We start from the raw sequence: 72,089 nt of genomic DNA, 5'->3' as shown, positions 1-72,089 counted from the left end.
AATTGTTCCACTGCCTATCAAAGTGGGGCAGTAACTCATCAGTGCGATGATGCTCCTTCACTGCCAAATTGGCAGACCAAGGGCGGGATCGTGTCCAGGCTCTATTGTTTAACTGCAATGGGGAAAATTGAGGTCACTGCCCTCATTGAGCTTGTCTAGTTGTTTCTGGGTCACAAGATTGACTACACTTGTTTGTTTTTGTTTGTTTATTTGTTTTGTTTTTTCCTTCACATCTTTTTACAGGTAAAGTCGTTCACAAAGTTGTATATTAGGTGTACATTTAGACATTTTCCTGGAGTTAATCCTTTTTTTTTTTAAAGTGTTACGATAATATATTCCACTATTGTTGACAGTGTATATCTATAGCTCATTGTTTAAACACCGTAATAAGAATTGTTATAATTAAAGAGGAGGGCCGTTTAAAAAAAAAAAAAATTAAAGTCCGCAGCTGCAAACACTGCAGCTGCTGACTTAATAAGCCGACTTACCTGTCCAGGCCGCCCACGATGTCGGCTGCCCGAGGCCGACCCGTCCCTCGGCTCTCGGGTCTCGGCACCCCCATTCTTTCTAAGGGAAACAGGCAGTGGAGCCTTGCGGCTTCACTGCCCATTTCCTACTACGCATGCGCGAGTCACGCAGCGCTTTGTGAATGGGACGCGCTGTGTTCTGGAACACACAGTTCCCAGAACACAGCGCGACCCATTACCCAGAAGACACCGCGACCAGGAGAGAAGAAAGAAGATCTCCGCGGAGGAGGAAGAGGCAGATTAGGATTATGTGCCTAGCAACAGGCATTTTCATTTTTTTTTTTTTTTTTTTTTTCTAATTTTTAATGTATTTTTTTTTTTCAGGGTGGCCCTCCACTTTAATCAGGAACAATGTGGAAGAATACAAGGTGATATCATTGTTCCTGCTAACCAATTTCCACTTACCCAAATGAGAACTAACTAAGCAGAGATTGACCATCAAGATCTTAAAGCCAACAAGGAAGTAAATCTAGATTACATACTGTGCTAAAATCTCATTATTTCAAACTGGTGACAATCATAAATCACTTTAAAGCGGAGCTCCACCCGATTTTAATATAATAACTCAAGCTGATTAAATACATGTCATCATTCAAAAACTGAACCTTTTTTCTTTTCTTTTTTCTACAGTACCTTATTTTATTTTTTTTGTCATGTTGTGTTCTTTCTGTATGTGGTGATTGCGGATATGGATGGGGATAGTGCGGATATTTCGTAATATCCTCAATCCGCACTGTCTCCTGGGAGCTTGTCTTCTAGTTCCCAGGAGTCAGTGCGGCAGCCTGGCGCGAGTTATCGCGTGATTTAGAAACACAGCACAGCTCCGTTGCCATCACAATGGGGTGGGACTTCCTACGACGCCGCCTGTTGTGATGGCAACTGAGCTGTTGACGGAGCTCGAAATTGCCATTACTGCGCATGTGCGAGATCGGAGATCGAACGGGCGATGCATGCTGGTCCATCAGCAGCACAGTGTCCCGGAAGAGGATGCCTGTGGGCTTCACATGCTCACAGGCAAGATGACAACCATCATACCAAAAAAATCGAACTTCTTTTGTGTTGGGAAAAGGACAGTAGACTTCACTTGAAAAGTAACATTTGAGTTACATATTTAAATAGATAAATCTTTGTCATTATGCCAAAAAAACAAAACGTTGCAGACAGTGAAACCCCGCTTTAAGTAGGTAGAAGCACTTGGGTTATTTAACCACTTGCCGACCAGCTCACGACGATGTACGTCGACAGAATGGCACGGGCAGGCAAATGGGCGTACATGTACGTCCCTTTAAATTTGCCGCCCTGCCATCGGGAGCGCAGCGGCGCGCTCCCGCGCTGGTCGGGACCCCTGTGAGTCCGGTCGCGGGACCTGCGGACTCACGGAGCGGCCGAATGGAGAAGTGCCGTTGTAAACAACATTTCTCCATTCTGCCTAGCAACTAGTGACGCTGATCTCTGCTCCATGTGATTGGAGCAGAGATCAGTGTTCACTAAATGAAAGCCCAACCCCCCCACAGTTAGTAACACGCCCCTAGGAACACTTAACCCCTACACTGCCACCCACTGGTTAACCCCTTCACTGCCAGTGTCATTTATATAGCAGTGATTACTGTATAAATGACAATGGTCCCAAAAATGTCCGATGGGTCCGCCACAATGTCACAGTCACAATAAAAATCGCTGATCGCCGCCATTACTAGTAAAAAAATAATAAAAAATGATTAATAAAAATGCTATAAAACTATCCCTATTTTGTAAACGTTATAACTTTTGCCCAACCAATCAATAATCGCTTATTGCGATTTTTTTTTTACCAAAAATATGTAGAAGAATACGTATCGGCCTAAAATGAGGGAAAAAAATGTTTTTTTATATATTTTTGGGGGATATTTATTATAACAAAAAGTTAAAAATAATGTGTTTTTTTCAAAATTGTCGCTCTATTTTTGTTTATAGCGCAAAAAATAAAAACCGCAGGGGCGATCAAATACCACCAAAAGAAAGCTCTATTTGTGGGGAAAAAAGGACGTCAATTTTGTTTGGGAGCCACGTCGCACGACCGCGCAATTGTCAGTTAAAGTGACGCAGTGCCAAATCGCAAAAAGTGGTCTGGTCTTTGACCAGCAAATTGGTCCGGTCTGAAAGTGGTTAACCAAGCTTGCCATTTATAAAAAATGTGGTTGTAGAGTAGTATATGTATTTGTATATGCTAATAACAGTTCATATTGTGCTTGGGTGTTCAGTATAGTGATGACATTGGTCAGGTTAGAAGTTTTGGTATCTTGGAATTCATCTTTTAAGCAATTCAAAACACTACAATGGAGAAATACCGAAAAATAAAAAGTGATAAGAAATATAAGATTGTGTTCACACATCGTGTTACAAATTTCTCAGTCTATGTATGTGAATCGGTTCGGCAATGCTGTAAAATGATAATTTACAAGCCGTGAATCGTTCTATCCATTTCCTTTCTAAATATATATAATTTTATGTCACGGTCGCCTTTACTTTCCAGATTAGTGAGCGGCTCTCCTAGAATTGATTTTTTTTACACCCCCCACCCATTCATTGCAGAATGACCAATTCTCTCTGCTTGTAGTCAAGGTTTCTTCTTTGGAAGAGGCAGATGTGATTGGCCAGGCTAATTAAATGGACATCTGTCATTCCCTCTGGCAAAGTGATTGGTGTGCAGGATTTGCACAGCGCCGTAAGGAAATGTGACTCCTACGTGGGTCACACGATACAAAATGGAAGCACAACCAAGCCGGAATGAGCCTGACAGTGCGGTCAGAACAATGGGCGAAATATTTGTGAACCCGAAAGAGGGAATATGCCGTTTTTGTATTTTCTAACATGTTTTAGCTACTGGATGGATAGTACACGGCATAGATGAGAGATTGCTATAAACTAAGATATATGGAATATAATAAGTGCATAATTGTCCCCTAGAGTAGCTGTCAGTTATTGGGGGGACTGTAAAGTATTATTAATAGAGGGCCATGCTAGATAAACCGGAAACACAGGACATGGCTTCATTTTGTGAAATATAGGGGTGTATGGAGAGGCAGAACCACGGAGGGCAAAGGTGTGAAGTGTTGACACATGTCGCAGATCGCAGGACAGAAAAAAGGAATACTGCATTCATTTGAGATTTAAAGGGTACACAGAGGGCTGACCTGGGGTTTTGAGGAGCAAAGGAAATATTTATAAAAAAATGTGTGTGTGTGTGTGTGTGTGTGTGTATATACACACGCACGTCCATATATATTTGGACACCGGCACAATTTCCATAATTTTGGCTCTGTATGCCACCAGAATAAAATTTAAGATGAAAAAATCCAAATGAATCTAAAGTGTACACTTTGAGCTTTAATTCAAGGGGTTGAACATAAATATCAAGTACAAATTTTAGGAACGGCAACCATTTTTATACACCGTCCCCCATTTCCAGGGGCTCAAATGTAATTTGGAAAAATTAATATAATCGTAAATGAAATGTTAATTTCTTATCGTACATCACGGGACACGGAGCCATAGTAGTTGCTATGTGGGTTATAGGCTACCTTCAGGTGATGGACACTGGCATGCCCGGAGACAAAAATTGCCCTCCCTATATAACCCTTCCTACTACTGGGAGTACCTCCGTTTTTTTGCCAGTATCTAAGGTGTTGGCTCCACTGGAACAATCCTGGCTGGGGCTAGCCAGGCTGTCCGGTTCCATTGAAAGTGTCTCTTCTGGCCAAATTGAATGGTACCCGGGCCTTGTATCCAAAGGAGAAGAAACTGGCGTGATCAGTGCGATGCTCGGCGGCTTGTAGACCCCCCCGCGCCATGCTTTTGTCTTCCTGAAGGTCCAAGAGGATCTGTAGTCTGCCGCTTGAGCGGAAAAAGCCTTATTTTTAAAAAGGAAGGGGGAGAACTGCAGGCAATGCGGGGGGTGGGGCTTAGCGGCGTTGGCGTCCTCCGACGCCCAAACATGAGGCAAACTTTTAAAATCACATTTATGTGTTACTGCAGGCTGTGGAGGGACACAAAAGCAAAGAGGTGGCATTAACAGGTTTGGTGACACAGGCATTTCCTTTGACACATTTTTACTGCTGCATCAGGCTGGGCATTAATAGCAACAATTGTGCTGGACTATAGGCCAGGCAGTGTATGTATTCCTTCTGGTAGTGCCTCTGCTTTGTGCATCAGGCTATGAGTGGAAGGGGGACAAGGAGCACCTCAAAGGGTTCTAGAGGGTCTGTTTCACGACAACCTAGATCCATATCTAAAAAGATGTCATCCTCCTCTGAGAGTGATGTGGCCGGTCAGAGTCAGCTATCAGGGGGGTCTGGTGTTGCAGCAGCTCTGGACACTACAGCCCCTATATATATCACTGAGGAGGGATTTTCTTCTACCATTTTAAGTTTGGAACAGAAGATTGATGCTTTATTCTCTTCCCGCAGTGGGCCCAAGCATAGCAGATCCTGTCCATTGCCCATGACCCTCATACTGAGGAACAAGGGGTGAGAGATCATGAAGTTCTCTCAAAAGATCAGGAAGAGGCCGATGACTCCTCTTCCAAAGATCCTAATATGGAGGGATCGGCCTGACAGGAGAGACTGTTGGTACACTCCCTCACTAAGTTGGTCCGCTCAACCTTTTTACTGCCTGTAACGCAGTGAATCGAAGAGCCCACCTCTGGTTTAGGATCACTAAAGCCTCCCCAAGCTGTTGATAACTTTCCTATCCATTCATGGCTAAAAAAGCTTATGTATTCTGAGTGGGAGCACCCAGATAAAGTGTTTTTTTTCCTTCAAAAAAGATTTCTATACTTTATCCTATGGAGGAGGAGTTCTATAAGACATGGAGGATTCCAGCAATTGATGCTGCTATATCCTCTGTAAACAAAAACCTGACTTGCACTGTAGACAATGCGCAAATGTTGAAGGATCCAACGGATAAAAAGTTGGAATTTCTTTTTAAGAACAACAATGCTCTTGCGGGTTCAGTCATTCAGCCGGTATTAGCAGCGATTGGAGTATCTCAGTCCATAAAGGACCAGTTTGTAGAGGTAATGAAAATTATTCCTGATCAACACGCCCAGCAGATGGCTAGCATATCAGAAGCACTCTGTTTACAGTGAATGCTATGAAAGATTCTATTATTCAAGCCTCACGGCTTATGCTAGGGTTGGTACATATGCGCAAAGTCCTATGGTTGAAAAATTGATCAGCCGAAGCGCCATGTAGAAAAAGCTCTTGGCCAGTTTCCCATTTCATGGTGAACGGTTGTTTGGAGACGATCTGGATAAATATATCCAAAGAATTTCTAATGGGAAAAGTTCTCTTTTACCAGTAAAGAAGAAGTTTAAACATTTTTCCTTTAAATGTGCATCCTCTCCAGTGCCAGGAGCATCTGCCTCCAGGCAGTCTCGACGGGCTCCACCATCAGGTTCAAGAGGAAGACCTCAAGGGCAGTCCCAGGGCCAAAAGAGGACTTTGGGCAGGAAGCCTGTGAAGCAAAATACTAAAGCCTCTTTATGAAGGGGCGCCCCTGATCGCTCGAGTGGGGGGGGGGGGCTTCTACACTTTTCAGAGATCTGGCAGGAATGTTGTCCGGACAGATTTAGTGGTTTCCTCAATTTCTCTAGGTTACAAACTAGAATTCCGAGAATTCCCATCTACTTGTTTTTTAAGATCAAACGTTCCCAGAGACCCAGGGAACAGGAAGTCTCTTTCTGGCTCTGGATAATCAGAAAGTAATATCAGAGGTTCCCACAGAAGAACAGGTATGAGGGTTTTATTCAAACCTCTTCACGGTACCAAACCGGGAAGTAAGACCCATTTTAGATCTCATTCGCACTTGAATATCCGTTCCTTTTGCATGGAGTCAATCGGATCGGTTGTCTCCATTCTACAAGGAGGAGAATTTTTGGCATTGATAGACATCAAGGATGCCTATCCCATGTGCCAATTTTCCCCGCTCATCAGAAATTTCTGCGCTTCGAGGTACAAAATAGTAATTTTCCGGTTGTGGCTGTGCCTTACAGTCTAGCCACTGCACCTCGAGTATTCACAAAGATCCTGGCCCCTCCTTTAGCCAGGTTAAGGGCTTGGGGTATAACAATTCTAGCCTACTTAGACGATCTGCTCAGTTACCTGTCTAAACCAAAGTTACCTAGAATACCTAGGCTGGAATCTCAACATAGAAAAATCCTCCTTAAAACCATCAAGGAGATTGCAGCACTTGGGGCTTATCATCGATACAGTTCAAAAGAAGTTACTCTTACCCCAGGGAAGGATCAATTCCATAAAGGAACTGATTCGGCTTATCAAAACAGAAAAATCCTTCCAAGGGCTTTCACACTGGAGCGGTGCGCTGGCAGGATGGTAAAAAGAAAGTCCCGCTAGCAGCATCTTTGAAGCGGTGATTGAGCGCTGTGTATACCGCTCCTCCAACACTCCTGCCCATTGAAATCAATGAAGCAGTGCGGCTATACCACCGGCAAAGCGCTGCTTGTGCATAGTTGCCAACAGTCCCAATTTTCCCGGGACAATCCCGATTTTGGGACTCTTGCCCCGGATTAAGCTTGTCCCGATTGTTTTCCCGGGATTTTGGTTTTGTCCAGAGAAAACTGGGAATGCTTTTGGCAAAAAACGGCAACGGCTACACAAAAATGGCCGCCGTCGCCTCCATGAGTGTTGCTTCCCCCTGTGTTCAGTGCAGAGGAGAGGAGCAGCCAATCGGCTTCTCTCTTCAGTGTACAAATAGAAAATTCTATTGTACACTGAAGCCTATTGGCTACAGGGATTGGCGGCCCCTCCCTGCTTTCCACTGAACACAAGGAAATGTTCAGTCTCCACACGCCGCCGCCGCCAACCCTCCGCTCAGCCCCGTGTGTCACACTGATGGAAGGACTGGGGCTCGCTATTATTATGTACGTCAGTTAGCCAGGGGTTAAACAATGACGGAAAATCTGACTTTGGGCAATATTTGTGTTCACAGATATTTGTATTGTCAGGAAACCGTCAACATCTTTTAAAGGTTGCTGCAAAACTTCAGAGAACCAAAAGTGCATGGACTGGCATTACAGAGCTGCCAACAGTGCTGGCGCCCCCCTTGTGATGAGCGGGACACAATCGCTCTGATGGAAGGACTGGGGCTCCGCTGGGTGGGGACACTGCCCTGATGGTCTTGGCTCCCCCTTGCACCCTGTCCCCCGTATCACCACCAGGCCTGCACCCCCCTCCCCGTGTCACCACCATACCTGCACTCCCCTCCCCCTATATTACCACTATACCTGCACCCCCTCCCCCCACATCAACAACATGCCTGCACTCGCCTCCCCCCAATGTCAACACCATGTCTGGACTCCCTCCGGCCTAGTCACCACCATGCCTGCACCCCCCAGGTCACCATCATGCCTGCACCCCCCAGGTCACCATCATGCCTCCACCCTTCCCCAAGTCAGCCTGTAACACCCCAAGTCACCATGCCTCCACTCACACACCTCTCCTCCCCCTTGTCACCACTCTTGAGGAGATGTAGCTAGACTGCAGCCAACACTCCGCTGGGGGCACTGATTTGAGGCACTCCGCTGGGGACACCTGATGTAAGAGGCACTCTCCCGGGACACCTGATGTAAGAGGCACTCCGCTGGGGACACCTGATGTAAGGAGGCACTCTTCTGGGTGTCCCTGATGGAAGGATGGACCCTGCTGGGGGCACCTCATGGCATCTGGTGGCACCTCGTGGCATCTGGTGGCAGGCGATGTGGCTAGTGACACGCTCAGTGGTCCCACTGATTCTGCATTATGATGAGTTTTCATTTTATATTACAATGTAATAACAGAAATAATGCGCTTCAATCATCCTGATACCATAACAACCATGGTTCCGGGATGATTGAAGTGCTAACACCAGGTGTTTGGAGTATCTTTATCTGCTCATTGTTAAACTCTGGAATATATATTGCTATTGTGGTGTAGGATCTGGGGCTGCTGTCCCTCCATCCCTCTCCCTCTACCCCCCTTTCCCTCTCCATCCCTCATTCGTTTCAGACTCACACTACACCCCATTTGAGCCACGCCCATTTAATCCTCACCCACTATTTCTCGTAAACCACGCCCATTTTGTATGCGCCACATTTTTCTTTTCTCTATGCCACTCCTACAAATGACCCCGAATTATAATGTGACTCCGCCCACAGTCCAAAAAGTGTCCTGAATTTTTTTTTTTTACAATGTTGGCAACTATGCTGGTGGTTTTAACCCTTTTTCGTCCACTAGCGGGGGTTAAAAGCACCCAAATACCCGGCAAAGCGCCAGTAAAGATAGCGGCACTTTACCGCCGACGCCTCAGTGTGGAAGGGGCCTTATCATTTTCCTTCCACTTCACAATTATGTGACACTTTGGTGTTGGTCACATAAGATCCCAATAAAATACATTTAGTTTTTTGGATATAACGTGACAAAATGTGGAAAATGTCCGGGGGGTGTGAATACTTTTTGAAGGCGCTGTCTATACACAACATTGGAGTAATTAATCTGCCAAGTTCTGTCAGAACAAATCCAACATTTTTGGGGCACAAAATTCTCCCAGCTGTGTGTATGAGGCGGCGGCCTGTGAGATGGTATGTGAGGTGTTGGAATGGATCCTTTAGATGATATTTGTATTATTTGATATATTTTTAGATTGTAAGCTCTAATGCGCCCTCTGATTCCTATTGTACCAAATTGTAATGTAATTGTAATGTCTGCCCTCATGTTGTAAAGCGCTGAGCAAACTGTTGGCGCTATATAAAACCTGTATTATAATAATAATAATATTGTGTGTATGTGAGGTGTTGGAGGATTGTACATGCAATGACACGAATATGAGAGGTATTAATGGTGCCAGACACAGAACGGCTGTTTTTTGTAGGATGATGTGAGGTGATGAGGTACTCGGTGTAGGATGATGAGTGTGAGGTGATGAGGTGATGATATGAGTGTGAGGTGATGTGAGGTGATGAGGTACTCGGTGATGAGTGTGAGGTGATGAGGTACTCAGTGTAGGATGACATGAGTGATGAGGTACTCGGTGTAGGATGATATGAGTGATGAGGTACTCGGTGGTGAGGTGAGGTGATGATGTGAGTGTGAGGTGATGAGGTACTCGGTGTAGGATGATGAGGTACTCGGTGAGGTGATGAGGTACTCGGTGTAAGATGATAGGAGTGTGAGGTGATGAGTGTGAGGTGATGAGTTACTCGGTGTAGGATGATGAGGTACTCGGGTACTCGGTGTAGGATGATGTGAGGTGATGAGGTACTGGGTGTAGGATGATGAGGCACTTGGGTACTCAGTGATGAGGTACTCGGGTACTCGGTGTAGGATGATGTGAGGTGATGAGGTACTGGGTGTAGGATGATGAGGCACTTGGGTACTCAGTGATGAGGTACTCGGGTATTTAGTGATGAGGTACTCGGGTACTGGGTGATGAGGTACTCGGTGATGAGGTACTCGGTGATAAGGGTAGGAGGTACTCGGGTACTCGGTGTAGGATGATGAGGTACTCGGGTACTCAGTGTAGGATGATATGGGTGATGAAGTACTCGGTGATGAGGTACTCGGTGTAGGATGATGAGGTACTCGGGTACTCGGTGATGAGGTACTCAGGTACTCGGTGTAAGATGATGTGAGGTGATGAGGTTCCCGGTGATGAGGTACTCGGTGTAGGATGATGAAGTACTCGGGTACTGGGTGATGAGTTGGTGAGATGATGAGGTACTCGGTGTGGCATGATGAGGTACTCAGGTACTCGGTGTAGGATGATATGAGTGATGAGGTGATGAGGTACTCGGTTATGAGGTACTCGGTGTAGGATGATGAGGGTATGAGGTGATGAGGTACTCGGTGTAGGATGATGAGGGTATGAGGTGATGAGGTACTCGGTGTAGGATGATGTGGGTATGAGGTGATGAGGTACTCGGTGTAGGATGATGAGGTACTTGGGTACTGGGTGATGAGGTACTCTGTGATGAAGTACTCAATGATGAAGTACTTGGTGATGAGGTAGTCGGTGTAGGATGATGAGTGTGAGGTGATGAGGTACTCGATGTAAGATGATATGAGGATGAGGTGATGAGGTACTCGGTGTAGGATGATGAGTGATGAGGTACTCGGAGTTGGATGATGTGAGGATGAGGTGATGAGTGTGAGGTGAAGAGGATGATGAGTGATGAGATGATCTCGGGTACTCGGTGTAGGATGATGGGTGTGAGGTGGTGAGTATGAGGTGATGAGGGATGAGGTACTCGGTGTAGGGTGATGAGGATGATGAGTGATGAGGATGATGAGAATGATGAGTGATGAGGTACTCGGTGTAGGGTGATGATGAGTGATGAGGATGTTGAGTGATGAGGTACTCGGTGTAGGATGATGAGTGATGAGGTACTCGGTGTAGGGTGATGAGGATGAGGATGATGATGAGTGATGAGGAGTGATGAGGTGAATGGAGGGAGCGCTGTTGGATGTCATTAAGCATCTCCAGGGAAGATGATGAGTGTGAGGATGATGAGTGATGAGGTACTGGGTGTAGGGTGATGAGGATGATGAGTGGTGAGGATGATGAGTGATGAGGTGATCTCGGGTACTCGGTGTAGGGTGATGGGTGTGATGAGTGATGAGGTACTCGGTGTAGGGTGATGAGGATGATGAGTGGTGAGGATGATGAGTGATGAGGTACTGGGTGTAGGATGATGAGTGATGATGAGTGATGAGGTGAATGGAGGGAGCGCTGTTGGATGTCATTAAGCATCTCCAGGGAAGATGATGAGTGTGAGGATGATGAGTGATGAGGTACTGGGTGTAGGGTGATGAGGATGATGAGTGGTGAGGATGATGAGTGATGAGGTGATCTCGGGTACTCGGTGTAGGATGATGGGTGTGATGAGTGATGAGGTACTCGGTGTAGGGTGATGAGGATGATGAGTGGTGAGGATGATGAGTGATGAGGTACTGGGTGTAGGATGATGAGTGATGAGTGATGATGAGTGATGAGGTGAATGGAGGGAGCGCTGTTGGATGTCATTAAGCATCTCCAGGGAAGATGATGAGTGTGAGGATGATGAGTGATGAGGTACTGGGTGTAGGGTGATGAGGATGATGAGTGGTGAGGATGATGAGTGATGAGGTGATCTCGGGTACTCGGTGTAGGATGATGGGTGTGATGAGTGATGAGGTACTCGGTGTAGGGTGATGAGGATGATGAGTGGTGAGGATGATGAGGGATGAGGTACTGGGTGTAGGATGATGAGTGATGAGTGATGATGAGTGATGAGGTGAATGGAGGGAGCGCTGTTGGATGTCATTAAGCATCTCCAGGGAAGATGATGAGTGTGAGGATGATGAGTGATGAGGTACTGGGTGTAGGGTGATGAGGATGATGAGTGGTGAGGATGATGAGTGATGAGGTGATCTCGGGTACTCGGTGTAGGATGATGGGTGTGATGAGTGATGAGGTACTCGGTGTAGGGTGATGAGGATGATGAGTGGTGAGGATGATGAGTGATGAGGTACTGGGTGTAGGATGATGAGTGATGAGTGATGATGAGTGATGAGGTGAATGGAGGGAGCGCTGTTGGATGTCATTAAGCATCTCCAGGGAAGATGATGAGTGTGAGGATGATGAGTGATGAGGTACTGGGTGTAGGGTGATGAGGATGATGAGTGGTGAGGATGATGAGTGATGAGGTGATCTCGGGTACTCGGTGTAGGATGATGGGTGTGATGAGTGATGAGGTACTCGGTGTAGGGTGATGAGGATGATGAGTGGTGAGGATGATGAGTGATGAGGTACTGGGTGTAGGATGATGAGTGATGATGAGTGATGAGGTGAATGGAGGGAGCGCTGTTGGATGTCATTAAGCATCTCCAGGGAAGATGATGAGTGTGAGGATGATGAGTGATGAGGTACTGGGTGTAGGGTGATGAGGATGATGAGTGGTGAGGATGATGAGTGATGAGGATGATGAGTGATGAGGTGATCTCGGGTACTCGGTGTAGGATGATGGGTGTGATGAGTGATGAGGTACTCGGTGTAGGGTGATGAGGATGATGAGTGGTGAGGATGATGAGTGATGAGGTACTGGGTGTAGGATGATGAGTGATGAGTGATGATGAGTGATGAGGTGAATGGAGGGAGCGCTGTTGGATGTCATTAAGCATCTCCAGGGAAGATGATGAGTGTGAGGATGATGAGTGATGAGGTACTGGGTGTAGGGTGATGAGGATGATGAGTGATGAGGATGATGAGTGATGAGGTGATCTCGGGTACTCGGTGTAGGATGATGGGTGTGATGAGTGATGAGGTACTCGGTGTAGGGTGATGAGGATGATGAGTGGTGAGGATGATGAGTGATGAGGTACTGGGTGTAGGATGATGAGTGATGAGTGATGATGAGTGATGAGGTGAATGGAGGGAGCGCTGTTGGATGTCATTAAGCATCTCCAGGGAAGATGATGAGTGTGAGGATGATGAGTGATGAGGTACTGGGTGTAGGGTGATGAGGATGATGAGTGGTGAGGATGATGAGTGATGAGGTGATCTCGGGTACTCGGTGTAGGATGATGGGTGTGATGAGTGATGAGGTACTCGGTGTAGGGTGATGAGGATGATGAGTGGTGAGGATGATGAGTGATGAGGTACTGGGTGTAGGATGATGAGTGATGATGAGTGATGAGGTGAATGGAGGGAGCGCTGTTGGATGTCATTAAGCATCTCCAGGGAAGATGATGAGTGTGAGGATGATGAGTGATGAGGTACTGGGTGTAGGGTGATGAGGATGATGAGTGGTGAGGATGATGAGTGATGAGGATGATGAGTGATGAGGTGATCTCGGGTACTCGGTGTAGGATGATGGGTGTGATGAGTGATGAGGTACTCGGTGTAGGGTGATGAGGATGATGAGTGGTGAGGATGATGAGTGATGAGGTACTGGGTGTAGGATGATGAGTGATGAGTGATGATGAGTGATGAGGTGAATGGAGGGAGCGCTGTTGGATGTCATTAAGCATCTCCAGGGAAGATGATGAGTGTGAGGATGATGAGTGATGAGGTACTGGGTGTAGGGTGATGAGGATGATGAGTGATGAGGATGATGAGTGATGAGGTGATCTCGGGTACTCGGTGTAGGATGATGGGTGTGATGAGTGATGAGGTACTCGGTGTAGGGTGATGAGGATGATGAGTGGTGAGGATGATGAGTGATGAGGTACTGGGTGTAGGATGATGAGTGATGATGAGTGATGAGGTGAATGGAGGGAGCGCTGTTGGATGTCATTAAGCATCTCCAGGGAAGATGATGAGTGTGAGGATGATGAGTGATGAGGTACTGGGTGTAGGGTGATGAGGATGATGAGTGGTGAGGATGATGAGTGATGAGGTGATCTCGGGTACTCGGTGTAGGATGATGGGTGTGATGAGTGATGAGGTACTCGGTGTAGGGTGATGAGGATGATGAGTGGTGAGGATGATGAGTGATGAGGTACTGGGTGTAGGATGATGAGTGATGATGAGTGATGAGGTGAATGGAGGGAGCGCTGTTGGATGTCATTAAGCATCTCCAGGGAAGATGATGAGTGTGAGGATGATGAGTGATGAGGTACTGGGTGTAGGGTGATGAGGATGATGAGTGGTGAGGATGATGAGTGATGAGGATGATGAGTGATGAGGTGATCTCGGGTACTCGGTGTAGGATGATGGGTGTGATGAGTGATGAGGTACTCGGTGTAGGGTGATGAGGATGATGAGTGGTGAGGATGATGAGTGATGAGGTACTGGGTGTAGGATGATGAGTGATGAGTGATGATGAGTGATGAGGTGAATGGAGGGAGCGCTGTTGGATGTCATTAAGCATCTCCAGGGAAGATGATGAGTGTGAGGATGATGAGTGATGAGGTACTGGGTGTAGGGTGATGAGGATGATGAGTGGTGAGGATGATGAGTGATGAGGTGATCTCGGGTACTCGGTGTAGGATGATGGGTGTGATGAGTGATGAGGTACTCGGTGTAGGGTGATGAGGATGATGAGTGGTGAGGATGATGAGTGATGAGGTACTGGGTGTAGGGTGATGAGGATGATGAGTGATGAGGTGAATGGAGGGAGCGCTGTTGGATGTCATTAAGCATCTCCAGGGAAGATGATGAGTGTGAGGATGATGAGTGATGAGGTACTGGGTGTAGGGTGATGAGGATGATGAGTGATGAGGATGATGAGTGATGAGGTGATCTCGGGTACTCGGTGTAGGATGATGGGTGTGATGAGTGATGAGGTACTCGGTGTAGGGTGATGAGGATGATGAGTGGTGAGGATGATGAGTGATGAGGTACTGGGTGTAGGATGATGAGTGATGAGTGATGATGAGTGATGAGGTGAATGGAGGGAGCGCTGTTGGATGTCATTAAGCATCTCCAGGGAAGATGATGAGTGTGAGGATGATGAGTGATGAGGTACTGGGTGTAGGGTGATGAGGATGATGAGTGGTGAGGATGATGAGTGATGAGGTGATCTCGGGTACTCGGTGTAGGATGATGGGTGTGATGAGTGATGAGGTACTCGGTGTAGGGTGATGAGGATGATGAGTGGTGAGGATGATGAGTGATGAGGTACTGGGTGTAGGATGATGAGTGATGATGAGTGATGAGGTGAATGGAGGGAGCGCTGTTGGATGTCATTAAGCATCTCCAGGGAAGATGATGAGTGTGAGGATGATGAGTGATGAGGTACTGGGTGTAGGGTGATGAGGATGATGAGTGGTGAGGATGATGAGTGATGAGGATGATGAGTGATGAGGTGATCTCGGGTACTCGGTGTAGGATGATGGGTGTGATGAGTGATGAGGTACTCGGTGTAGGGTGATGAGGATGATGAGTGGTGAGGATGATGAGTGATGAGGTACTGGGTGTAGGATGATGAGTGATGAGTGATGATGAGTGATGAGGTGAATGGAGGGAGCGCTGTTGGATGTCATTAAGCATCTCCAGGGAAGATGATGAGTGTGAGGATGATGAGTGATGAGGTACTGGGTGTAGGGTGATGAGGATGATGAGTGGTGAGGATGATGAGTGATGAGGTGATCTCGGGTACTCGGTGTAGGATGATGGGTGTGATGAGTGATGAGGTACTCGGTGTAGGGTGATGAGGATGATGAGTGGTGAGGATGATGAGTGATGAGGTACTGGGTGTAGGGTGATGAGGATGATGAGTGATGAGGTGAATGGAGGGAGCGCTGTTGGATGTCATTAAGCATCTCCAGGGAAGATGATGCAGCGCGGAGGGATCTGCAGCCTCATCACCAAGGTCACCCACCCCGTCCATCCTCCGCTCACACAGCCGCCCATTCAGAGCCCCGCTCGGCCCCAGAAGCTCCGGTTCCCCCCGGGTACCCCTCAGCTCATCCAGTCCCGCCACCCCCCCCCCCGCCCTGTGGCCCCTCTCCTCGGCTCCTCCCGCCCCCGGGGGCCCCGGCTCTTCATCGGGGACTACTTGTCGTCGCGGAGGCAGACAGGGCGGTGCTGCTGTGCGGCCATCTTTGGTCCATTAGATCCGAGCTGTGAGAGAGGCGGAGGAGCTCCGGGCACGGCACCGACTCAGGATGGATGAAGAGTACGATGTCATTGTGCTGGGCACCGGCCTGACAGTGAGTATGAGGGGGGGCTTCATTGTGCCAGGGCTGGGCACTGCATGGGGCTCTGCCATCTTCTGGGGGGACTACAAGTGGCAGCATGCCCTGCCCACTGTGCAGTGACTGGTCTGTGCCATCAACTGGAATGTATTGTCATCATTGGGGGTTCCTTATATAGAGGGCAGGCCTTGTTTCTATGGAAGAACTACAAGTAACAGCATGCCCTGCTTTATTGTACAATGACTGGGCACTGCCACAGGACACCCCCACCCGCCCTGCTTTATTGTATCATCAGCACCAACACCCACTGTGCCATCAGCTAGGACTGGAAGGGGCCCGGGTACTGGAAGGGGCCCGGGTACTGGAAGGGCCGGGCATCTGCTGGTGTCGGTAAGTCTTCTCCATTGTGTTGTAGTGAGAATGGCAGCCGGACACCACTGTCACCTGCAAACTGACGGATCATCATGGCTGCTGCACTTATTGGGGCCCAGGCCTTGTTGCCTTTGGAGAACTACAAGTGTCAGCATGTCCTGGCCCATCGTGGGCGCTGCCATCTCCTGCGCAGTCAGTAAAACAATGGACTATATAGTTGTGGGTTTGTGAATGGGCGCTCCTATGCCATCTGCACTATATGGCCATGCATAGTTGGGGGACTACAAGGCTCAGCTTGCTTTATCAATGCCCCGATTTCTTCATATGCAGCTGTTAGATGCGGCCGATGTGGCTGCCAGGGAACTAAAAGCACCAGCATGGTCTGTTTAGGTGGTCTCCGCAGTATAATGACTTCCATGCACTGGGCAGTGCCCTCATAATGGCTAAACACACATTCATTGGGGGAGAGTAAGCTCCTCCTATTTATTGGGGGGAACTACAAGCTCCAGCATGACCTGATACCATCGTAGAACACGAATGTCACCTTTGTGGCAGCTCAATGTTAATATATACAGTGATTGGAGAACTACCAGCACCAGCATGGCCGATGTTGTTAAGCAGTAACTGGGCTGTGCCCCCTATTTTGCCACGTCCTGCCAGTTTCTGGAGTCAGCTTACATACATATTAGTCCCCTGCAATCCTTATATTACATTTGTGCTTTGGGATACTACAAATCCCAGCAAAACCTGACTCTCCCCTCCTTACAACGCAGTGATGGGATGCCACAGCTGGACTTCCACTATTGTCTAAATCAGTGGTGCCCAAACTGCGGCCCACGGGCCTGCCTATTTCTGACCCTTGGGGCTTTACTCCCAGTAATACTGATGATGGGGCACCATTCCTCCCACTGACACCAATGATGGGGCACAATTCCTCCCACTGACACCAATGATGGGGCCCTATTCTGCCCACTAATATCAAAGATCGGGCACTATTCCTCTCACTGGCACCAATGAGAGGGCACTATTCCTCCCACTAATACCAATGTTGGGGCACTATTCCTCCCACTGATACCAATGATGGGGCACTATTCCTCCCACTGACACCAATGATGGGGCACTATTCCTCCCACTAATACCAATGTTGGGGCACTATTCCTCCCACTGATACCAATGATGGGGCACTATTCCTCCCACTGATACCAATGATGGGGCACTATTCCTCCCACTGATACCAATGATGGGGCACTATTCCTCCAACAGACACCAATGATGGGGCACTATTCCTCCCACTAATACCAATGATGGGGCACTATTCCTCCCACTGATACCAATGATGGGGCACTATTCCTCCAACAGACACCAATGATGGGGCACTATTCCTCCCACTAATACCAATGATGGGGCACTATTCCTCCCACTGATACCAATGATGGGGCACTATTCCTCCCACTGATACCAATGATGGTGCACTATTCCTCCAACAGACACCAATGATGGGGCACTATTCCTCCCACTAATACCAATGATGGGGCACCATTCCTCCCACTAATACCAATGATGGGGCACTATTCCTCCCACTGATACCAATGATGGGGCACTATTCCTCCCACTGACACCAATGATGGGGCACTATTCCTCCCACTGATACCAATGATGGGGCACTATTCCTCCCACTGATACCAATGATGGGGCACTATTCCTCCCACTGATACCAATGATGGGGCACTATTCCTCCCACTGACACCAATGATGGGGCACTATTCCTCCAACAGACACCAATGATGGGGCACTATTCCTCCCACTAATACCAATGATGGGGCACTATTCCTCCCACTGATACCAATGATGGGGCACTATTCCTCCCACTGATACCAATGATGGGGCACTATTCCTCCAACAGACACCAATGATGGGGCACTATTCCTCCCACTAATACCAATGATGGGGCACCATTCCTCCCACTAATACCAATGATGGGGCACTATTCCTCCCACTGATACCAATGATGGGGCACTATTCCTCCCACTGATACCAATGATGGGGCACTATTCCTCCCACTGATACCAATGATGGGGCACTATTCCTCCCACTGACACCAATGATGGGGCACTATTCCTCCCACTGATACCAATGATGGGGCACTATTCCTCCCACTGATACCAATGATGGGGCACTATTCCTCCCACTGATACCAATGATGGGGCACTATTCCTCCCACTGACACCAATGATGGGGCACTATTCCTCCCACTGATACCAATGATGGGGCACTATTCCTCCCACTGATACCAATGATGGGGCACTATTCCTCCCACTGACACCAATGATGGGGCACTATTCCCCCCCCCACTGATACCAATGATGGGGCACTATTCCTCCCACTGATACCAATGATGGGGCACTATTCCCCCCCCCACTGATACCAATGATGGGGCACTATTCCTCCCACTGATACCAATGATGGGGCACTATTCCTCCCACTGATACCAATGATGGGGCACGATTCCTCCCATTAATAGAAAGAATTAGCCACTATTCTTCCTACTGACACTAGTGATGTGACACCATTCCTCCAAGTGACATGAATGACTGGGCATTATTCCTCCCACTGATACCAATGATGGGGCATTGATGACAAGGCATTTTCCACGCACTCACACAGACAGACGCCCCCCCCCCCCCCCCCAAGTCTGAAGGACAGTAAACTGGCTTTTTGTTTAGAACGTTTGGAGACCCCTGGATGATGAGTATGGGGTATATCTGTATATTTCTGCTCTCATTGTGCCTTTAGTGGGGACTTCAGGGGGGCTCTGCCATGTAATACATGTCACAACAACCATAAAGCGGGCATGGTGGCTGGGTGCTGTCATAGAACTAGAAAGCTCAGCATGCCCTGTGAGTACATGCCTTCTTATGTGATGTAACAATGTGAAATGTTATAATGAGGGCGGTGGTGTTTATGAATTGGACGGTGCAGCAATGCTTTGATGCTGGGCAGTGGGGGGTGCATTGCAGGGTTGCATGTAAAGTGGTATAAAGCTGAGTGTGATGAGGCTGGGGGGTGGCGCGGGGCTTTCCCTGTACAGCGGAGGGGAGCGGCGGTAGGCCACGGACTGATGCAAGCTGTAGGTTTTCTGGTGAGAGCAGCTGGCTGATTCAGTGTATGAGGCAGCGGTGATGTGTCAAGTGCAGTAACCTCTAGCAACCAATCAGATTCCTCCTTACTAGAGGCAGAGCAGGGAGACGTGAGCAGCGATTGGTTGCTGAGGAACTTTGCTCTTTGCCTCCTCTGATAAGCCAGCAATTTTTCTCTCTCCGAGGTGCTGAAGGAGTTAATAGCACACCAGGCGGACCCACCCTTTTGCCAACACTGGAAATCGGGATGCCTGTAGATGCGGGATGTGGTGGCAGACTGCAGCCGGGGGATTGATATGTCGGCAGTGCTGGCCGCATCTTTGCCGGATGATTTTGGATCAGCATGTGTGTTCTCCGGGTGTCTGTGCTCTGGGTGTCTGTGCTCTGGGTGTCTGTGCTCTGGGTGTCTGTGCTCTGGGTGTCTGTGCTCTGGGTGTCTGTGCTCTGGGTGGGGGCTCTGGGTGTCTGTGCTCTGGGTGGGGGCTCTGGGTGTCTGTGCTCTGGGTGGGGGCTCTGGGTGTCTGTGCTCTGGGTGTCTGTGCTCTGGGTGTCTGTGCTCTGGGTGTCTGTGCTCTGGGTGTCTGTGCTCTGGGTGGGGGCTCTGGGTGTCTGTGCTCTGGGTGTCTGTGCTCTGGGTGTCTGTGCTCTGGGTGGGGGCTCTGGGTGTCTGTGCTCTGGGTGTCTGTGCTCTGGGTGGGGGCTCTGGGTGTCTGTGCTCTGGGTGGGGGCTCTGGGTGTCTGTGCTCTGGGTGTCTGTGCTCTGGGTGTCTGTGCTCTGGGTGTCTGTGCTCTGGGTGGGGGCTCTGGGTGTCTGTGCTCTGGGTGGGGGCTCTGGGTGTCTGTGCTCTGGGTGTCTGTGCTCTGGGTGGGGGCTCTGGGTGTCTGTGCTCTGGGTGGGGGCTCTGGGTGTCTGTGCTCTGGGTGGGGGCTCTGGGTGTCTGTGCTCTGGGTGGGGGCTCTGGGTGTCTGTGCTCTGGGTGTCTGTGCTCTGGGTGTCTGTGCTCTGGGTGGGGGCTCTGGGTGTCTGTGCTCTGGGTGGGGGCTCCCCCCCCCCTCGCTGGAGACTCATTGACAAGTGTCAGGTTTCTGCAGAAAGGATCTGCACATCCTGGAATTCCAGCTAAACACAAGCACTCATGCAAAGCTGCCTGCCAGGGTGTCACCAAGCAACATGAGACTCCAACGTGTCACGTGGCAATGTGACGCTCTCTACAAGCAGCACAATCTCTCTACAGAGTGACAGGTGTCACAGTGTAGCAGGATGTCACTGTCTATAGTGTTGGGGGTCACATAGTAACAGGGTGTCCCTGTCGATAACTTTGGGGTCACGCGATAACAGGAAGTCCCAGTCATGTGTTTCGGCATCACTGTGTAACAGGATGTCTCTATTGAGAGTGTTGGGGTCACACAGTTACAGGATGTCTTTATGTAGAGCAGTAACCATTTTTCTGATTGCTCTAATCCAATGGTCTCCAAACTGCAGCCTGCGGGCTGGTTGTGGCCCTTTACTTGCCTTTCTTTCATAATAAGCTAGTATGTAAGACAATGGCATAATGAGCTAGTATGTAAGACAATGGCATAATGAGCTAGTATGTAAGACAATGGTATAATGAGCTAGTATGTAAGACAATGGTATAATGAGCTAGTATGTAAGACAATGGTATAATGAGCTAGTATGTAAGACAATGGCATAATGAGCTAGTATGTAAGATAATGGCATAATGAGCTAGTATGCATTGCATACTAGCACAATATGAAATACTTACCTTAGAACAAAGCCCTTCCAGTGGCCAGCTGACACAGCTGAGAGGGCTGACATCTTCCCCCAGTGTTTCTTCTGGGTTTACGCGCTCCAGCGATGTGAGTGGCTAGAGCCACGATGACATCACTCCCACGCTGTTTTTGGCACTGACTCTGAAGGTTCCGGCACTGTAAGTCGGACCTTCGGAGCGCAGACACCGATGATGTCATCAGCTGCATGCACTCTGACTATCTTCACAGTACCTATAATAAGGCTTACCTGTAGGCACAAGTGGTGTAACCGGGGGTTACAAGCGATTTAAGATAATAAAAAAAATGTCCAATCAATTTGTAGTCCAAGAGCTAGGAGGGCTAATCAGGCTCCTGGAGAACACAGGAAGTGTGCACAGGACAGCTCGGAATTTCTGACAAGATCAGCAGGTTTTTTTTTCACTTATCAAACAGATATAACAAAAGACTTTCAATGGCATTTTCAACAGACCAAAAAGGGAGCAGATAAAAGCAGATCATTGTCAGGCTTTCTCTACACTTTAATATGGAATTTGTTTTACAGCTGTCCGGAGTTCAGCCTAAAATCTATGTCTTGCATCGCTTTTCAACAAGAGTGCTGACATCACTGTCTGGCGTACATATATCCACACTCGGATAAATCTAAGCATAAATTGGAAGTCTGCTAAAGTACAGCAGAGTATTAAAGTGTTACAAAGCCCACAACAGTAAAATCAGTCTGTATATGCAGTAAAGCATGCTTGTTCTACTCACTGTGGAACCTAAGGGGTTAATCCTCTGCATTGTGTAAAAAGGCTGTTTGATCCCATCTTCTGTAACCCTCCCCTTCTACACAGTCCCCAAACCATCCCCTGATAGTACAGAGCCCTAGGAGGCACTCTGCACATGCTCAGTTTGGTGCGTATTACTAGATAGTTTATTTTTATTTTTTGGGAGAGTGCATGTGATCAGCACAGGGCCAATCAGCACTGTCCAGACAGAGGGTCAGGAGGCATGCAGCCTCATAAGACAGTCAGAGTAGAATGACAACTCCTCCTAAAAGCTTTAACCAGACACTAATAGAAGTCACAAGACTGCTCTAACTGCTGATGAGAAAAGGTATTATATTTACTAAAATAATAGAATTTCCATGTTCTGTGTATTGTCGATTACTAGATATTGTGAATGCAGGTTCTAGGTTTAGTAACACTTTAATGTACGAATGGAAAATGTAACAAAATTGTACAATCCATAATGTGTACTCACTGAAAATACTTGATGGTAGATAAGACCTTCCCTAACATATCTGATACTTGTATTGGAACTGATGAGTTGTTTTTATCTGTCTGACATGGATTGTGTGCTTTTCAGGAATGTATCCTGTCTGGTATTATGTCTGTCAATGGAAAGAAAGTCCTGCACATGGACAGAAACCCCTACTATGGAGGAGAGAGCTCTTCCATCACCCCTCTGGAGGAGGTACGTTTCCTTCCCAGCCTTCATTTTTCTTCTTAATTGTATGCATTTAAAGAGCACATTTCATGAACATAAAGTGAGCCATTGTAGAGCAAAAAATTCAAAGTAGCTGTAATCGATCTTTTTTTTTTTTTTTTTTTAAGCATATCCCTGAGTTGTCTTCTGTATGCAAATTCCAGGCCACACCCCTTACATCCCTCAATGCATTGCATAAGCCCATGTATAGGTATTATTGTGCACTGAATTGTGCTAGAGCTGCTAGAGTACTAGATCGGCCTATACATTGGAATCGGCATACAGAATTAGTCCACCCCCGGGGCCAACAGGATCACTAAACACAAGTTCATTTGTTCTGTGTAGGTGGACTTATGGTGACTACTATTAAGCAATTAGCTAAGAATCCCTTTAAGCTGAACTCCAGGCACAGCGCTAGAAACACAGATGAAATAGAGATAAGGGAGCAGTGTTACCTGCCAAATTGTTTGTATTTCTGTCCATCTAGTCCTTAGATTTACACAGCACTGCCACAGAGCACAGTCCTGTCCGGCAGGGGAGGAGACCTGATCATTCTTTGCTGCAGCTTCGTCTTCAGACCGAGTTCACATATATGCACATTGGATGTGGGTTTCATCACATTCAATTTGCATGACATGCAAGTATGCCTGGCTTGCAATAGAGCCAGTTCACACAGGCAGCCGCAGTCTGCATTCCAAAAGGGTCCTGTGCCTCTTTGGTTCTGGTTCTGGTGCAAATTCAGGCAACAAAATCGGACCTGATTTTCAACCGAACCGGTGAAACAGGAATGCACCAGACCCCATGCAGGGAACTGTTGTCGCACATTTGTGAACCCGGCCTTACTTACAGGTCCCCTCCTCACCCCTCCACCTGCTGGACAGTGAATGGAGAAGCAGCAGAATGATGAGCTCATCTCTCTGTCATTATGTTCTTTCCTCCTATCAGGATGCTTTTTTGTACTATAGTACACCTGATTGGCTCCTTGTGCTATTTCTCTCTGCCTCAGTCTGAGCTCTGCTGTACAGAGACTACAAGAGGCTAATTCAGGTACTTACACTTTATGCATCTAGAAAAAACTATATTTAATGCTGTATTAATAACTCCCTGTGTTCATTTGTGTCCTTTACATCTGCCTGGAGTTCAACTTTAATTCCACGTTTACTGTAAGGTGTATGTAAAGCGAAAAACTTTTTCTGTATTAGATAGAATAGAGAACAATTGGATCACCTGTTATTGTTTTTATTGCTGTCTGTGCCTGAGCTAAGTAGATTTATCTCCTCTGTTTGTTTTGGTGAATATTGTCACTAAGTCAGAAAGTCATGGGAAATCCAACATTTTAGAGTTGTCACCAGAACAAGAGATGAGAGCAAATCTTCCAGTGGAGACAACGGTGTAAGACGGGGGATCCCCTCTGTTTGTAGAGATTCCCTCTCACTTTCCACTGCATTCCCAAGACGGGAAGTGAAGGGAAATCTCTGTGATGGGATAAAGGCAACAGACAATGGAAAATGTTTTTGCTATACACACACTTTAAGGGTGCACCCTAGGTATTTATATTTATATATATATATAAATTCCATGTTATTAATACAAATGTTATTTTTAATGTGCTGCATGCGGTGTTCTGTCTGTATAAGCCAAATGTATGAACCACAAGCCGGAATGAACAAAATTACAAATATTTGGCGAAACAATTCACTGGATAGATTATGCACACAAGTATCAAGGATGGTTTTCTAGATACAGTTCCTGTCTGGAGAAAACATTGTAGATGCAGACAGAGGTGTACCCCATGGGCTGCTAGGGTCTCATCACAGTCACATGTTGCTTATAGCCCTGGTCATCTTTACACAGACCCAAGTTTCAAACCTGCCAGTGGTGGTGCTTTTTCCTTGAACAAAAGTTTTTATTGAGTAATAAGTACATACACGTTAAGTTCATAGAGGATACAATGTATCACGGCTTGTTCTTTACAAGTATGATGTTACATTCTATACTGGTACATTCTGATTCACTGTATACTTGTGAACGTTCTGTAAGAGTATAAATTCTAAACATTGCATATTAAACAGACATTAATTATGGATATGTTTCAGTGTTTATTCTGGGTGGTTATACTACATTCAGGTGCAAGTGTCCGCTTCTTGTAGCCAACAGTCCCATATCTCGTCATATTTTGCTGGGCAGCCTTGATTAACATAGGTGCATTTCTTATAGGGTAAGGCACTATTTACCTCCACCTTCCACTCTGTGAAGGTAGGGGGTAGGGGTCTCATCCATTTTCTAGCTATGCCTTCCCGACTGAAAACAGAGTTTCATTCAAAAATATCTTGGTAAATTTGTCTGTGGTTTTCGGGAAAAGTCCCGAGCAGACACTGTTTCGGGTCCAGTGCTATTGGGGAGCCCAGGTATCATGTAAAAAGGCTGTAATTTGTGTCCACAGGCCATGTATTTTGGGACAGGACCAGAGGAGACGGAAAAACGTGCTCGACCCCACATGAGGAAAATAGTGGATTGGCCTTGTCTGTACCTAGCCACCCTCAGGGGGGTCAGATATGCCCTATGGATTATATATATATTTGGGAAAGTCTGTCTGAGAGTGTAGGGAATACTGCTTTACAGGACTCCAGTGCTTCCTCCCACTCCTCGTCCTCCAATGGTCCCAACTCCCTTTCCCATTGGGGTTTCAAGGCAAAAGCCAGTGTGGTAGCAGTCGGTCTAGAAAGCATACTGTAAAAGGCTGAAGTCAGTCTCTGGGGGTCACTGCCTTTGACTATTGCCATAATGGGATTAGGGGTAGGTTGTGGGGGAGATCTCTGAAATTGTGTCTGGATTGCATGATGCACTTGCAAAAATCTGAAAAACATATGGTTGAGAGCGCAAATTCCTCTCTTAGCAAATCACGTTTTCAGGGTACCATCCGAGATTAGATGATGTACATAGTATATCCTGCGGCTGGCCCATATCTCTATATTTTATATAGTTAGGAATTCCTGAAAAAATTTAATTTAGTGGAGGCGAGGTCCCAGATATGACTATAATGGTGAATAAGTGATTTCCTATCTCCCTCAGATTCTGTGCAATTGGATCCCACCGCTATGGCACACAATGGGTCTCTGGTACGTTGTGCCCAGGCTGGGAATATTAGAGTACCAAATCTCTCCCTGCCTGTCTTGTCTAGGTGGTATAGTTGGGACACAATGTAGTACAAATTGAAATCTGGGAGGGCTGTACCACCTAGACCGGTAGGGTTTTTAAGAGTTTGCCATGCAAGCTTGTGTCTACTAGTTCCCCAAACAAAGGGTTTAAGAAGTGTTTTGAGAATCTTAAAAATCTTTAAAGGTAGATACACTGTGGTGTGCCACAGTATATATAACATTTTGGGGAGAAAGACCATTTTTATTAGGTTAATGCAGCCCCACACCCCAAGGGGTAATCGGGGCCATGTGTGGAGTTTGGACTTAACCATAGAAAACAGGGGCTCAATGTTGAGAGAGATATAGTCCGCTGGAGTTCTGTATATATACACACCCAGGTATTTAATCGTGTTGACCCGATACAATGGTAAACTGGTTTGGGATGAGGAGGGTGGAAAACTAGGGGTAGAATCTGGGACTCCTCCCAATTAATCTTAAGGCCAGAAAAGGTCCCAAATCGTTCAATCGTCTGCAGCGCGGCATGAAGGGAGAGTCTCGAGTCAGCCAAATAGAGGAGCGTGTCGATCGCATACATGCTAATCTTTTCTGTCAAGGTCCCCAACGTCAGCCCCCTGATCTCTGGGTCAGCTCGGATGGTCATGGCCAAGGGTTCCACAGCCAGGGCGTATAGGATTGGGGAAAGTGGGCAGCCTTGTCTCATACATCTACTGAGGTCAAACACCTGAGACGGCCAGTCATTTGCCACCACCCTAGCCAAGGGATTCCTATACAGTAGTTGAACCCACTTAATGAATCTGGGTCCAAAGCCATAGCCCTCCAAGCATCTCCAGAGATACCGCCACTCCACTGAATCAAACGCTTTGGGTGTGTCCAAGGTCACCACCACTATAGAGCCAACCTCAGCATGTGAGGCCTGTAAGTTAATGTACTTTCTCCTTAAATTGAATGAAGTATTGCACCTAGGCATGAAGCCCACCTGATCAGAGTGTATAAGGGATAGTATGACCTGATTTAGTCTAGTGGATAAGACCTTGGGCAAAATTTTAATATCGACTTGTAAGAGGCAAATGGGGCGATAGGATTCCAGATAACCCGGATCTTTCCCTGGTTTTGGAATAAGGATGACAGGCCTCTCTCATAGATGGTGACAAATAAATACGGGCACCGGAAGGGTGACGGGCCATAAATATTAAGTCCTCCATAACAAAAGTCATGGAGAATGGGGGGGGGGGGGGGGGATATAGAATGCAAGGAGGAGGAACAGTTCACCATATAGTTTTGTAGACAAGAAGACATACTGGCCCTGTGGATCAGTTGAGGCCTCACCTAATTCAAAATGTACAGACTTGGCTATCAGAACAGACATTCCTCTAGCGTGGGACGTGTGGGTGGAGGGAAATGCCCACCCAACCCATGCACGGCAAAAGGCCTTTTTCATCCTCCCCTCCACATGTGTCTCCACCAATGACCAGCACATCTGCTCGCTGTTTTTTGAGGAACACGAGGGCTGCCGAACGTTTAACTTTCTCGCACAGGCCCATCACATTCCACATAAGGAATTTTAAAGACCCCATAAGGGCTTTGTTGCAAGATAACCAAATACGGTACCAGTAAACATTTGCATCCCTGTATAGAACTTTAGGTAGATCCTCCCAGACTGTCCATTGCATCCCCACAGTTAAACTAGCCATAGCGCATGAGACAGTCTAATATGACTCCTGTATGTATTACCTGAATATGAAGCATTGCATGTATTTTTGTACTCAATAAAGGAAAATTAACCCCTCTCCCCCCACCCCGCCCTGCATCTTCCCCAACTGATGCGGGCATACTCCCTGAAAAAAACAAATGCAATCAATGCAAAAAAGAGGGAATATAAAATGCTTGAATAGCAATAAAGTATCCATCAATCCGGGCTTTCTACATAGGAGAAAGCAGAAAGTTCTCATCCAGAAGGAGGAAACAGGAGCAGGTAAAACATTGCGATCCTCAGGTCAGATGTTCAAAGTGTCAGTGAAATCCCAGAGACTGTTCCAGCCATCATAAATGTACCCTCTAGCAGTGACTGGGGCAAAGTCTCTTTGCACTGTACAAGTAGCTCTAGGACTATTGTGTTCCCAAAGCTCCTTCCATGAGTGCAGTTTGGATAGAAAAAAAGTGAATTTGTGGAACCCTATTGATTAAAGGAAACAGAAAAAAAGGAACTGTACCACTGCACTCACATGGTTGGCATCCGTTACACTGGCAGATGCTGGCACCAAGATTGTGTTTGATGCGTGTCAGTATGTTCAGTAAGGACACATACTCTATTGAGTGCCACAACGGGTAACAACTGGCGGGGTAGTCAAAGTAAAATTATTATATCTCCAGTGTCCTGGCTGGTTCCGCCATATTGAGAGGATACAGTACCTTGCCATGAGCACAGGTGGGGGCATCATACATCATGTCCAAGGTAATGTCAGTGTACTCTCTCAGGGGCTGGTTGCTGTTCTAGTCAGGCAAGAACCTCGACTGGGGCTTTGAATAAATGGATGTGTCCCTCATGTTCCACCCTCGTGCGTGTGGGGAACAGCATGGAATACTTGAGATGGCGGTCTCGTAGCTTGTGTTTGGCTTCCATGGAGCTCTGGTGGCCATGCTACACCTCCGTGGAGAAGTCTGGCAAGATGGCAGTTTTAACATTCCCGAAGGGTATATTACCCTTTTCTCTTGTTAGGCGCAGGGGAGCATCACGATCTTTATAGTTGAGTAATTTAGCGAGAAATGTGCGAGGGGGAGGCCCTTGTGGGGGATGTCTGGCCGGCATGCGGTTCGCCTTTTCAACTGCCAGCATGGGGGAGAAGGCCTCCCTGCTATAGGATGTCACTAACATGTTTTCTAGGAACATAGTGGGGCCCCTATCTTCAGCCCCCTCCGGTAAACCAATGAAGCACAGATTACACCTCCTGAGCCTGTTCTCCATATCTTCCTGTTTGGTCAGGATTTGGTGTATCTGCTGCTGCATATGCTCCGAGCCTGCTTGCAGTGGTGGGAGAATGTCCTCCACTGTACTGATCCGGGTCTCTGCGGTCCTGACCCGGTCCCGGACCTTCTGGAGGTCTTGCCTGATCAAGGATATCTCAACTTTAAACTCCTTGATCTGCGCTGTAAGGGATGTGCGGCAAAATGTAATAGCTTCCAGTAGCCTGTCCGTGTCACCAACCGGCGGGTCTCCCCCTGACTTTACCGCGCCGCCATCTTCCTCTGGTTCTTCCCTTTCTTGACGGCGATATTGATCTAGTTTTACTGCCGCTGTTTTTTTGTGCCTTAGATGGGGACATGATGCCAGGAGTCTGAGATGCCTTTAGAGGTGGTTCTGAATCCAAATGGTAGCCAGTGAGTCTCAGGATTAGTTGGGTATCGGGATATACGAGCTGAGCTCGGTGTCAGGCCACGCCCATAGTGGTGGTGCTTTAATGGGCTTCTCAAACAATAGTGCCAATCCAGATCTGCAGTCTGTCTGTTTGTTATATGCACCGTATTTCTAACAGTCTCGTACTTCAGGCACCTAATTAGGACGGGAGGCATGTGGGTAGTGCCCAAATACCACATAGAGAAATAACTGAGTGTTCTGAAAATAGCAAATGTTGTCCCATTAGGAGAAAACAGTATTATAGGAGGTGAAACAAACAGTGGGGGCAGAGAAAATTCTGACTAGCTACAGGTGGGCCACGCTGTTGTGGTTGTTTGAAAAGAAGTTGGGCTGTTATCAGTTTTGGACATGGGTTAGAAGATCTGTCATTTTCCCCTTTGGGGTGATTCTGATTCCCTTCCTATGAGGTCAGTAGGACAGGAAGCGAGAGGAAAGCTCTTCAACTGGATTCCAGACAGAAATAAAAACCTGCCAGAGATTGTGTCCCTTATCCACCTAAAACTGAAAGCTAAACAGTTGTAGCCCGAGATACAATTAAGGCAGATCTCTAGGTTTTAGTGAACTTTAAAAAGTTTGTTTGGACCAAGGTGGTCTAAAAGAACGAATTACTTCACCAACAGATGCAGCGACAGATTTTTGGGGGGTAAATGGATAGATTATAGAAGGGATAGAACCTCTGTCGGGTTTTTATTACTGTATATTTCCCCACTGGGCAGATTCCTCCTCTATTTGTCCTGGTGACCAATAAAGAAAATGATGGGTAATACAAAATGTTGGGGTTGCCACTAGAACAGTAGAGGAGGGGAAATCTTCTAATAGGGACACCTGTTCCTGTAACATCTTTCTAAGATGGGATGCACCCTACATTAGAGACATTTTCTCCCACTACCAGTGTCCCTGGAACAGTAAGTTCTCAGTATCTCTCCAAATGAAGGGTTACTAAAGGTTAAACATTTTTTCTTCAAAATAACAAACATGTTATACTTACCTGCTCGGTGTAATAGTGTGGCACAGAGCAGCCCCAAACTTCCTTTTCTGGGGTCCCCCGCTGGAACTCTGGGCTCCTCCCATCCTCCGAGTGCCCCCATAGCAAGCTGCTTGCTATGGGGGCACTCGTGTGTGCTCACTCCAGAGCCATAAGACACACAGAACTGGGCTTAGCCCTGCTCCAGCTGCCGCCTTACTGGCTGTGATTGACAGCAGCAGGTGAGCAGCCGCTCATGCATATTGCTGGATCACGATTGTGTTCGGGTTTAGAGTTGCCACCTCATCCCTTTAAAACCAAACACATATTCATTACACAGGTTCTGTGGCTGATTAAGGTGGTAATTAGACTCACTTGGTGCCTTATCTGCATTGAATGAGTCTCAGAACCTGTGTATTTCATATGTGTTCAGGTTTAAAGGGATGAGGTGCCAACCCTAGCTCAGGTAAATATTAGGGGGGGGGGGGGGTTGGGGGGAGCTTCACACTGAAGGTTTTTTACATGAAGGGGAAAAAAAACCTCCAGCCTTTACAATAAGTTTAAGGGAGCAAAAACAACTGCTAGGTTTTATATAATTCTGGACTGGAATTTTTATAATTCTGGACTGGAAAATGTTTTGGCTTTAGATGCCTTTTCTAGCCATGTAATGGGTATCATATTCTTGGGCAAGCTGTACATACTACTAGTCCCAGCATGGTCAGGTACCATATCTTGTATAATGTGTATAATCTGCTTTTTTTTTACCTACAGCTTTATAAAAGGTTTGAGATCCCCGATGGGCCCTCTGAGAGCATGGGAAGAGGACGTGACTGGAACGTGGACCTGATCCCCAAGTTTCTCATGGCTAATGGTGAGTATATATTGTAGCACATCCCAGATGCATTGTAGAAGGGAGATCTACTAAAAGGCTTAAATGGAACCTTTGCACAGGACAGGTGCAGTGTTCATCACGGTAACATGGGTATTGCAGTGCATTGCGGTAATGAGCGGCACTGTTTGCAGTCTTCATGAAGAATGGCACTCCAGTGCACATTACAGTAGGTGCCGATGGGCTCACGCCACAATAAAAGCAACTGGCAGCACATTCTAAATGAATGGACTGCCCTAATGCAACGATCAGTACTGTAATGTACTGCAACAGTGTGAAGGGGGCCGAAGATACATTTAGAAGGAACCCATTAGCCTTTTTACAGTAAAAGCCTAACAAGACTACAAAGTCGTCATTTTTTTTTTTTTGCTACAAAAGCTTCCTCAGTGGCCATCTCTGATCCTGGATTGGTTTGGCTACTGAGGCCTTAACATCCCAGAATCTGAGGCTAAGCCCTTCCCTTTTATTGGCAACATGGATCTGATGCTGTGTTAGGTGCAGAACCTACAGAATTTGGGGGATTTACTAAAGCTAGAGAGTGCAATATCTGGTGTAGCTTTGCATAGAAACCAATCAGTTTCCAGGTTTTATTGTCAAAGCTTAAAGAGGAAGTAAACCCTGATGGGTGTTACTTCCTCTTTGTCTCCCTGCAAAGGTAAAGCATAATGGACTACTATGCATCGCATCGCATCGCATAGTAGCCCATTATGTGTCACTTACCTGACACAGGAGCCAGCGCTGTCACCGCTGTCCCCTGTAGTCCGGAGCATCCGTCTTATTCCGGGTATCGCTGCTCCGGCCACTCAAAGCGCCAGAGCAGCGATGACGTTCACTCCCGCGCATGCGCACGGGAGCTGCCACTAACGGCATATCGCCGCTATCAGCGGCATGCTGCTAACGGCGATAGTGCGCCTGCGTGCCGCTGTCTACTAGTAAATATCTATTAGTATCTATTAGTAAATATCTCCTAAACCGTGTAGGTTTAGGAGATATTTCTTGGACCTACAGGTAAGCCTTAATCTAGGCTTACCTGTAGGTCAAAGTGGTTTGTAAGGGTTTACAACCACTTTAATTGAACAAGCTGAAGTTAGAAGCTGGTTGGCTACCATCAACTGCTGCATCAGATTCTGAGTGCTCCAGTTTTAAATTTAGTAAATAATAAAATGTGTCTTTTTTTCCTTCTAAGGCTATAGGTTCACACTTCTGCAAATTGGATACGGGTTTTCCCCACACCCAATTCGCATAACCTGACATTCTCTCAACGGAGCCGGTTTACACAGCTCCAGGGTGGCCGCTGTCCACATAGGAAAAGGGTCCTGTGCGTCTTCAGCTCCGAATTTTTGCCTGATTCGCCCCTGAAATAGAGAGCGGGGACACAACGGACCCCTGCTGCGAGCCGTGGCTGCATCTAGTGTAAACCCGGCCTTAATAAGAACCCAGAGCTGTTAAGAAAACATGGATTTTTTTTATCTGCTTTTCAGTTAACCACAATTGTGAAAAAGTTGAGTAATCCAAACACAAAAATGATGACTGCATGTTGTAAAACAGGAAGCAAAATCTGAACACAATGTTGAATCCGAGCCACAGAAGAGGAAGCGCCTGGATTGCAGCTGTATGTCAGTTTAGCCGGAGCTTCTAAGAATTGTGATGCAAACGATGGTTGATTTTCTGGGTGTTTATCTTCCTGTTTGTCACCTAATCTGCCGTATATATATCCACATATACTCCTTGCTTGTACTTCACTCTACTCCACTTCTCAGAAGTACCCAAATGTTAGCAAACAGTAATTTAGTAAAATGTCTAACAATCTCTCCCTCCCCCCACCCTCCTTTCTGCAGGAGCGAGAAGGATTCTGATTGGTTTCTGTGGGCAAAAAGGAACTACTTTATCTCCTCTTTTTTTTTTTTCTTTTCTTTTTTTTAGCCCGATATGACTTACAGATGAGAAATATACAGCCATGGCCAAAAGTTTTGAGAATGACAGAAATATAAATTTTCACAAAGTCTGCTGCTTCAGTGTTTTTAGATATTTTTGTCAGATGTTACTATGATATACTCGAGTATAAGGCCCGGTTCACACCTATGCGAATTGGATGCGGATTACACTGCATCCAATTCGAAGAACATTTTAAAATCTATTAGTTTCAGTCAATTTGGTTCACATATGTGCGTTGCATTCGCACTCCGCATTGCCCAAAAAACCGTGTGCGTTTTCTAGGCAGTGCGGTGCGAATTGCAGGCACATATTTTTCTATGGGAACGCATCTGATTCGCAGATGCGTTCCGTTGTGAACAGGCATTCTCTCCCCCTCCTCACTATATCTCCCTGCTCAGCTGATCCGCAGATACAATGGAGAGGAACAGCTGCTTTTTCTCTTTGCAGAGAAAACGTTGCTGGTATTCGCACCTCACATGTGTGAACCCAGCCTAAATACAAGCATTTCATAAGTGTCAAAGGCGTTTATTGGCGTAACATCATCTTTCACGTTAAAACAAAAAAAATTGGGTTAACTTTATTTTATTTATTTTTTTGTGTTTTTTTTTTTATTAATTGAAGTGTATTTTTTCCCAAAAAAATTGCGTTTGAAAGACAGCGTGACATAAAATATTGCAGCAATTGACATTTTATTACCTAGGGTCTTTGCTAAAATATATATAAAGTTTGGGGGTTCCAAGTAATTTTCTAGAAAAAAATATTGATTTTAACTTAAACAAGTGTCAGAAAAAGATTTAGACTTTAAGTGGTTAAACTTCCTGCATTTACAGGTTGTTAAAAACTTGTTAGACTACCTGGATTTTTTCTTTACACACAGAAGTTTCCCTTTGATCTAAGAAGGAAGAGTTAGTTACAATGCTTCATGTTAAAAACTTGGCAGACTGCCCAGATGTTTTCTTTTGACAGCTGAGTGAGCAGATAAGTCTCTCCACTTATATGAAAGAATGGCAAACTCTGCAATAGAGATGTCAGGGGGGTTGAATCGAGATCACAATTTTTTAACAATTAATTGTGCAGCTCTAGCATGCTGTCAGTCAACTTCTGGGCCACATCCTGACTGATGGCTGCCCATTCTTGTATAATCAATGCTTAGAGTTTGTCAGAATTTGTGGCGTTTTTTGTTCACCCACCTTTAGAGGATTGACCACACGTTCTCAATGGGATTAAAGGGGACCTTCAGTCATTTTTTTCAACTTTCCATCTATTAAATCTTCTGCCCTTATTGTTTTAATATTGTTGGATAGTAAAAGATTTTTTTTCTGCCAGTAAATACCTTATATAGCCCACTTCCTGTTTCTTGTCTGGTAAAAAGCCTAGACTTATGACCTTGTGCACAGCTCTCTCTCTTACTGGTGTGAGAGTTTGCCAGGAAGGGAGGGGGGATGAGTCATAAGAGGGTCAATGAGAGCTGCAGACATGGAGGTGTGCCTTTGTGTGTCTGTGTAAATCCAGGAAGTGAACAGGCAGGAGCTTTAGCTGCCCACAGTTAAAATGGATGCAGCCAGACTTAGTGGAGGGAGGTTTCTGCAGCATATTTTGTGAGTACATAATCACAGTATATATAAAAAAAAATATGCACAGTGATTGGAGGGAAGCTTCAGAATGGCAAATATGTTTTTATTACAAATTATGTGAGCAGGCTGTGGTTCCTCTTTAAGGTCTGGGGAGTTTTCTGGCCATGAACCCAAAATTTTGATGTTTTGTTCCTCAAGCCACTTAGTTATCACTTTTGCCTTATGGCAATGTGCTCCATCATGCTGGAAAAGGCATTGTTCATCACCAGTCTGTTATTGTATGGTTGGGTGAAGTTTATTTCAGAGGATTTTTGTGTGTCATTCTTTATCCATGGCTGTGTTCTTAGACAAAATTGTGACTGAGCCCACCTCCTTGGCTGAGAAGCAACCCCCACACATGAATGGTCTCAGGATGCTTTCCTGTTGGCATGACACAGGACTGATGATAGATGACCAGGCTCCTGTGTTCTAAACGTTGACTTTTGTCTTGGACTAGGAGAAGGAGGACATCTAGGTAGTGATGAAGACAAACCCCTTGGACTTGAAGCAAAGCCACAACAGCTAACTAGACCTAGGAGAAGGCACAAGGTGATGTTATTAGACAGAAGGGAAGACAGGCGAATTGTAAGTGCCACTGGCCTACTGCAAAGGGAAGGAATTGTTGGAAATACGCTACCAACTGAACGTGGAAGTAGGTGTCTTTCAGATCGATCGACACCAAGCAGTCTCCTGGGTGGACAGACTGCTGGATCGTATGTAAAGACTCCATCTTGAATTGTCTTTTCTGATGAAGTGGTTGAGATGGGTCAACTCTATAACCGTTCTCCATGTGCCGTTATTTTTCTGTACCATGAACAGAGGCGAATACATGCCCTTGCCTCGTTCACCATCCGGAACAGGAATGGCTGCGCCTTGCTCCAACAAAGAGGTTACACAGACTAGTAGGCTAATAGGATCTGCTGTTTTTCATCTGAACATGGAAGAGTCGTAGGAATGAATCTGAGTCTGAGGGCGCTGCTGAAGACCCAGTTGTGACCTGAGGAGACCGTTTTGATGGTCCAGAAGTCCTGGATTGAGGCCGCACAGACATGCCGAAAGCGGAGAAGACCAGCACCTGGCATGCCTGAGCAGGCCCAATCTCAAAAAGACTTGTGGATTCCCGGTTGCCAGAAGAACCGCCCTTCGCAGGTTTCTTCAATGAAGACTGCCTGGCTTTCCAGGATCTTGTAAACTCACAGGCCAGGCCTGTAACTTCGTGCCTCTCTGGCGTGATCAGTATTCTGTGTTCTTGTAAAAGTGCATCTCTGGCTCTGTAAGCGCTGATCCTGAGGGAGGAAACTCAACTTGCCACCTGTGGCCTGGGTTATGGCACTATCAAGTTTGTTACCGAAAGGAGATGTGCCCTCAAAAGGAAATTCGGCATTAAACCTGCTTGGAATCCGGATCTGCCAACCGCGGACGGAGGCATAATGGGCTGTGACCACCACTAGCCTTCCCCAGAAAGGAGGATGATAGCCTGACTTCCTGGATAGGTGAGCTTCTAGCCACTTCACTGGAGATACCTCTGAGGGTTTCATCAACGATGTCCAACGAGGATTTCAAGGCTTTAGTTACTGCAGCTAAGGCCACGACCAGTTTTCAGGCCATGCCCGCTGTTAGGTAGATCCTCTTCAGATCGGAGTCGATCCACCATTGCAAGGGATCTTTAAAGGAGACTGTGTCTTCCAGAGGAAGAGTCACATATCTATCCGGTCTCATCAGCGCTGCATCCATCAAGGGAGGAGACTCTAGATGCTTAACCTCTTCCTCCCTTCCTCCCCAGCTTTTAGATTGCATGGAACTCTTCTTGTCCATTTTGTCGCCTACTTCTGTGAGGAAGGGGAAATATTGACGCTCCTTATTAAGTTGCTTGAAAATTTTCCTCTGCTTCGGAGGAGAAGTTACAGGATCTTCCCAATTCAGAGCTTCCCTTACAGCTCTCACCAAAGAGAGAACCAGGGAATACTCGAAGCCCATCCCTGGATCCTCTACTTCCGACTCACTATCTGAGGGAGGAATGGCAGGATGGCTTGGCTGGGAAGATTCCCATGTCTCCTGGGCCTGACCCTCTCTCGTTGGAGAGCATAGTGGCTGATGAGCCTTCCTCTCCTGTAGGGATTTTCTCACGACCTGTTTAACTAATGATTCCAGGGGCTGGTCTGCACCCTCCCTCTCATCAGCTGCTTCGGAAAAACAGTGGTCACAGAGAGACTTGCTGGCAGGGACTGGGGCCCCACACCCCAAAACTACTTCTCCGCCCCCTTACTGTGAGATGAGGGGAGGTGGGGAGGATCTTTACGGTATTGTCTGGACCTAGAAGGAGATCCACGGTTCCTGGATCTAGAGGAAGAATGTCGGCGGTGTGATTTCAAAGACCCGCTTCCTCTGCGGGAACTGCACTGTGTATCAGAACTGGAAGGGCTGTGTGGAAGAGAAAAGGAAGAAGAGAACACAAATATGTTAAAGCTGGTGCCCTGAACCCCCCTCTCCTCCGTCCAGCAGGCAGAACATGGATAATCCCCTATTCATACCTGCTGCGGGAGAACTGGCCACCAGGAGGCAGTGAAGAGTCCATGTTATCCAAGGTAGATCACTGCAGGTGAAAAAAAAGATCAGCTGCCAGGTAGGGATTTATATAATCCCCTAAAAGTCAGTACTTACCCAGGGGAGCCACTACAGATGCCTGGGAAAGTCGCTGCATATACCCACGATCATTCTCGAGGCTCTGCAGGCTTCCATTAGGTTTTAAAAGTGGCGCAGCCTGACGTTGCGGTCAGCACCATGTAAGAGACGCTTGCGCGCATGCGTGAACCTGGCCTCGTTTTTGTTCTGGGGCCTCACATGCGCAGAGCATACGCCAGGACACGGAAGAGAGAGAGAGAGCGGTAGCTGGAGCGCAGAAGGTACCAGCCCTCATGCTCAGGGAAACACCAGCGGGAAAAAGAAAGGAAGGGGAACAGGCACAGGAACAAAAAGTACAAAACATCAAATATACACAAACACTGCTGCCATGGAAGGCGACATCCATCTTAACACTACACTTATGATCGCCTAGGCCGAGGGAATCCCAAACACAAACCGGACTTTATGACAGATAATGCTAGGCAATCCGGCCTGTGCGTGATCGCCTGCTGATGGCCAGTGTAAGAGAACTGGTGGTTTGCGACTGGTGCACATGTGCACGGACGACTACGGACTCTCCCAAATACCAGGGTGCATGCGCAGCGGAAGGTGTGCATATGCAGGAGAGCGTCCCTAACTCCAATTGGCGCCGGACAGCCTATTTAAAGGAGGCCCTGACTCTCTCACAGTCCTGACCGGTCTTCAGCTGTGTCCTGTTCATCTGAACTGTGTTTAAACCTGCATGATACCCTTTGTTGATCCCAGCTTTCCCTGACTCTGCTTTTGGACTCTGATATACTCCTGATTCCGGCTTCCACCTGACCCTGCTCCTGCTTAATGCCTTGTACCTTGCTGCCCCCCTGTTACCGAACCCTGCTACCCTCACAACTCTGCTTTCGTCTTCTGTCCAGCTCCAACACTGCCTCTGGATTCCTGTGCTAGCTCCCTATCATCTCAGTTCTCCTGAGTCCAGTATCCTCCTGTCTCCTGACCACAGGAAGTTCTGGCAAGCCACGAAACCTGAACTTGCAAGTTGGTTGGAGTGCCTCTTTAACATCAGCTGATCTACTGAGCTTCATCCCAGCTCCTTACCTGTTGTCCTGCCTGTGCCACCAAGCCTACAACTTCAGCCGCAAGTTCTGCAAGCAACATTCCCTGGCACTCCTGTTCCTCCTGTCCCCAGCCACAATCTGTTCCACCTTTCAGTGGGGCTTAGGTCGGAGATACAAGGGAGGCCGACCTTGTCAATATCAGACTCCTACCAGGACAGCCAGGCTTCCAGCTCTTCAACACTACTCTGCGTATACACTCCATACCCTGCTTAACAATCAAGGCTTATCGGAGGGATGTGACACCTTGTCATTCGGTCGATCCTGATCGCAGGGGAGTCGTCTTTAGGTAGAACCATCAACTTGGTCCTACGGAGGAGGACAAAAAAGGAACACAGCTGGTAGCCCAGAGCAAATATTTATGGGAGAGGTGTCCTATAGGGTAGTTATGGAGACGGGGCTAACCACACATATGCTGACATGAAGCCTGTCAGAAAACAAGCATTGGGTAAAGGAAAACCAGAGAGGAGAGCAGAGAAAAACGAACGTAGAGTAAACTTACTGCAACCTCCCCAGGTGGTACACACTTAAAGTGTTGCGCACTAGGAAGGGTAGTGAAGTATGACTAGTAACTGGCAGTAGGGTTAACGAGTGTGTCATATCCCATGGGAGGCAATGTCCCAGATCCACAAAGAGGAGTGTCTAAAAGGTCCCACAGTTCCCAGATTTGATTATAATTATCTAAGGTGGTAAGGTATTCCATCCTTCTTAGGGTCCTTTCACACGGGGCGGATCAGTTCTGATCCGCCCCGTGGATATCCGTTTGCTCAGCAGGGATCACTCCGTCGATCCCCGCTGAGCAGGGAGATGACAGGTCTGTCTCTGCACACTGTGCAGGGACGGACCTGTCACAGCGCCGCTCTCCCCTATGGGAGATCGGATGACGACGGACCGCAATGCCCGTTGTCATCCGATCCGATCCGCAAACGGATGGAAAAATAGCTTTTTCCTCGGTTACACTTTTTCGGATCGGAGCGGGTCGGATGTCAGCGGACATGTCACCGCTGACATCCGACGCTCCATAGACCTCTATGGAGCACCCGTTCAGGTCCGCCTGAAAAACTGACAGGCGGGCCTGAACGGAACGTCAATGTGAAAGGACCCTTATACACCCTGGATCCTCGTATGAAGTTCAACCAAAAAAGGAGGTGCCCATCTGTTCTATTTGAGTGCGACTAAGCACCCCGCTGCTGTTGCACATGAGCAAGACGTTTTTTAGAAGTTTTAGAAAATGATCATTGGGGGAGTCCTAAAAGTTTTACGATTAAAGGGGATTCAGTATCCAAAAAAGGTGATGACTGGCGGCACAGTGGTGTAGTGGTTAGCACTCTCGCCTAGCAGTAAGAAGGGTCGCTGGTTCAAATCCCAACCACGACACTACCTGCCTGGAGTTTGCATGTTCTCCCTGTGCCTGCGTGGGTTTCCTCCGGGTACTCCGGTTTCCTCCCACACTCCAAAGACATGCAGGTAGGTTAATTGGCTTCTGTCCAAAATTGGCCCTAGTATATGAGTGGGGACCTTGGATTGTGGGCTCCTTGAGGGTAGGGACCAATGTGAGTGTGCAATGTACAGGGTTAGGGACAATTGTAGACACTCGCTCAGGTTGAACTGGATGGACTGGTGTCTTTATTCAACCTTACTAACTATTTATGTGGACAACCCGCCAGTAGGGTATGATTATTGGGCAAGACCAGTAAATGTGTAGAGTTCCCAGCTCTATCTTGCATTGCCACCAGCGATTGTCAGCAGAGGAATATATGGAGTGGAGCAATTCCAGGGTTTGGTACCAATGAAAAGGGGATTTTGTGCTGCATTTCCTTATATAGAGAAACATATTGAGCTTTTGGAGTTCCCTCTAATCTTATCTAAAGATCACAATCATGTTTTACTACAGATTTACTAGTATTATGAAGCAAAGCCATGGAAAACCGCTTAGCTGGTTAATAAAACTGTGATTTCTTTATAAAAGGAGGAGTAAATAATGCACCAATATACTAAATAAACCATCTATTAACTATTTCCTTAATATAATTTATTTAAAAATTTGGCCCCAAAACTACAAACCATAGTTTTAAAAATATATGGTGGCTGGAGAAGTACAGCATGTGCAGAGGGCTCTACTAGGTTTCTGTCTAGTTACACTTGAGCAAAACTTACTCTTCCTCTCCAGTTCCTACTATGTTTCCATCCAGGATTGAAAGTATAATGAGCTTGTGGTTAATATGGGAACTGGGTCCCAAGAGAGACAGTATTTTCAGAACATGGTATGAGTACTCAACTTTCCCAATATAAAGAAACAATAATAAACCTGTTTTATACTTAATTTTCTAGGCCAGCTGGTGAAGATGCTTCTATACACTGAAGTTACTCGTTATTTGGACTTTAAAGTGGTGGAAGGAAGCTTTGTCTACAAAGGAGGGAAGATATACAAGGTGCCATCCACCGAGACTGAGGCTCTGGCATCCAGTAAGTGAAAATCTTGTTAATTAACATCAGGAAATTCCTGAAACTGTTATTACATCCCCAAATTTCTAATGTAGGAGAGCCACATACAGCTTTGTTTTTTGCGGTGATTGCAAAATATATTAAAGGACAATTTATGTCACACCATATTGGGTAAAACATGGAGGTTGGGTCTTGTTGTAGGGACTTAGGTTTAATTCCATCCCACCAATTTGTTTTTCTACAGACCTCATGGGCATGTTTGAGAAGCGACGCTTCCGCAAGTTCTTGGTTTTTGTGGCCAACTTTGATGAGAATGACTCAAAAACATTCGAAGGAGTGGATCCCAAGAGCACAACCATGAGAGACGTCTACAAGAAATTCGACTTAGGCCAGGACGTCATTGACTTTACAGGACATGCTCTGGCCCTTTATCGAACTGATGAGTAGGTGGATTTATTAAAGCCGTGGTAAACAAAAAAAAAACTGGTCCCCCTGCAGGTTAATGTCATATTGTACTAATATACACCACATACTAACACAATATGACAGACTTACCTATAAAATGGACGCGCTGTCATCACTGATTCCATCTTCATCCAGTCTTCCTGGTGTGCAGGTTCTGGCCGTTTGAATGGCCGAGCTGCGGTGACATCACTCCCACGCATATGCGCCAGAGTCACAATCGTGGCACAGCACTCTCACTGGATGACATACTCGAACGTGCTGTCCATTCAGAGTGCAGAGCATGTGCGACGGGGACATCTTCGGCTGCTACACATGCAAATATCTCCTAAACGGTACATGTTTAGGAAAAATTTACTGTACCTACAGGTAAGCCTTTTTATTGGCTTGCCCGTAGGTACAAGTTAAAAAGCGGAGTTTACTACCGATTTGAAGGGTAACAAAACCCTGGTCTCACCTGAAGGGTAAAAAATAAAATAAAAAAAAGTATAAAAAAAAAACATAGCGTACACAATTTCGACACAAGTCATATTGTAATTGAATGTTATTAAAAGTTACCTTTTCCTTTTCAATCTGCAGCACAGTAATTTTTTTTTGTAACATTCAATGCAGTATGGCTACCTGGAGGCACTCTGCACACAAAATGTGCACAGAACGCCCTCCGAGAAAGGTAATTTCCTGCATGTGTGATTGGCTCACTGATTTTCCCAGAAGTCTGCACTTACAAGTCAGATACAAGTCAGATTTTGAGCATCATGTCTACAGGGATGCAGACCCTGCAAATTTTCTTTACTAAAGTCCTGCAAGTGCAGCAGCTGGTTGACAGCTATAAAATCACTACAGATTCACTTAGCACATGGACGCAAACAGCTATTTCTTCAGAATAACAAAAGGTAGGAATCTGTTACAAAGTTTGTTAATCTCTTTGCAATGTACATAGATCACCCAGAGGGTATTTTCTTAACAAAGGTGGAGTTACTCTTTAAAGTGATAATAAAGTCTCAGTTTTTATTCTTTAAAAATAATGAACATGTCATGCTTAGACCCCACCCCCGGTGTAATGGTTTTGTACAGAGCAGCCCAGATCCTCTTCTTTCCTGGTCCCTTGCTGGCGCTTCAGGCCTCTCCCCCCTGCCGAATGCCCCCACAGCAATCAGCTTGCTATGGGGGGCACCCGAGCCAAGCCGCTGCTCTGTGTGTCAATTCAGATACAGAGCCATGGTTCAGCCCCACTCCTCTTTCTTTTTGGCTCACTGACTTTGATTGACAGCAGCGGGAGCCAATGGCGCTATGCTGCCGTCTAAGCCAATGAGGAGGGATAGTCCCAGGCAACTGAGACACCATCGCTGGATCAAGATGAGCAACATCACTGGATCAAGATGGGCTCAGGTAAGTATTAGGGGGCCTGCTGCACACAGAAGCTTTTTTATCTTAATGCACAGAGTGCAGTAAGTTAATAAACCTTCTGACTTTACAACCACTTTAGGTATTTTTTTACACTGTTCTAAAATAATGCATTTGGATGGTGTCTTGTCCTGTTGAATCTTTGGGTCAGAACTGAAATCCCCAATAAATAGAATATGTATTTGGGTCATTGCTAATCAGTTTTTTTTTTCTATTTCAGCTATCTGGATCAGCCTTGCCTTGAAACGATCAATCGTATCAAACTATACAGTGAGTCTTTGGCGAGATATGGAAAGAGCCCATACCTGTACCCTTTGTATGGACTTGGTGAACTGCCACAAGGGTTTGCTAGGTGAGGTGACATTGGGTCTAATAAATGTATGTGAAAATCAAACATTGGTGAGGTTTTAAGTTGCTCTAAGCAACTAGTCAGTTGTTAGGGTCATTGTTTATTCTGGACATTTCATTAATTTCCCTAGACATCAAATAAGTCTTTTACTTTGTTTATCCTCACAGGCTGAGCGCAATCTATGGTGGAACATACATGTTAAACAAGAGTGTAGATGAGATTGTAATGGAGAAAGGAAAGGTGGTGGGAGTAAAGTCAGAGGGAGAGGTAAGTTCTGAACCAGTGACTGGAGGACATCGAAATGTGGTGTTTTAATGTTTGCGCTAATGATGCATTTTCAGAGTCTGCAAGTTCCTTAAGTATGGACAGTACAAGCCCCGGGTTCCTGAGTTGTGCGTAGATTTCAGAAATATTTCTGTCTCGACATCTGGTGAATTTCTAAGCAGTGACTGTAGCCCTGTTGTATCATCAAGCAGTGACTGAATATCTTGCGAGTTTCAAAGCAGTGTTTGAAAGTTTTAAAACTTTTTTAAGCAGTATTATGGAATCTTAAACTCATCAGTGTCTAGATAAATAAAAGACCCTGGGCATTATATGGAAAGTTCCTGAATAGTCTTTTAAGGTCTGTTGGGTTTTAAGGTACAGGGAGACCGTGGACAACTGTTGAATACCTGAGCAGTGTCTTCATATCTGTTGTGTTGCTGAGCTGTATCTGGACTTCAGGTGGGTTCCTGAAAAGTGTCAGAATGTGTGGTGGGTTCCTGAATATTTTCCTGGGCCGGGTAGAGTTCTGGAGCCCTGTTAGATTCATAGTGAGGCCCCAAGCAATATCTAAATGTCTGGTGGGTTCCCAAAGGTGTCTTAATCTGAATCTGTGACATGGCTATGGTCATCGAGTATTTACATATTTTTAACAGGCAGGAAATTAGCTTTAAACCTTTATAGCTGTAGGCACTTAGAGAAATTCATCCTCAAAGTTCACAAACGGTGAAGTTGCCCAAGTTGTTCTTGACAGATCCGCCCACTTTCCCCCACCCCCGCCAAAGTACATGCTCTTTGTTACAAATTAATTTGCTACAGAGAGCTAATTTACTATATTTTTAAAATCAATATATACATATATCTGGGGGGTTTCTGGGCAGAGTGTAGACATCTGGTGAGATCTGAAACGCTTATTTCTTCTAAGAGTAAGGGAACATAACTATCACATTATGCCTGTATCATGTAGGTGGCACGTTGCAAGCAACTGATTTGCGACCCCAGCTACATTTCTGACCGAGTACGCAAGGCTGGTAAGGTAATCCGCCTCATCTGCGTCTTGAGTCATCCCATCAAGAACACCAACGATGCCAACTCTTGCCAAATCATCATTCCACAGAACCAGGTCAACAGGAAATCAGGTGAGACCAGTAGATTGGCAGTGGAGTTGATTATACAGACTCACGGTGATTAGATAATCAATGAAAAGGAAACTTTGTGCTTCTCTTCCAATGCAGATATCTATGTGTGTATGATCTCCTACGCACACAATGTGGCCGCACAAGGAAAGTATATTGCTATCGTCAGCACCACGGTGGAGACACAGGAGCCTGAGAAAGAGATTGAGCCAGCCCTAGAGCTGCTGGAGCCTATAGACCAAAAGTAAGAATCTACATGACATCTGCCAAGACTTTTTCCTAAAATCTGTGTAATGTGCATGGATAAGCTTTCAGAAATAAGTATTGCCTAATCATTAAATACAACCAGTGAACACTTTAACCTCCTTTTGTTGTAATAGAGAGCAGCCAGTATTCAAACTCATACCTATCCAGTAACGGACAACCTCACGGTCTATAAAATCTGTGTCTGCTCTCTTTCCATACTAAACAACAGTACTCTCATGCACTAGCGGTCAGGGAAACTTTTCTAAGGGCTTGTGTTGTTAATGGGCAAATGCAGCTTCCTTTCAGGTGCATTCAGGCTGCATTTGACATCAGTTTGAGATGCTTTTGAGATCACAGTTTATTGATGTGCGTTTGACCTGTAGTTGATCTTTTTGACCTACATTTGGCCTTCTAAGCTGGGTCACCTTCCTTCAAGCTGCTTTTGCGTCCCATTGACTTGTACAGTAGAGCAGCAGTTACATTGACACATGCCCTAAAGGAGTAGAGTAATAACGCAGACCTGTCCCCATGCAGCTGAGTAACTGCTATGCTCCTCTCAAGAAATGAAAGGCTGGCTCACCCTAGGAGTGCCTCTAGAGTTTGATTTTGTCAAGTGCAATGTATGCGTTGTTAGAATCTAGAGTTTTAAAGTGTTCACATTCACACTTAGCCCTGGTTCACACCAGTGTGATTTTTTTCATTCGATTTGACAGTTCAAAATCACGACAAGTCGCACCCCATGGCCAGCAATGGAAATTTTTAAATCGCTGTGACTTATGTCACAGTGAATTTGATAAAGGTTCCTGCACTATTTCTCTGCAATTTCACGTGCCACTTGCCTTGACATCTGTGTAAATTAAGTTGCATAGATGTCAGGAAGCCACACTGATCGATAGCTTTGAAATCACACTGAAGTAGTATGATTTCAAAGCCGCACTGGTGTGAACCAGGGTTAAAACACTGAGCTGGGATATGTTGGCAAAGCATTCTGCCTACTGTATCTCGTGCTAAAATTGTAGTTAACTCAATGGAGCCCTTAAAGTTATACTAAAGTCTCCTTTTGTTTTGTGTAAAAAGAACAAACATGCTATACTTACCTGCTCTGTGTTTTGCAAGAGCAGCCCAGATCCTCCTCTTCTTGAGTCCTCTTCTTCAGCGCTCCTTGCCCCTCACTCCTGTTGAGTACCCCCACAGCAAACAGCTTGCTATGGGGGCATCTGAGCCAAGCTGTTGCTCCCTGCGTCCATTCAGACACAAAGCTTTGGCCTGGTCCTGCCCCCCTTTCTCTCCTCATTGGCTCACTGATTTTGATTGACAGTAGTGAGAGCCAATGAGGACTGGGGTCCTGGACAGCCGAGTCTCTCGCGCAACATCGCTGGATCTAGATGGACCTCAGGTAAATATTAGGGGGGCTGCTGCACACAGAAGGTTTTTTTATCTTAATGCATAGAATGCATTAAGATAAAAAAAAAAAAACCTTCTGCCTTTACAACCACTTTAATAAAAAATGTTCAAAGTGCATCTAAATTTGCACATTAAACTATTGGCATCTGCTGTAAATGTACCCTAAAAGTGAGATGCGAGCCAAAATCCTAATTGTACAGTATAAGACATTTATGGTCATTGTCAACAATGGCAGATTCTCGGACCATGGTTTAAATGTTGCTAAGACAAGCTAAGACGTGGTTTCCCTGTACCTTTACACACCCGTTCCTGGCTATACCTTTCTTGTTGGATCATTACTTGGATCTGTAGTACACACTACGTTATATCCTTTCATCCTACAAGACACACCGCAGTACTAAGCACATAAGCAATTTAAAGGCACAGGTTATGGGGTAATCTACACCTCTTGAATATTTTTTCCCTAGCTTTTATTGTCTCGTTTTATTCTTCCTCATAGATAACATTATTATAGCACTCATCTATTGAAATTTGGCAGTCACACCTGATGCCAAATACCTCAAAGACACAACCACAGCAACACAGTTAGCCCTGGGTTAATGCAATTGCTTCACACTGGACACATAATATCTATTCCATGATTATCCCACATGGGAAGATCCTCACTTAGCAATGGTAGATTATGGCAGATTGGGATCGGGAGCACATGGGACAAATAATGACTATTCTGCTACTAGCCACGAGAAAGCGGCAATTTCCTCTCAATTTCATAGCTGTTCCCTTGTTCCAGAGCAAGCTCTTATGCTGACACAACTATTTTCCTAAATGGGGCTCCCTCATGGATGCACAACACATGGCCTTTCTCTGAATAATGCAAGATTCATGGTCTGTTTGAACTATTCCAAAGGCTCTCCCCAGTTCTGGAAATGGCAGGTGCCAACATCTGTAATCTCTCTTATTCCTCTCCTCCCCTCACAATATTCGTGGGTTACAACCTGAATTGCTGAACACTTACATTTGCAGAGAGTAAAGGGGACGCACACATCCTAGCTTTTGAAGATTTTTCACCACCAAATTTTGTGAAGTTAATTCTTTAGCTTCTCTCCACATGCTGATCATGGTGGACTTATTGACTGAGGCAGTATTTTTGTCTTTGGCTAGACACAGCTTGTTCTGCACAGTTTCTGTATATTCCAGTAGGCACAAAAAAAGGGGTAAATCCTAGAAAGTCTTTCACCATTCTTGATCAAGCCAATTGGGCTTTATATAATGATTGGCCACTCCTGGTTGGTAGACAGTAAAAGGAAACAAATTGGCAAAAGCATCTCTATATGTGGGTAGAGAGGGAATAGAATAGGATGGTGGGAGAGAGCACAACAGCAAGCCAAAATCTCCAGTATATGTTCTGCAAAGAGGGGCCAAAGCAGACCCAGACATTCCACACCCATTGAAAAGCAATGAGAGTGTTTTTTCATTCTCGCTGTAAGAGCTTCCATGAGCTCAGCTTCTTGAAAGTCAGGCATCGTCAGCCCCTGTGTCTTCTTCAAGCATCTGGTGGCAGTAAGTACATGCAAAAGTAACTTACTGGCATCTTTAGATACTGCAGATGGAGGAAGATTCAGCAAGTAAATGGATGTATCTGTCAGCACAAGTCTGTACACCGCAGTACAGGCAGGCTGTGCACCCAAGTAGAATGCAAATAAGCAAACTGACCAGGCTTGGATAGATGTGCTTCCATGGCCTGGCGTGGTCAGTTTCAAATAGGAAAGCAGAGGGACTAGCAGTATCACCAGGTTTTTCACACAAAGGTATTTCAATACAAAGAGAGCAGAATACTTTTTAATAGAAGTATATGGTAACATGGACACATATTGCAAATATGAAATGTTGAGGTAACATACACTTTACTCATATCCTGAATATTTTCCCAGGGTATCGTGGGGAATTTACTACAAGGATCCTGTTCCTAATTCGTTAAACTATGTGCCCAAATGCGTTTGATTGATCCCGAATTCAGTCTAGAGAATCTCCCCAGTGGGTACATAGACCATGACAGGTTTTCCACAAATGGAAAAACAGTTTTGGCTATTGTGCAATTTTAAATAGAATCCGTAACATTTGGTTTTAGGAGCTACAATTGCTAACTTAAAGTGGAGCTCCACCCAGAAGAGGAAGCTCTGCTTGTCTGCCTCCTCCCCACTTCTGCTGCCACATTTAGCACCTTTTAGGAGGGGGGTACCTGGTTTTGAAGTTTAGCCTCCCTCCTTTATCCGCAGCCTTCTGGGACACTTCACAGGTCCCAGAAGATGGTGGCCCATTCACAAAGTGCAGCGTGCTTCATGCATGTGCAGTAGTAGACCAGCTGTGAAGCCACAAGACTTCACTGCCAGTTTCCCTTATGCCGCGTACACACGACCGGACTTTTCAACAGCAATGGTCTGACAGAACAATTCCGGCAGACCATTAGATCGTGTGTGGGCTGCAGCGGACTTTTGATTTGCAAAAATCCGACAGACTTTAGAAATGGAACCTGTTTCAAATTTTTCCGCCGGACCCAGTTCCTACCGAGAAATCCGTTTGTGTGTGTGCTAGTCCGACGGACAAAAACCGACGCTAGGGCAGCTATTGGCTACTGGCTATGAACTTCCTTATTCTAGTCCGGTCGTACGTCATCACTTTCGAATCCGTCTGACTTTGGTGTGATTGTGTGTGGCCAAGTCTGTTCATTCGGAAACGTCCGTCAGAACTCCATCAGAACTCAGTCAAAAGTCTGTCGGACCTAAGTCCCTCGAAAAGTCCGGTCGTGTGTACGCGGCATGAGTCAGGATGTCAGTGCCAGCACTCGATAGCCAATTGAAAAATTAATTAACTTTCAGGAGATCTTATATGCACACACACTTTTCAGGTCCGTTAATAAATCAAGAATACAGGCGATAGCCATGTAGCTAATTTTCACTTAACAAATTTTCATATAAACAAAAGGCACCAAAACCACAACACATACCTGTACTTGAAAGTGAGTGTGAACCAAAAAAAATAAAAAATCTGAGTTTTTGCAATGTTTTAACCTGTTGCCCTAGAAGATCATTTGTTTTAGGAACCACAGTGCTTGGTTGTTCTTAAACCAGTAGCGTTATCAGTAAATTTTTAAACACAATCATTTTCTTAAAGCAGTAGTAAAGTTCATGTTTTTTTAATTTTTGTTACAGGTTTGTTGCAATCAGTGACCTGTATGAACCTACTGAAGATGGAACAGAAAGCCAGGTAAGCCTTAAAGTGAAATCTTCTTTTCTGCCCTATGATAAGCCCACCATAGAGGTTTACTGTCTCTTTATTTTTCTTTCCACTTACGGTATCTCACAAAAGTGAGTACACCCCTCACAGTTTTGTAAATATGTTATTATATCTTTTCATGTGACAACACTGAAGAAATTACACTTGTCTACAATGTAAAGTAGTGAGTGTACAGCTTGTATAACAGTGTAAATTTCCTGTCCCCTCAAAATAACTCAACACACAGCCATTAATGTCTAAAGCACTAGCAACGAAAGTCAGTACACCCCTAAGTGAAAATGTCCAAATTGTGCCCAAAGTACCAACCATACCTCTACATCTGAAGCAGTCTATCCAGGACTAACTGATCGGAGCTACCTCAGGAGCATCTAATCATTCTTGTCAGATCTTGATAAATTTACCACATGCATTTCTATGCTGATAGGTAGTTTTCTCTCTAATAAAAATGTAATTGACCTGTTGAATCCATCGGCGCAATGTAGGTGCACGAGGAGATAGCCAGTACCTTGCTATTAGCTTTCTTGCTAGGTAGAAAAATCTAGTTAAGGCAATGTAAGAATAAAGTTCTTCCACACCAACAAGCAGGCAGATGACTGGGTTTAGCTGTAGTTGCAGTTGATAAATACTATTAATAACCTGAAGCACTTCTTGCCAGTATAGCTGATGATCCCCATGACCAAGTTCAGAGGAGCGGAGTGAAATGTGTTGGGGGCATGGCCTGGCGGGAGCCCAGGCTGAGGATGTCTTTTCCATAGCCATCACAGGACACTGTGAATGTGCAGCACCAGGGATCTTTCCTCTCTTCTTCTAATGACTACAAGTCTGGGACGAGCTCCATCCCTTGCTGGCACTGTTGCAGTGGATGCAGCATCACCAACACTACTCCCCACAGTGATCAAGCCTGAGCAGCATACTAACAAATCATTGGTCACTGTGTATTTTTAATGTTGTCTTATAAGCCTTATTAAAGGTTTGCATTGATAAATGTCCCACCGGGCAGTGCCCAGCTACTAATATCTTTTGTTTAAATGGGGTCCCTGCACCATTTTTTACAACAAAAAAAAACAAGCCAGTAAGGAAATGTCATTTAGCAGTAAATGTTTTTTCTTTGTAAATGTCATTTTTTGCTTTAATGCATCCCCAAGCATGTTATTTAAAAAGAGAAGTGTGGGAATCAAAAATACCAAACTCACCTAGATGGCCACTGCACTGATCCCAGCTGCAACAGTCCCCAACCAATAACCCCCCACACCGATCAAAGATCGACGATTTTTCATTGGTCAGTCTTCAGTGAGCAGAGAGTAGGTGATCATCTGTCTCTGGATCTCTGCTCTGCCCCTCCAGCGCTTACTGGTGTGTTGGGCTATGCAGGGAGCTGAAGCAGCTGGCCCAGTCTCTCAGCCGCTCGCTGAGATGCTGAACCAGCTGCCAGTCCTGGCATCTGGGTAGATGCCAACATTAAAATCAGGATCTCTCCAGAGCCTAGACCCGCTCTGTGACAGCAGCCAACAGCAGGTTTTAGCCTGCTGTTTGCTGAAAACAGGTCACAGGAATGCAGAACGAGGCGCCCTTTAAACCTTATTAAAACAGCTGCTCCCTGCTAAATGGTATTTTTTAAATGTTTTTTTTGCATTGAAACATGTCCCACAGGGAAGTGTTCCGCTTGCCTTACCCTTTGATTTGGGGTGGTCCCAATGAACAAGGTGTTATTTAGCAGCAAATGGTATTTCTTTATCATGTAGTACACAGCACAGGACTCCGTTCATAGACCATGGGTTATATGCTGCTACCAAGGACATTTTCCAGGTCATTGGACACTGGAAAAAGCTTTGCTGGGTCCAATCTCTAGTGTCCCCTATAACCCACCAACTCTGTGAGGCTCCATTTTTTGCCTTAGGAGAAGATGATTTAATTATCTCCCTCAACTATCACATCTATCAAGATCTTACTACTTACTATCATTTTCCAGATTGATGACTCTCAAGTACATCTTGGGTACTGCACACAGACCCTGCAATCGTGGGGCTGGCAAGTAATGTTTGCCTTGAGAACTGGATCTTATGTTAGGCGCTCACCTTGGCAGAAGGTGCAACAAGTGTAGTTAGCCACAGGATTCTATACAGGACCAGGGCCGCGATCCATTCCACCCACACCCTGAAGGTATGCCCACATGACAGGTTTGACTGGGCAGTACCAGCAATGTGGACAAGTAAGACGGGGCTTTCCTATTCCCTTTACCGGTTCCTGGCTATTTGGAATTTACTATATCCCTATTCTTCAAAATATACTAAAGTGCTTTGCACACAGCTGGCTGTAAAGGAACAGGTATAAGGGGACTTGCACTCTTGTAGTTTCTTCCTAACTGTATTTTCTATTTGGCCTAATGGGTAATGTTATTATAACATTTACGTATTCAGATTTGCCAGTTCTTGTCCACCTCTCAAATAGTAACAGCTAGTAACGTGCTGCTTTATAAGACTCTTAAAGTGGTTGTAAAGGCAGAAGGTTTTTTTATTTTAATGCAGTCTATGCAGTAAGATAAAAAACGTTGTGTGCTGCAGCCCCCCTAATACTTACCTGAGCCCCATCTCGATCCAGTGATGTCGCCCGAGAGCCTCGGCTGTCTGTGACTCTCCCTCCTCGTTGGTTGAGACACAGCACGGATGTGGCTGACTGCTCTCCTCTACTTTATACAGTAGCGGCGCCATCGCAGAGCAGCAATTTCAGTGTCCCCATCGCCAGCTGCTTGCTGTGGGGCCAGAAGATGATCCTGGCTGCTCTGTGATAAAACACTGCACAGAACAGGTAAGTATGTCATGTTTGTTATTTTGTAAACAAAAACAAAATCACTTTAAGGCTTGGTTCACATATATATGCAAACTGGATGCATTTTAAACCGCATCCAATTCGCATGACACATGAACCGGCAGCCCAGCTTTATAAATAGATATCAAACTAATTTCTCTCTACCTTTTCCAAGAGACGTATAATTCTTTCTAAGCCCTTGTACACACGGTCGGAGATTCCGACAACCAAATCTGTCGGATTTTGTCCGACGGATTTTGTCCGAAACTGTTGCGTACACATGCTCGGACAAAGTTGTCGGAAAATCCGACGTGATGACGTTATTTCGTTACGATGGGACTACGTTCAGGCTAGTAGCCAATAGCTTTGATGTAGTAATTTGATCTGAGCATGCGTGGCACTTTGTCCGATCGGAATTCTCTACACATGATCGGAGTATGTCCGATCGCAGCATTTTGTCAGAAATTTTTTCCAACAAGTTAGAAAACTTGGTCCGTCGGATACTCCGACGGAAACAGTCCAATGGAGACCACACACAGTCGGAATATCCGACACAACGGTCCGATCGGACACATTCCGTCGGGATCTCCGACCGTGTGTACAAGGGCTTAGTGTCCTCTCCTTACCTCTCTAGTTGTTCTCTGCTTCTATTTTCTTGAGAAAAAAAAACAAGATTTCTTAACCTCTCTCTTACCTTATTACAATGGGCGATCGCCTCGTTTTTTCACCCAGAAAAAGATTTCAGGATTTACCAGCCCCTATCTAGGAATTCCTGTCCTTGAAGATTTTCATACAACATTGCACAAGATGCATTAAAAGGGGTTGTTGCATTCTATGCATTAAGGTGAAAAACAGTCTATCACTCAGCAGCTGCCCCCCCCCCAAACCTCCGTTATACATTCCTGAGCCCTGTGTTTCCCACAACGGCCGGTGTCTCATGTCCTGATCAGATAGCTTGATAGCAGCGCAGCTATTGGATCCCGCTGCTGACAATCAAATCCAATGACACAGGTGCCAGGGGTGTCTTGAAGAAGAGCGCTTCTCGGATGGGGCACTTGAGAAGAGGAGGAGCCAGGAGCGCCGCTAAGGGGCCCCAGAAGAGAAGGATCGGGGCCACTCGGTGCAAAACCAACTGCACAGCGGAGGTAAGTATGACGTGTATGTTTTTATTTTTTAATAAAACCTTGAACCTTTACAATCCCTTTAAATATGATTTTTTATAATCCTTAGCTATACTTGTGGAGACCCCTGTACTTCCACATCCAAATCTCTGATGCCACAGAAATGGTTCCCCTTAACTGAGGGCATTTTCCGGGTTTAATTTCTTTCCTGTCTGCTTTTCCATGTAAGCCTTTTCTTTCTGACGTGAATGACTACTTCCATTCACCATGTCCTGTGCAGGTACTGTCATTTCCTAGTATCCTTACTTCCCGGATATTCCTTATATTAGTGCATTCCATTCCCACATTGGATGCCTCCCTTTTTGGAAAAACAGCACCACCTAGTGGGCTAATAAAAAATCTCATCCTGAGTTCCTTATTGTCCCTCATTCTATATAAACCCTGAGCAGGACGGAATTCTGGCATTTCTATTAGAATCCTGTAGATCCTAATGGACCCTATACACCCTTTTCTTATCTTTTGACATCTTTCACACCTTTTGCAATCTGCTGCTACACAGGTTTCTTCCTTGTCATCCACTGGGACTCCTACAGGACCTCATGGCCATCCCAAGCTATTCTTGTAAATAGAGAAATTGCCTTCTGGAGGAGATTTAGTCTTTCTTCTTCTGTCCCATCATAGCGGTAACCTTTCTTAGCCCCTGTACACACGGTCGGAGATTTCGACAACCAAATCCGTCGGATTTTCTCCGTCGGATCTTGTCCGAAACTGTTGCATACACACGGTCGGACTAAGTTGTCGAAAAATCCGATCTTTCAGAACGTGATGACGTAATTTCGTTACGATGGGACTACGTTCAGGCTAGTAGCCAATAGCTTTGATGTAGGAATTTGATCTGAGCATGCGTGGCACTTGGTCCGATCAAAATTCTCTACACATGATCGGAGTATGTCCGATCGAACCAGTTGGTCGGGAAATATTTCCAACATGTTGGAAAATTGGGTCCGACGGAATCAGTCCGATGCAGACCACACACAGTCGGATTATCCGACGACACGGTCCGATAGGACACATTCCGACGCATTCTCCGACCGTGTGTACAAGGGCTTAGACTCCTCTTCCACTTGGGGACATTGCATCCAAACAAAATTTACATCTTCTTTTTTTTTTCCCACAAAAAGAGCTTTAATTTGGTGGCATTTGATCGCCTCTGTGGTTTTTGTTTTTTGTGCTATAAACAATTTTGAAATCATTTTTTACTTTTTGCTATAATAAATATCCCCCAAAAACATATTTTCAAAAAAAAAAAATGTCCTCAGTTTAGGCCGATATTTATTCTTCTACATATTTTTGGTAATAAAAAATAAAAAAATTGCAAATAAGCGTATATTGATTGGTTTGCACAAAAGTTATACAAAAGTCTACAAAATAGGGCATAGTTTTATGGCATTATTATTATTATTATTTATTTTTTTTTTACTAGTAATGGCGGCGATCTGTGATTTTTATTGTAACTGCGACATTACGGCGGACACATCAGACAATTTTGACACATTTTTGGGACCATTGGCATTTATACATCAATCAGTGCTATAAAAATGTATTGATTACTGTAAAAATGTCACTGGCAGGGAAGGGGTATGTATGAACAGATGATCTGTCACTTCTCCCCTCAGAAAACCAAAACTGTGTTTACACACACAGATCTCGGTTCTCCGTGTGTCAGCAGCGAACGCGGGAGCCCAGCAGTTATCGTGACCGCCAGGTACTCGCATCGGCTTGGGGGGGCGAGCACGCACCCCTAATGGCCACAGGGTGAAGCGCACGCTACATAACAATAGAATTCACCCAGCCGTGCCATTCTGCTGCAGTACAACTGCGGCGGCTGGTCGGCAAGTAGTTAAAGGTGAAACATTAAAATTTGCTGATTTTTGGTTGTGTTCACCAAACATGTCCAAGAAGATTCGCTCATTGCTAGTAATAAGCCAATATGGCTGCCCTCATATATGTATATATTTATAAACTATACTTATAAACATTTGTTTTTTTTGTTTTTTAGAACACTAAGGGCCGGTTCACACTGCAGGCGTGGCGAGGCGTCTCCGACTTGCCTCGCCACGACCTGCGGCGACCTCAGCGGCGACTTGCAGAGGACTTCTGTATAGAAGTCAATGCAAGTCGCCCCCGAAGTCGCCCAGAAGTAGTACAGGAACCTTTTTTCTGAGTCGGAGCGACTCGAGTCGCTCCTCTCAGAACGGTTCCATTGTACAGAACGGGGGCGACTTGCGGGAGCGAGGCGAGTCGTGTCGCCTCGCATCGCCCGCTGTGTGAACCGGCCCTTACACATTTATAATGTTTACATTAAAGAGGATCTTCAGTTTTAACAAAAAAATTAAATAAATAAAAGTCAGCAGCTACAAATACTTTAAAAAAAAAAAAAAAAAAATCACATTTCCCTGTTCTAGGATCAAGCACCATCCTTGTCTTTGCTGTTCTTAGGGTCCGTGGTGCAGGCATGTATACTAAAAAAACAGCGGTGACTCCTTGCTACTTCACAGCCTGCTTCCCACTGCATATGTGTGAGCCACACTGCACTTTGTGAATACTACCACAGCCTCCTGGGACCCGTGACATGTCACAGAAGGTTAGCAAATGGGGGGGGGGGGGGAGGACTTCTGCTCGGATTGCCTAGGTGGTTGGAGCAGAAGTGGGAGTGGATACCTGCTAAAACAAGGTAGGTGCTCACCCCACCCCCCACCCCCCCAAAGAAAAAAACCTCAGAAGGTGGGAGAGGAGGGACTGGAACTTGAAACTTGAACTTCCCTTTTAGGGTAATGTTCCGCTCTAACCACCCCCAGTACGGGCCAGTTCTGACATCTCTCTCATACATGTAAAAATCTGCATTTTTTGCTGTGAAACAACTTATCATCCCCAAACATTATATATCTTTTTTAAGCAGAGGCCCTGGAGAATAAATTGGTTGTTGTTACAATTTTGTATGTTGCATGAAATTTTCACAGCAGTTTATCAAATGCAAATGTTCATGAAAAATACACTTTTATGAATTTTAGTGCATAAAAAAAGCAATATAATACCCAATGAAAAAAATGCGAGGTTTGGAGAGAGGTATTTTAACAGTGCAAATTAGTAATATGGAAACAAAAAATAATTTTTAAATATATGAAAAAGATTTTTTATTACAATCGAGGTTAAAACATATATAATATACAGGTGAAACAATGCACAAGATTTTACAGTGGTTTGTATATACAATCTTGGTGGGTCATGGGTAAATCTGAGAAGATGATTATTACACACTAGTCCGACATGTTTCGCTATTTGCTTCTTCAGGGGATGTGCGATATGACAATACATATACGATAATCTATAAAAAACACAAGTTATACATACATATAGACACATAGTAAAGTAGTTAAGGGTATTCTGTCAGACCGACTCCCCCAAAGTCAAGCTTACCCCCTGCTCACCCACAATTCAGCCACAGTTCAAAATTTCACACCTGCCTATAGGAACCCAACGGGGGCATTCCATGCAATCATAGAAGGCAGGAACAAACCAGGCAATTTTTTTTTGTAGTTTATAGCCTGGTTTGTTCCTGCCTTCTATGATTGCATGGAATGCCCCCGTTGGGTTCCTATAGGAAGGTGTGAAACTTTGAGCTGTGGCTGAGTTGTGGGTGGACAGGGCAGGGGGAAGCTTGACTTTGGAGGAGTCGGTCTGACAGAATACCCTTAACTACTTTACTATGTGTCTATTTGTATGTATTAGGCCCCTTTCACACATGCGAATGGTATGTCCGTATTTCATCCATCCGCTTGCGGATGAAATACGGGCCATACATTCATCCCTATGGGATAGCGGGTGTCTGCGGATGAGCATCCGCAGACACCCGCTATTGTCCGCCTCCGCAATTGTCCGATTCTGCAGACGGAGGAAAATCCTATTTTTCTGTCCGTCTGCAGAGCGGATCGGATGAACACGGACACACGGTCCGTGCTCATCCGATCCCCATAGAGGAGAGCGGAGAGCTGACAGGGCGGTCCCCGCACAGTGGGACAACGGAGCGATCCCCGCTGAGCGAGCGGATTCATCACGGGGCGGATCTTTACTGATCCGCTCCGTGTGAAAAAGGCCTAACTTGTATTTTTTATAGATTATAGTATATGTATTGTTATATCGCACATCCCCTGAAGACGTATGTATGATATGATATGTATGTATAACTTGTTTTTTTATAACCTTGATTGTAATAAAAAAATCTTTTTCATATATTTAAAATTATGTTTTGTTTCCATATTACTAATTTGTAACGTTAAAATCCCTCTCTCCAAACCTCCCAATTTTTTCATTTAGAATTTGGGATGTGGTGCATAACTTGATTGACCAATATAATACCCAGTTTTTGGGTAAAATATAAAATGGAGTTACGCAAAGAGTAAATAGATACCCAACATGGACCATAGACCACGTAATGGCAACAAATTGTAGAACATTAAATTATCCGTAGGTGTTGCTTTAAAAGCCTTTACAGGTTACCAGTTTAAGAGGTCTGATACTAGAATTATTGCTTTCATTCTGATATTTCACAGTGAATCCTCACATGTGTGTGCAGGACCTATGTATGCATTGGCATTTGCATTTGAGCATGGGGAGTTTTTTTTTTATTATTGAACTTCATTGCTATCGCAAGGGATACACAACACCTCTTGTGATAGCACGAGCCGTGACAAATCTGGGGTCTGATGAAATTAAGATCAGTTTCATCAGATGCTTTACAAGCTGGTAACGGCTTTTGAACAAACCAACCAAAACCAAAAGTGACAAAATCCTCTCTGCTGTATAGCCACTCGATCACTTTTACATCTTCACATCGTAGGGAATCGCCAGCTGAACAAAACATGATCTGGATTATGGCTGCAGCCATGGCCCAGATATTACTGCTCTAATCTCAGGATGTACAGGTGCATTCCAAGGATGGGAAGCGGTTAAATTGATCTCTTTTTACACCTGTTCCAAAAAAATTTAAACTGAATGACAGAAAAAGTTGGAAGATAACCACACACACAGTAGTTGTGACTTTCTTACTATCAAATGTTGCCATAGGACTTGTTCAGGTAAGTAACAGTAAAGTAAATCATTGTGGATGCCTCAAGAAAAGTCCCTTTATATCTGAAATAACCTTTCTTGGTCATCCATGGTCTCTGAAATGGTTTTCTAAAGCAGAATTACACTTTACAGTAAGTCTACCCCACTGTTCATTGAATATCCTTTTCTGTCCTGCAGGTGTTCTGTTCACGTTCCTATGATGCCACCACACATTTTGAGACTACATGCAATGACATCAAGGACATCTACAAGAGAATGACTGGAACAGACTTTGACTTCGAGAACATGAAACGCAAGCAGAATGACGTTTACGGGGAGGACGAACAGTGAATTGGGCATTTGGCTGGGGTAGGGTGGGATAGCAATGAGTTGAAAAGGAAAAACAACTACATTTTTTTTTCCCCCCCGGAAAAGAGGGTCGGTCTGAAATTTTAGAACAAGCATGTGGGGGGAATCATGGTATATGATGAAGCTGGGAATGGAGGTTGCCTAGTACCAGTAAAGAAACATAGCTAAATCTTCCATTCTCCCTTTTGTCCTCATGAATCCAGTTTAACTTTTTAAGCCTTGGGCTAACACTGTGGTGGAGCTTCAACCCCCTGGTTCCTCTGGTGGGGTTCAGTTCTCAAAATGTTATCTCAGCTGTACAAGCAGCCATACACTTGGTTTTACATTTTTAGCACACTTAGCCCAGGTTGTTCCTCATCTCACAACTGAAGTGTGAACATATATGTATAAAGTGCTTACTGATTCTTGTTACTTAACCTTGCCCTACATATTCCATATTCATGGTCAGAGTAGCTTGCAGATGGGTTTTCTGATAACTGGCAAAAAGGCTTTATCTTAACAAATAGATCAGCTAAATATTACAGTTGTTTGTGTGGTCAGTCTTTCACTACGTCTCATACCATGTCACTCAACAGTCCAGCATTGTGACAGAATTATAGTGTCCTAAGTCATTGATTCTCTACTTTTACATACTTTAAAGCCTTGCAGTTCTCGAGAACCTTTGTACATTTACATAACTTTTCTAGTTTCCATAATAAGATCTTTACCAAGGAATGTGGAGGACCTGTATCCTGTTGATTTTGTTTCCATGGCCTGTTGTCCTCTTGTGAAGATCTTTCCAACAAAAACTAGACTTCAAGTCTTTCCCAGTCAGTTCAAAAAGGGTTGTGTATCATGTTGGCGTCCATGACAAATGCCTTCAAGTTACCATTATGTCCCAAGACTGTTGTAGACTATTTGGCCAGCAGTTGTCATGACCGTTTAAAGTTGTCAGTTGGCCCCATACCACATGAGGATTTGTATCCAGTTGGCTTTACAGATAATTGCCCATTGATTGCATACTGAGACAAGCTTTATTTCTTGTCATATAGAAGTCTTATACCCACTTTCTTCTTAGCCAGGTAATTTCACATCATGCCAGGTCTTATTAGAAAATGACTGACTAAAGGACTGGACTGTGGCAATACATTTCATGTTGAGTGCCTTCAGCAGAAACTTTTTAATATGTTAATTTAAAGAATTATGTTTAGTTGAGCTCCACAAAAGAAAGGTTCCTCTTCTAGAGTCATTCCAACTTCTTGGGGTATCATCGGTAACAACATTTTTCATGTGAAATCCCCACGTTTCTTTATTATTTCAACAGACTATCAAACTACATTTTGCCTGCAGAGTCCAGGGACCTGGGCACACCTTTCCATATCAAGATCTTACAACTAATCCAAAATGTCGATTGATTACATCTAGTATACAACTCATATTATCAGTACCATAGCTGAGTTGGCTTCCATCCCCAGTGTTTTCTCTAATAAGTGGCTTAAAAAGTTACATTAACATTATTATATTCCTAATCTAATTTATTTAACTTATTAGCAAACAGGTCTTAAAGCCATGAATTTTAAAAACAGTATGTTCAATTTATGAGGAAATACACTAAAAGAAAAGAACAATAAATATCCAAGTTTGCTGGTAACTAGGTGTAGTGGCTGAAGTACAGACTCTATAAAATACTTTATTTCAATTAAAAATGTCTTAGAACATTACGCCAAAAGAAAAACAACCTAGACTTTTATCACTGAAGACAAGGGACCAATTTCATCACTCATGTGCTCGATTCCTTCTAACCCAATAGGCTATATTTATTTGATGGTTGAATGGCCTCCATGGCTTTGGCAACAAGAAGACTTTAAGGGTAGGCCAAGCAACCCTATTGAAGTCTTCTGTACTTCAGTCACCACTGTGCTTACAATAAACACTACAGGCTACATTATAACTATGTTAAGCTCCACTTAGGTCCTTGTGTTTTTATTTCAAGTGTATTTCCTTTTACAAAAAAATAAAGGCAGTGTAGAGTATTGATCCATTTCATCAACAAGTCACCATGTAGTAGATACAGTCCAGTGGGATCAGATCTAGTTTGTCAGTTAATATACTTAACTGTAAGAGATCCTTTTATACACAGACTTCCTGTATGCCGGAAATCCTGTGGTGGCCACTATGTACAGTTCATTTGGTGTCTCCTGAAGGTCAGTGATGAAATATCCCTCTGGTGCCATACAGTATGTCTTCTGTGTTGGTGACAGCGGTTTATGGAACGTGCCTCTTGCAGTGCTGTTTGCATGGCTGGATTTCTGGACCTAGGATAAAGTACCACCTGGAATACTTTAAAAAAAATGTTAAAGTCTTATGCAGTCTGTTAAATTGAACCCCCATTTTGCTGTTTTGGTAAATGCCAAACAAGGAATTGTTCATAAAATGTAAAAAATACACTGAACATTTTAAACAAAGGGGTTATATTATAAAATCAAAAAGTGTGGTACTTGAAACGTGGTGTAGAAACCCTTCCATCAATAATGTTATTAGTGATCCATAAGGAATCTTTTTTTTGTTCGTTTTCTTCACCGGTTAATCTGTTTCTGAAATTCACCTTATTAGGAGGTTACTGACAATTACCAATCCCCTCTTCTTTGCTAGTCGCCACTAAAAAAAATGATCTTGTCTTGTTTGGTGGGTGTCATCCAATATTGTGGAGACTTCTAACTTTAGATTTTCTGTGGTGGTTACCTGAGAATACAGATCTTTTCTTTTCTTGGTGGTTACCCGAGAATACAGATCTTTTCTTTTCTTGGTGGTTACCCGAGAATACAGATCTTTTCTTTTCTTGGTGGTTACCCGAGAATACAGATCTTTTCTTTTCTGTGGTGGTTACCCGAGAATACAGATCTTTTCTTTTCTTGGTGGTTACCCGAGAATACAGATCTTTTCTTTTCTTGGTGGTTACCCGAGAATACAGATCTTTTCTTTTCTTGGTGGTTACCCGAGAATACAGATCTTTTCTTTTCTGTGGTGGTTACCCGAGAATACAGATCTTTTCTTTTCTTGGTGGTTACCCGAGAATACAGATCTTTTCTTTTCTTGGTGGTTACCCGAGAATACAGATCTTTTCTTTTCTGTGGTGGTTACCCGAGAATACAGATCTTTTCTTTTCTTGGTGGTTACCCGAGAATACAGATCTTTTCTTTTCTTGGTGGTTACCCGAGAATACAGATCTTTTCTTTTCTTGGTGGTTACCCGCAGGATTGTAAATAATTATTTTGGTGATCCCCCCAAAGAACTGCACCTTTCTAGTGGTGGTGACCATCCAAACATACCTTGTCTTTGGTTGTCTTCGTTTTGAAGATGGATCTCTTCTCCTGTAGTAGTCTTTCTATCCCTTGTAGTGGACACCATGAAGTTTGGACCTTGTGTCTTTGGGTGGTCACTGTACATACTATGGATCTCTCTCGTGTTGTGGGTTTATTCCAAATACAGCCTAATCCACTTTGCTGTCTATACAATTTCTTTTTTTGAAATGTTGATTGTCTTTTTTTCTCTCAAAATATTTATCAGCTACTTTGCATTGTCTGCCCCCCTATAAAAAGGATCTTCTTACTAGTAGATATTATTAATTTACTGTGTTTGACAAAAAACAATATCAAGTAAAAATGTTGTGGAAAACGCTGTGTCTTGTTTTGTTTTTAGGTTTTACCAACTCATAAAACTTTACACATATTTGAACATGTTTGTCTTCGTGTTAGGAATAAAGTACAGTAAAATGATAATAAAGTACAGTAAAATTATTCTAAAGTCAATAAATAAAAAGGCAGAAGCTACTGGACTATGCTTTACACACATAATGTTAACTAAATGAAACTCAAAAGTAACAAACGTGAGAATTGGTTACTATTGTTTGCCGTCTTGGAACCAAGCAGTCAGCTCTTTGTTTTTGTTTTTTAAAGCTAAAAAAAGAAAACGAGTGCATTTACCACATCTAAGGACACGTAAACTACAATATATTACAATTTAGATTTTTGGCTTAGATACCATTAAATCTGGTTTAAGCTGCAGTTGGCCTTACTGGCCTTCTACCCCATCCATAGACAGTGAAAGCAATGAAAGACCTTTTCTCAATGGAGGAGGAGGGAACAGATCCTGATCAGGAACCTTTTCTATTGAATTCAGCACGGAGACCCAAAGTAATAAGGCCCTTGTTTGCAGGAGGTTCGGAGACAAGAAGAGGACAAGGCATCCCTGCAGTGAAGATTTATACAGGATTCAGCTGCCTGCTCCACATGGGATGTGCTTCATTACTGGTCAGTTAGGTCAACAAAGCCATAGGGATGTGCCTTTAAAATCCTTTTTTTGTGTAGTACAGTACTGGATGCGGGTGTCAGGTCACCTTGAGGCGAGGTGACAGATGCACCCCGTAGGGATCAGGAGTGCACCGCAAGGTTGTGGACCCTACGGCTGACTGCTGCAGACGGGAGACAGATCCCACTGGGGTTAGAGCGTAAGATTCCCTGGGGCGCGGAGTCTAAGAGCCAGCAGGTGTTCACCAGAGCCTTGAGTGGTGAGGATGGACTTGGCTGCAACTGGCTCCAGGTCGCAACCCCCAGGGTCCCCCAGCTCACACCCACAGCAGGCAACAGGAGGACAGGGATGGTGAGGGACAAAGCCAAGGTCGGGGCCACAAGCAGACAGGAATAGTCAGGGACACGCCAAAAGGTCAGGATCACAGGCAAACAGAGATAGTCAAGGACACGCCAAAGTCGGTAACGGAATAACAGCAGAGCGCACGGCAGGTAACAGGAAGCTAATACACAAAGGTTGATCAGCAGGGTTGGCCTGCAGTGCACAGGTTAATATAGAGCTCTCTGATAGGAGCTAGGGTGGAGCCATGCCAGAGGATGGATTACAAAAGCAGACAGGTGAGGGTCGGCTGGTCTCTACATGAACACATGGGAACAAGTAAGCAGACAAACTATTGCATAACCATGACAGCGGGTCTTCACATCATAACAAAGGGGTTATATGCCGCACCTTCCGATGATTAGATACTGGCAAAGCCCCTTGAAGCTTCAGGCATTCCCTTATATAATCCCTTCTATCATGCAAACCTCAGGTCTGTGGCAAGCAATGTTAGGACCATAGTCAAAGAGGTGCAGGTCCTGTGTCATGTACTCCAAAAAAAAGAAGATTTTAGAGGTACATAAAAATAAATCTACTTTTCTTTAACCACTTCTATACCGCAAGCAGTCATATGACGCCCTGGGCTTTCAGTGGTGAAATCTGAATGATGCCTGCAGCTACATGCATCATTCCGATATCTTCTATTACAGCCAGTGACTCCCTGCACCAGGGATATGCAATTAGCGGACCTCCAGCTGTTGCAGAACTACAATTCCCATGAGGCATAGCAGGACTCTTAGAGCCACAAGCATGACACCCAGAGGCATGATGGGACTTGTAATTTAGCAACAGCTGGAGGTCCGCTAATTGCCTATCCCTGCCCTACACCATAAGAACAATCATATAAGCTGTTCAGTCGCTGGATCATTCCTACAGGCACAGGAGTAGACACCTCCCCCTCCCGCCGCCCTCTGGTGCTTCTCCCGGCTTTCCCGTGCAACCTGCGATCCGGAGAAGGAATCTGCCACCGCCAGAAGAAAGTCATTAGGAGGAGCTTCCAGTTTTTGTCATCTCGGTCTGTGGAACATGCGCTGTCCCAGATCTACGGCTGCAACACAGTGCATGTTTTTAAAGATACTAATTTGAATAAAACACATTTTTACTGATTCACGCTATAAGTATCAATCTTTCCCATCTATCCATATGTGAATACACTGCATTGCAACACCCCGAGAAAGAGGTTATTCTATTGGCACCAAGATCAGAGGCAACTCTGCTTGAATACAATTTACCCCTGCAGGGGTACAGCTTTCCGGTGAGTGTGGAACTGAGAGGGGAGCGCGAGTGGAACTGTGAATCATTTGCACCAGCACAATATATACACAATGTTGTGAGAAAGTATTTGCCCTCTTTCTGATTTTTTTTGCATATTTGTCACACTTAAATGACTCAGATCATCAAACAAAGATAACCCGAGTAAATACAAAATGCAGTTTTCGTTCATTGATGCACACAGCTCCATTAATCTTGACTGTAGGGTTATTACGCCACCTTTAGGAGAGGACTAGGCAGAGCATGTAATACATGTGAAAAACAACAGAACTGTACTGTTCCGCCCAGGGGGCGGTCCCTCTGGCTATAACCCCTCAGCCTGCTTCCTTCAGCTCAGTTTTTTTTCTGCCTAGTGAAGGAGAAGGACCTAGGCTTCCTGCCGGGACCTTCAGTCCTGGGGATTTTTTTCTGGATTTTTCCTTTTTGCGCAAGATATTGATCCTGTGATCTTCTATCAACAGCCGGCTGAGTGACAGGCTGGATAATATAGATCCTTGTAATCTCCCCAGCCTGGCCATCGAGTGTGTGCAGGCCCTAGCTATGTGCTGGGTTGGCCACGACATGCCCCTCAGGCTCCAGGGGCGGCCGGTGAGCTACATACTCCGGGGCACACATATGACCAGACTACAGATGTCTGTCACAGTGTGCCATGGCCAGCAGCCACCCCGTACTGCTCGGGTGTGTGTCTGTGATGGGATGCCTCCATCTCGTCCAGATGGTAATTACAGCTCTCCCTGCCTTGGCAGAACAGAGCAGCTGGGAATTCCCTGGGAGGTCGATATGGGGGGTCCCTCTTCTCCCTTCTCTCCCTGTCTTCCCCCCCCCCCCCGTGGGGGATGCTGCATGACTGGGCTGTAGTGCGGTGTATGTACCTGGGCCGGGGGGCTCTGATCCTTAACTGGGGGCTGCGCTGGCTGTCTGTGTCCGTGTGCTGTCATCTGTCTCTCTGCTGGTGTCTGGGCTCTGCATGTGCTGCCACCATATCGCTGGCCGCCCCCATTTTCTGTATAGTCTCTGTAGAGCATGATCGTCTGCCATTTTCTGTTAGCCTCTGTGAGAAGCATGGTCGTCAGCCATTTTCTCGGAGCCCAGCGGCCATTTTCCCTGTATTTTTTACTATACAAGCATGGCCGGCGGCCATTTTCTTGTAGCCTCTCTCTGTAGCCTTTTCTCCGTAGCGCTGGTTCCTGTGCCTCAGAACAGCGCATTTTTTGTTGTGAGCTGACACAGGGATCAGCGACAGCACGGCGCAGCACTCGGTCAGGGTGGTGAGTCCTGTGGTCGGGCCCCTAAGTCTGTTAGCATCTAGGAGGGTGGGATTGAGCACCTTGTGCTAAGTCCCCAAGGGTGGCAGACAGGGTGGGTCAGCATGGCGTCAGAAGCTGGCGTTTCTTCCCCAGACCTCCCTGCAATTGCAACTGGCTCAGTCGGTGGTCCTTGAAATGTTCGTTGCCAGGGTGAAGGCGGTGTGCGGGCGCTAAGGGGGTAAAAATGGCCCCTACCCTCCCAGTCCTCCGGGGAGAGCTCTGATTCAGACTCAGGCCCCGCGGTGATTGAAAATACAGGGTGCAGCAGGATCCTCTGCTGAGGTGTTGGTTCCCTTTTGGGTCCTGTAAGCCAGCCCATACATCTAAGGTGTTTCCGTATCTGACTTATTTTGATAAGTTCATATACAAGGAATGGGGAAGCCCGCAAAGGACCTTTTCAGTCCCAAAAAGAATGGCGGTGCGGTACCCCTTTGAAGAGAGCCTCCTTAAAAAATGGTTGGCTCCTTCGGTCGTAGACCCCCCCAGTATCCAGGTTAAACAAAGCAACCACGATCCCGGTAGAAGGGACTCCTGCATTTAAGGACCCTACCGACAGGAGGGCCGAGACAGTGGCCCGGTCCATGTTTCGACGTTACTGGGCTACAAGACACCTCCTTGCTGTCCGTTGTATCCGGCCGGTGCTGCCTGCTATCCGCATCCTGCTGCTGGACTATAGGACACCTCCTTGTCACACGCTGCATCCTGCTTGCTGTCTGCACCCTGCTGCCAGTCTACAAGACACTTCGCTGCAGTCTGTTGTATCCTTCCTGCTACCTACGGTTTCCTGCTCTCTACACCAGCCATCCAGTCAGGCACTTGTGCTCCTTTGTGCTCTCGAGCCCCTGTCATCTCTACCAGGGGTTCCCGAGTCAGAGGTCTACGAGAGGCCCTTCCCTGCATTCCGGGCTCTGCCTTAACCACTTCCCGACCAGCGCACGATGATGTATGTCGACAGAATGGCACGGGCAGGCATATTGGCGTACAGGTACGTCCAATATTCGATGCCGCCCTGCCATCGGGAGCGCGCCGCCGCCGGCGTGCTCCCGCGCTGGTCGGGACCCCCGTGAGTCCTGTCGCGGGACCCGCGGACTCGATCGCCGCGGGCATACGCGATCGTCTCACGGATCGGCCGAATGGAGGAAATGCTGTATAAACAACATTTCTCCATTCTGCCTAGCAACTAGTGACGCTAAACTCTGCTCCATGTGATTGGAGCAGAGATCAGTGTACACTAAATGAAGGCCCAACCCCCCCCACAGTTAGTAACACACCCCTAGGAACACTTAACCCCTACACTGCCACCCACTGGTTAACCCCTTCACTGCCAGTGTCATTTACAAAGGAATCACTGCATTTATATAGCAGTGATTACTGTATAAATGACAATGGTCCCAAAAATGTGTCAAAAATGCCAGATGGGTCCCCCACAATGTCGCAGTCACAATAAAAATCGCAGATCGCCGCCATTACTAGTAAAAAATAAAAAATTATTAATAAAAATGCTATAAAACTATCCCTATTTTGTAAACGCTATAACTTTTGCGCAAACCAATCAATAATCGCTTATTGTGATTTTTTTTACCAAAAATATGTAGAAGAATACGTATCGGCCTAAACTGAGGGAAAAAAATGTTTTTTTATATATTTTTGGGGGATATTTATTATAACAAAAAGTAAAAAATAATGCGTTTTTTTCAAAATTGTCGCTCTATTTTTGTTTATAGCGCAAAAAATAAAAATCGCAGAGGTGATCAAATACCACCAAAAGAAAGCTCTATTTGTGGGAAAAAAAGGACGTCAATTTTGTTTGGGAGCCAAGTCGCATGACCGCGCAATTGTCAGTTAAAGCGACGCAGTGCCGAATCGCAAAAAGTGGTCTGGTCTTTGACCAGCAAAATGGTCCGGTCTGTAAGTGGTTAAGGTACGTGACAGAAGGGAAAATCCGTCAAGGCTTTTTTAGATGCCTGGTCCGCAGACCAGCATTTCAGCCAGATGAGGCGCCGCAGCACCACTGCTGATACCGATGCTCCGGAGAGCAGGGGAAGTGTATCCAGGGCCGCATCAGACATATTTAAGGCTGTGCACCAACTGGTCTGCTAGTTCTACGCAGACTGGAGGAGACTGCTGCTTCTCCCAATTGACGGTGCAATAGTTTTGCCCACTCAGTAAGGGTCTGCGACAATAATGCTGTTGCCAGTGCTTCTGAGTTTATAGGAGAATGGAAAGTGGGTTTCCTGGAGAAACACCATCTCAGCTCCCACCGAGTGAAAGTAGCTAAAGGCTTTACACCGTTTAACTGGGGAAATAAGGCCTTGAACATTGTGGGATAGGAGTTTGATGGGTCTTTGCGTTTGTGAGCTAGCCATGGTTCATGTTGGGGTGAAGAACTCTTACCTTTCCATCTATGACTGAGTTGAATGTTCCATCTCGTAGAGGCCGACATTTGAGGATGTCCGGACGGAATGCAGAAAGTGGGGTAAGAAAGCAGGAGAGAAAAAAAGAGATTAGATACTCGGGGGAGGGGAAGGACCAGGAGAAGAAATCTTTATTGCGTCTCATAGGTAACATTAGAAAATACATTACACATAAAAGGACGATTGACTTGTCTAAAATATCAAGTAGGCAACAAATGGTTGCAGGCCTCGGGTTGGGGGCCTAGGATTTCTAAAACCGCTGCCTCCCAAAATAATATATGTGAGGAGGGCGGGGGGGGGGGGGTTCGGATTGGGAGTGAGGTGGATGGCTTACCAACCCAATCCGAGCGGTGCATTAATCATATTATTTTGTTGAACAAATACTTGAGCTTTGGAACAGTTCAAGGTTGTGACCATAAAAAATAAAGACTGTGGGAGCTGCAGTGATAGACTAGAGCCATCTAGTGACAGGCACAACAAATCTCAGCTTCCATTAATATGAAACAACAGGCAAACAACAATCCCTGAACCGTTACCATAACGTACACTCCTATATTAACTGTAAATGTGTTTAACAAGTCTGTTCGAGGAACCCAGGAACAAGGCTGACTAATGCCCCGTACACACAAGCGGACTTAAGTCCGACAGACTTCCAAAGGAGTTCCGTCGGAGTTCTGCTGGAATTCCGACGGAGTTCTGACAGACTTTTCGGCCGAACGGACTTGGCCACACACAATCACACTAAACTCCGACGGATTCGAACGTGATGACGTACGACCCGACTCGAATAAGGAAGTTCATAGCCAGTAGCCAATAGCTGCCCTAGCGTCGGTTTTAGTCCGTCGGAGTCGCATACACACGAGCGGAGTTTTCGAAGGGGACCGGGTCCGGCGGAGTTCCTTCCGGAAAATTTGAAGCATGTTCCATATTCTAAAGTCCGTCAGACTTTGGTGAATCAAAAGTCCGTTGCAGCCCACACACGATCGGATAGTCTGACGGACTCGGTCCTTCGGACTTTGGATGTTGAAAAGTCCGCTCGTGTGTACGCGGCATAAGACCTCTCTGTAGAGGGGAATAAAGGTACAATTTCCTATCGATTTTCAGGGTGGTCTGGACTGATGACGTGTCCGGCTTCTGGTGAATTGCCATAATGGTGAAACCGGAGGGTCTCCATTGCCGCCACCCCTTCCAGGGGCAGAGGTGGTGTGGGAGCCTGGTGTTGTTGGTGGTGAGGTGGATATGAAGCCCAGGTGTTTAAGCAATGCTTTTCGATCTGAGAAGGTGGAAAATGAATATGACTTGCCCTTGTATGGAAACGTAAGGCGAAAATCTACCCAGATTGCCCACCATGCTGTTGGCATTGCCAAACTGCCAATTACTTACACATGATTTGGTCCTCCCTTTTATTGCGGGTCATTTGGACCAATGTTCTCACTTTATCACCAGTTTAACTACTGAATCTATACCCCAGATGGCGGATGTCTGTATTTTAGGGCTGGTAGAGGCCCTGGCCCCATCAAGAACTGTTTGCACGTTGCTCAGTTTGCTTCTGTTTTAAGCTCAGAAGAGCCTTGTACTCAGGCGGAGAGACTCTTCTGCACCTACTCTCAATATGTGGAGGTCATTGGCCAATTTCATCATCCTGTTGTATAACGAAACCTACACATGCAGGGGCTATCCCAAAAAATGTAACATGGTGTGGGTTATATGGTTAGAATCTGATACCACTGTGAATCAAAAGCAAGTCCCTGACACTATTCTACCCTAACGAGTCCTATGCAGGTGGAAGTAAGAGTCCACATATCCTACAGATGTGACAATGCCCTACGCACCTAGGGGGATTGACACAGCGGACATGAGTGGATGCTTAGGGGGTTGTTGACAAGGGATTTTTTCCCCTACACTCATACTGTTAAGTGTAATGCCGTGTACACACACGAGTGGAATGTCCCACAGACGCTCAGGCGGGAGCTTTTCATCGTATATTCCGATCGTGTGTATGCCCCATTGGACTTTTTACGTCGAATATTCTAACTTACCTAGAAAGAGTACATGTTCTATATTTTTCCGGGAAAACCGCTTGTCTGTATGCTGTTCCAATGTACCAAAAACGACGCATGCTCTGAAGCAAGTATGAGATGGAAGCGATCGGTGTGGTAAAACTAGCATTCGTAATGGAGATAGCACGTTCCTCATGCAGCAAATTCTGTGATCTTTTAATGCAGTGCATTATTTGTTCTTTATAATGCTAGAATAATGAAGTTGTTTTGCTGCTGATATTCACACAGAGTTCTCACAAACTTATTTCTTAATTATTTCTCATGATCTCATGAATAATCTTTTCTTCATTTTTAAAAGCCCGATCTCCATAATAATGTTTAAAATTAATTTTTATAGTTTTTTTTTTTTTTTTTTTATTTCATCAAGTTCTCCTTTTTTTTTTGATTATTAAAAATTATTTTCTAGTGATCTCCATATATAATTTTATTTTTTATTTTGTCAATTTACCACAATAACATTATTATCTTGTATTTAGTTTTGTTAACCTCAAGGAGGTTGGTGTCCCTTGTTAATTTGACATTGTCTTTTAGAAATGTACCTGCCTACTCACAAACTGTCCTTTTTTTGTAGAAAAACACATAGGCATGTATTTTCAGAAAATAAAATCTCCATTTATTTTGGGTAACAAAATAAAGAGGAAGGCAACGCTGGAGAAACTTTTGAAATTTATAAAGCCTTTTGGCCCCCCCAGGGCTCAAGTCTGTGGAAAATAAAATTGTTAGCTTGAGGAGTCCATATAATTTGGAGGCCGATCCGGTCCAGGACTCCCAGAGATCAGGACCAGCAGCAGATGACATATATGTCCCCAGACTGTTGTACTACAACAGCCTATGTCTTCTTTCAGACCAGACTGAAGCCAGGTCATCACTTTCTTCTCTTCACTGCAGCCTTTCCACCACGCTTCCCTGCAGCCTTCCTTGGAGGCTGTGGCTCTGGTGGTGGACTTTTGGCAGGAGGAGGATGAGTTCACATATGTGGCTGTTCTCAGTCAGCTGGCCCCTCAACCCCTTCTGAAGGGCCTCACCAAAAAATCCCTCACAGAGGAGGTGTCTGCCCTCCTCCAGTTTCATCAATCTAGTGACTAGATAGCAGTTTTAGGCCTCTTCAGCATTGGGGGGCTTCTGAGGACATCACTTGCTTCCCTGGGCACGGCCTCCTCCTGGCTGACGCTGGGCACGGCCTCCTCCTGGCTGACGCTGGGCCCGCCCACCTCCTGGCTGGCGCTGGGCGCGGCCTCCTCCTGGCTGACGCTGGGCACGGCCTCCTGGCTGACGCTGAGCCCGCCCACCTCCTGGCTGACGCTGGGCACGGCCTCCTCCTGGCTGCCACTTTCCAGACCC

At 45.5% G+C, this 72,089-nt stretch overlaps 1 protein-coding gene across 2 annotated transcripts; it reads left to right on the top strand.

The window, feature by feature from the left end:
• The first annotated feature begins 16,036 nt into the window (after positions 1-16,036).
• Positions 16,037-62,684, top strand: LOC143941223 (rab GDP dissociation inhibitor alpha). Of its 2 annotated transcripts, none has more exons than XM_077463274.1 (11): positions 16,037-16,192; positions 22,807-22,914; positions 31,232-31,331; positions 40,960-41,094; positions 41,318-41,516; positions 43,160-43,291; positions 43,456-43,555; positions 44,517-44,688; positions 44,785-44,929; positions 49,545-49,599; positions 58,860-62,684. In XM_077463274.1, the coding sequence occupies exons 1-11, from the start codon at positions 16,148-16,150 to the stop codon at positions 59,010-59,012; spliced, it is 1,344 nt and encodes a 447-aa protein (XP_077319400.1). In that variant the 5' UTR covers positions 16,037-16,147; the 3' UTR covers positions 59,013-62,684. The 2 variants fall into 2 exon arrangements, with proteins under 2 accessions (XP_077319400.1, XP_077319399.1); XM_077463273.1 differs by lacking the exon at positions 16,037-16,192 and adding an exon at positions 19,999-20,031.
• Positions 62,685-72,089: the final 9,405 nt, after the last annotated feature.

This window comes from Lithobates pipiens, unplaced genomic scaffold, assembly GCF_037356315.1.
Source record: "Lithobates pipiens isolate NorthernLeopardFrog02 unplaced genomic scaffold, aLitPip1_a1.2 Scaffold_3, whole genome shotgun sequence".
NCBI lineage: Eukaryota > Metazoa > Chordata > Amphibia > Anura > Ranidae > Lithobates > Lithobates pipiens.
The sequence above is the reverse complement of the archived record's forward strand: the minus strand, read 5'-3'. Positions and strand labels throughout refer to the sequence as shown.

What these genes read in the sequence shown, in the direction of transcription:
- LOC143941223 (XM_077463274.1), top strand. Translation starts at nt 16,148, where the DNA reads ATGGATGAAGAGTACGATGTCATTGTGCTGGGCACCGGCCTGACA. An exon ending in CAAGTTTCTCATGGCTAATG is followed by an intron (nt 31,332 to 40,959) that starts GTGAGTATATAT and finishes TTAATTTTCTAG; the next exon opens with GCCAGCTGGTGAAGATGCTT. An exon ending in GCCCTTTATCGAACTGATGA is followed by an intron (nt 41,517 to 43,159) that starts GTAGGTGGATTT and finishes TTTCTATTTCAG; the next exon opens with CTATCTGGATCAGCCTTGCC.